This window comes from Kogia breviceps, chromosome 4, assembly GCF_026419965.1.
Source record: "Kogia breviceps isolate mKogBre1 chromosome 4, mKogBre1 haplotype 1, whole genome shotgun sequence".
Lineage (NCBI taxonomy): Eukaryota > Metazoa > Chordata > Mammalia > Artiodactyla > Physeteridae > Kogia > Kogia breviceps.
Window position 1 is genome coordinate 173,883,701 of NC_081313.1, and position 69,544 is coordinate 173,953,244.

Consider the following 69,544-nt stretch of genomic DNA (forward strand, 5'->3'; position numbering starts at 1 on the left):
GTTTATTTTTCAGTGCATGTTTGTATATCTTTAATATGTGCATTTAAACTATGTATAGTAGTGTATGTCATGTTCTGCAACTTGATACAAAAGAGTCAACTATAGCAGGCCTGAGACTGCTCTCCTTAGAAAGGCCTGTTTGCAAGGTTGGCCCTTGGCTGGTGTCTAGGAACTTGGATTTCAGGAGGGTTCACACCATTCCCTAAATACTACAAGGGGCTCATGGTGCCTAAACTGTACAAACAATGTGATTTGTGTCGAACACCTGCTTTCTTTCTGGAGTCTGGAAGTTTGGTACTTGACCAGCTGCCCCACCTTGCCTGGCCAATACCCTGGGCACTGTATCTCTAAGGAGGCTTCCTGGTGGACAACATTTCACACGTGTTGTCACAGCTCTGCTGTAGGAACTAAGCATGTCCTTTGTAACTCCACTGGGAGAGGACTCTTGGAAGGTTGTGCCTGGTTTCCTCCAGACTTCGCCCCATGCACCTTTTCCCTTGGCTGATTTTGCTTTGTGTCCTTTCACTGTAAGAAATCATACCCTGCGGAATTCCCTGGTGGTCCAGTGGTTAGGTCTCTGAGCTTCCACTTCAGGGGGCACAGGTTCAATCCCTGGTCAGGGAATTAAGATCCCACGTGCTGCATGGTGTGGCCAAAAAAAGCAAAAAACCAAACCAAAACAACAACAAAAAAGAAATCATACCCTGAGTAGGCTATATGCTAAATCCTGTGAATCCACCTAGTGAGTCAGGGATGATCTTGGGGACCCCCAACACAGTATCATACCACATATATCCCGACAGGGCTGGAAGTAGGATGAGGAAAGCAAGGGCACAACATTTAAGGAGACACTCACCCTCCAAGTCACACAAGTGCCAACCTGTACCTGCATGACTCTGAGCGTGCGTGCCTCCTAAAATTTTCATTCTAGACACCTAAGTTGCTTCACTCTGGTCCCATCCCTACCTTCGTTTAAAAAAATAATTAATTAATTAATTGTGGCTACCTTGGATTGTGCACAGGCTTTTTCTCTAGTTGTGGCAAGTGGGGGCTACTCTTCGTTGTAGTGTACGGGCTTCTCATTGCGGTGGCTTACTCTTGTTGCGGAGCATGGGCTCTAGGCACGAAGGCCTTAGTAGTTGCTGCTCTAGAGCACAGGCTCAGTAGTTGTGGTGCACAGGCTTAGTTGGCCTGCGGCATGTGGGATCTTCCCGGACCAGGGATCGAACCCGTGTCCCTTGCATTGGCAGGCAGATTCTTAACCACTGTACCACCAGGGAAGTCCCCCAGCCCTACCTTCTGAAGCTGCTTTTTTTTGGGTCAAATGCTTTTAAAATTATTTTTGTCTGTTTTGGGTCTTCGTTGCTGTGCACAGGCTTTCTCTAGTTTGCACCGAGCGGGGGCTACTATTTGTTGCGGTGTGTGGGCTTCTCTGCGGTGGCTTCTCTTGTGGAGCACGGGCTCTAGGTTGCACGGGCTTCAGTAGTTGTGACTTGCGGGCTCTAGAGCGCAGGCTCGGTAGTTGTGGCACACGGCTTTAGTTGCTCTGTGGCATGTGGAATCTTCCCAAACCAGGGCTCTAACCTGTGTCCCCTGCATTGGCAGGCGGATTCTTAACCACTGTGCCATCAGGGAAGCCCCGAACATAATGCTTTTGAGAGGTATATATGTGACACGTGTATAGCTCTAGTCGTTTATTTTCATTGGTGTATGGCTGTGCTGTCTGATGTAGTAACCGTTAGCCACATGTGGCTATTTGTATTTCAGTTAATCAAAATTAAATGAAAAAATCAATTCCTCAGTCACTTAGCCACATTTCATATGTTTAGTAGACACCTGTGGCTAGTGGCTACTGCATTAGACAGCTTAGATAAAGAATACTTCTGTGATCACAGAAAGTTTTGTTGGACAGTGTTTACTTATCCATCTACATCTACCTCTTGCTTGGTATTTAGCTTGTTTCCGGTTTTCTACTCTTACAAACAGTGCTGTAATGTTTATTGTTCTGCGTGGCTCTTTGTGTACACATGCAGGAGTTTCCCTAGGCTACATACCTAGGAGTTGAATTGCTGGGTTTGGGGGACAGTCACCTTTACTAGATATTGCCAGTTTGTTCTTCAAAATGATTGTTGCAGTTCTCACTCCCACCAGCATTGTTGCTATTGCTCAGTGTCCTTATCCATACTTGCTTTTGTCAGACTCTTACATGTTTGTCTTTATGATGGGTGTGAATTATTGGTTTCAGTTTGCTTTACCATGATTAATAGTGAGATTGAGCTTTTTTCATGTTTATTTACCATTTGCCTTTCATGAATTGCCTGTTCATATCTTTGCCCATTTTCCTACTGAATTGTCTTCATCTTACTGAGTGCAGGAGTTCTTACATTTGAGGCATGCCTTTTCATTTGTATGGTGTCTTCTCATGTTCAGAATTTATTATTATTATTATCATCATCATTATTTTAATGTCATCAGAATTATGAATCTACTTATAGTTTGTGTTTTTTTGTGTCTTGCTTAAGAAATCTTACACTGCGATCAGTAAGATATCCTACTGTATTTTCTTCTGGAAGGTCTACTTTTCATATTTAGCTTAAAAAAATCTGGAATTTATTTTTGTTTATGATGTGAGGTAGGTTTAATTTTTTTCATTTGGTTAACCACGTGTCCCAGCTCCATTTATTGAGTAGTCCAGTGGTTCTCAAAATGTGATCCCCTGGGGATCCCCAAGAACCTTTTAAGGAATCTATGAGATAAACTATTTTCATAATAATTCTAAAGCATTATTTGCCTTTCTCATTTGTGCTGTGTTGTATGTGCACTGTTGGTACAAAAACAATGGGTAAAACTTGTGGCCCCTTAGCAGGAAACAGGGCAGTGTCACCATATTGTGGTAGTGGTTGTCACTGTATTCCTCACCACCACACACACGCTCAATGTTAAAACAGTTTCACTTAAGAATGTCCTTGAAGAAGCAGTGAAAGTAGTAATTGTGTTAAAGCTTAGCCCTATAGCAGGTCTTTCTAATATTCTGGGTGGTGAAATGGGATGCTTGCATAGAGCACTTCTATTGCATGCTGGAGAATGATGGTAGTTGAGGTAATAATGTACAGTTGTTTGAGTGGAGGTGGAACTGGTGACTTTTTTCATGAACACAATTTTTACTTGAATAATTGCTAATTATTAATTATTCAGATTAGAATATATGCCATGTATTTTCTCAGAAACAAATGCAGTGAATGGTCACTTGGAGGAAAATTAACAGTGTGTTGCCAATGATAATATTTGAGCTTTTAAGCAAAACTTAGACATTTAGGAAACTTTTATTCACCACCATGAGCCTGACAACTTTTCAGTATTTAAAGGTTTTCCTGTTGAGATCAGTGGTGATATTGTTAACAGATATATTTTTAAAATACTGTAGAGTGAAATGTAATAACTCAGCATATCAGTATTTTCCTAAAGACCAATGCATGATGTTACAAAATCAGTCATAAAAGATTAATTAAAATTTGTAAGATAGACCAATGGGTTTCAATGTAACAGAGTATGAAAAGTTTATTGATACAGTTTCATATTCAACATTGTAACTAACTTTAATACACCACCACTTGTGGAGTTTTGGTATAGTAACAAAGTAAAATATCCTCAATTAGCTGAAAAGGCTATGACACTCCTCCCTTTTCCAACTATGTATCTTTGTGAGGCTGGCTTTTCTTCACATACTTCAACCAAAGCAGCATATTGCAACAGATTGACTGCAGAAGCCTAATGTGAGAATACAGCTGTCTTTCATTACACCAGACAGTAGGAGTTCTACAAAAATGTAAAACAACGCCATTCTTTGTACTACTTTGTTTTCAAAATATGCATATAGTTATTTTTTAATAAAATAGGTTACTTATTTTAACATTTAATAGATTTATTAACCAATTTAATTTAGTTAAGTATTTAAAACTTTTGCCCAGTTTTAATTTCCAATTCAGTAAATATAAATAGATATAATCTCTGTCCCCATAAACAACAGCTCATTAGGGTCCCCATTAATTTTTTAAAAAAATATTTAATTTTTTTTAGAGCAGTTTTAGGTTCATGACATAGATTTCTCATATACTCCTCCCCCTCCCACATGCATAGTATCCCCCATCATTAACATCCACCACCAAAGTGGTGAATTTGTGTACAATTGATGAACCTATATTGACACATCATTATCACCTAAAATCCACAGCTTATGTTAAGGTTCATTCTTGGTGTACATTCTATGAGTTTGGATAAATGTATGACATATATTCATCATTACAGTTATCATACAGAGTATTTTCACGGCCCTAAAAATCCTCTGTGCTCCTCGCAGTCATCCCCCTCCCTATCCTCATTAAGATTTAAAAGGGTAAAGGGATCTCAAGGCCAAAAAATATAAGATCCTCTGGATTAATCCATTCTTTTCCTAGTGATTTGTAATCTCTGCCTAGAGCAAGTTTCCATTTAGTCACAGGTCTCTTCCATTGGACTTTTTGTCTCTTCCTGTGCCAAATACCACATTGACTTAAATATTACCACACTATAACCAGTCTTGGTAAGGCCAGTTCCCCACTTGTTCTTTCTTCTTCCATTTGTGCTGGTTATTCTTGGCCTTTGTTCTTCCATAGAAAGTGGGACACACAAATACTTTTTCCTATTACAAAAGTAATATATATTAATGCAAACAGTTTTTAAAATACAGACTTGCGAGAAAGTTAAAATTACCCTGTTAATATTCTGGTGTATAGCTTTATATTCTGCATATATTTTATTATTATTTTTTAAAAGCAATTAAATTTTTTTTTCTTTTTTAAAAACATTTATTTTTTGGCTGCGTTGGGCCTTTGTTGCTGCATGCTGGCTTTCTAGTTGCAGAGAGATGGTGTGCGAGCTTCCCACTGCGGCGGGTTCTCTTGTTGCAGAGCAGGGGCTCTAGGCATGCGGGCTTCAGTAGTTGTGGCGTGTGGGCTCAGTAGTTGTGGCACACAGGCTTAGTCGCTCCGTGGCATGTGGGATCTTCCTGCACCAGGGCTCGAACCCGTGTCCCTGCATTGGCAGGCGGATTCTTAACCACTGTGCCACCAGGGAAGTCCCTGCATATATTTTATATTTATACACACATACACACATACACTTGTATATATACAGTTTCATATTTGTATACACACACTTTTTGTGTATACATACCATCAAAACAAAAGTAAGGTCATACTTTACCCTGTTTTTTATATCTAGGTTTTTACCCTTAGTATTATTATGAATATATTTCCACATCCTTTAGTGTTCTTCTGCATTATCATTTTGAATGGCTGCATGGTGTTCTGTTTATGGATGTGCATTATTTATGTAACAGTTTTCTATGCTAAAATTTTAGATTCTCTCTTGTGTTTCACTATTAGAAGCCTTACTACAGCGAACTTCCTTGTCGCTGTCTTCATGCACATGCATGGTTCCTTAGGATCAATTCCCAGGAGAGGACTAGTTGGCTTAAAGTGAGGGCTTCAGTTGTGAGAAGCTGAGATCACTTGGACAGAGGCAAAGGTTGATGGAAGACAGTGGGGGAGGACAGACAGAAAAGAGTAGTGGTTGCAAGGGTTTTGGTCAAGGTGAGTCCCAGTGAAGTAAGAAGGGATATAAATGGGAGAGGGTCCTGTCATCACAGCTCATTGCCATGACTGAGATGTTTGAAAGGGTAAGAGAGAAGCAGAATAAGCCTGAGGATATTGTAGGGATGAAGGAGTAGCCTCAGCCTGGCACCCCTAGGCCTTCCCAAGAGTTCACGGGAGAGAGGAGGTTTTTCTCAACGGCAGAGGCTCCAATGTTTTCAAGCCTTTGGGGATCTGAAGCGAATTCACTCTTGCTGTGCATTAAGACCTTCCCTCTAGCTTAACTCACGTGAGTCCACTCTGGACAGTCCTAACATACTCGCTTCATAGGGACCATCAGGGTGTGGCATGATTAGTGGGCATCTCCGATGTGGGGAGCCAGATAGTCAGCTTCCCTTAGTGAATGCCGAGTGGGGTTGGTGGGCAGCGATGGGGCCTGGGCACCTGCAGCTGGGTGCAGACAGCCCTCAATGCAGCCCCTGGGATAGGAAGACCAAGATGGAGGCCTGGTCCATCTTTCTCTTAGTAGCTGAGTGAACACGGGTATGTTCTTGAACCTTTCTGGGCTTCAGCTTCTGCAGTTGTATATTGGAGCTAACTAAAACCTGCCTCACTGGGTGGTTGAAAGGATTAAATTGGACAGCATATGTAAAGCATCTACAGGGTGTGGGCACTTTGAACTGCATAGTAATCTTATTTTTTTGAGTAAGTCATTTAATCACCCTAACTTCAGTTTCCTCATCTGATATATGGGGATAATAATATATATCTTGTGATATTTAAATAAGATGAAATGTAGGAAAGATATTTGAAATGAATATCAACATAAATGTTATTGTTCCTGGGCGCATGCTAATGGTCGCCCCAAGTGTGTACAGGTGCCACTAACAACCACTGAGGGTCACGGGTTGTCAGGCACAGCAGGTTCCACTGTGTGTGTAGAGGAGTCAGATGTGTACAGTGCTGGGAAAGTAAAGGACAAAAAGGTGGAAGAACTGGCTGTGTTGTAGAATCTCATCTTATGCTAGGATTAAATTTCAAAGTCAGAGCATGAGGTCAAAATCATAAATAATTAAGTTTACGCTTAAAGCTCCTGAATTTGCTCACAGAGCATCTCTCAGTAAGTCCAGTAGAACCAGTTCCTCTTCAGCATAGGATAGGGTTGGGCACCAGCTAAATTGCTGAACTTAGATTTCAGGGCCGTGCTGAATTAACAACAGCATCACACAGTGAGAGGTGCATGGGAACTGAGAGCAGCTGAGGGAATGGTGTTAACTCTCATCTCAGGCCTACTCTGGGTCCTATGCTCCATTCAGCTTTGTGTCCTTTAACAAATATTTATTGAGCACCTAGTGTGTGCCAGACACTGTGTTAAACAGTAGGGAACAGCAGTGAAAAAACAGACCATTGTACATTATTTTCTGGTGGGGGAGGCAGACAATAAACAAGCAAAAAAGACAGTTTGTGAGAAGCGAGCACTATGGGAGACAAAGCAAGACAGGGGTTAGGAAGTTCTGGAGTGGCCAGTTGCAATTTAAATGGAGTAGCCTGGGAAGGCCTGCTGGGAAGCTCTTATTTTCATAAGCCCTGCAGGGAGAATAGGTGAACCCTAGGAACAGCCAGTGTAAAGGCCCTGAGGCAGGCAGAAGGGTGCCTGCATGTTTGTGGACAGTGAGCACCCCAGTGTGGCTGGAGTGGAGGGAAGGAGGAGAGCCATAGGGGTGAGATCTGATGCTGTAGGGCCTTGTGGGCCATTGTGCTGACCTTAGCGTTTCGTCTGGGTGAGAGAGGAGACCTCTGGAGAGTTTTGAGCAGAAGGACAAAAATATGCTTACTGAGATCACTCTGTTTTGTGTGTTGAGAAAAGCCTGAAGAGGGACAAGGGAGCTAGTTAGGGGACTGTTACAGTGGTCCTGGTGAAAGACAGTGGTGCCTTGAACCAAAGTAGTGAGAACTAGTTAATTCTGTATTTTTTTTAAATTCATTTTTCTTTTTTTCTTTTTTTTTTTTTTTTAGAACTAGTTAATTCTGGATATTTCAAAGGTAGAGGCACTGCTGCATCTACTGTCAGATTAGATATGGGGTATGAAACGAGTGAGTTCAAGGGAGGCTCCAAGGGTCTTATCTTGAGTCTCAGGATGGACTTGCCATTAATCAAGGTGGGGAAGCCTGTGGGAGGAACTGGAACAGTGGTGTGTGTATACATGTGCGTGGAACTGGGTTTAAGTTTGAGATCCTACCGACACCCAGGGGGAGATGTGGAGTGGGTAGCTGAATGTAAATGAATCTGGGTCTCAAGATGGAAGTTCAGGCTGGAGCTCTACATTTGGAAGTCATCAGCATAATAGATAGCACAGCTGACACTTGAAAAATGCAGGGGTTAGGGGTACTGACCCCTGTGCAATCAAAAATCTATGTATAACTTTTTTTTTTTTTTGGCTACACTGTGGCATGCAGGGATCTTAGTTCACTGACCCTGTGCCCCCTGCAGTGAAAGCATGGATTCTTTTTTTAAAAAAATAATTTATTTAATTAATTTATTTGACTTTGTTGGGTCTTCGTTTCTGCACGAGGGCTTCCTCTAGTTATGGCGAGTGGGGGCCACTCTTCATCGCGGCCTCTCTTGTTGCGGAGCACAGGCTCCAGACGTGCAGGCTCAGCAGCTGTGGCTCACGGGCCCAGTTGCTCCGCGACATGTGGGATCTTCCCAGACCAGGGCTCGAACCCGTGTCCCCTGCACTGGCAGGCGGATTCTTAACCACTGCGCCGCCAGGGAAACCCCATGTATAACTTTTGACTCCCCCAGAACTTAACTACTAATAGCCTACTGTTGACTGGAAGCCTTAACCATAACATAAACAGTCAATTAACACATATTCTGTATATGTATTATATGCTGTCTTCTTACATGAAAGTAAGCAATAGAAAAGAAACTGTTATTAAGAAAATCGTAAGGAAGAGAAAATACATTTACAATACTGTACTGTATCAATACCAAGTGTACATCATCTATTTATAAGATGAATCGTCTGTCAGTACCTACATCAATATTGTCTTATAAAAAACACTGTAGATATTACACATATTACTAACACTAGACATCAAAAATGAAAAGAAAATGTGAAAAAGAAATTCATTTTTATTTACAGGTATAATGATTCATGCACTGATAATGAAGAAGCAGCTATATGATTGCTTTATGGTAGACTAGTGCAGTCAATGGGGCTGTGTACGGTTTGTCAGTGTGTGCATAAGTTTTGATAAATTTTAACGTTTTATAGTAGATATGTGTGTATTTTATGGTAGTAAATGATAAAATAGACTCGTATCTACGTATATTCTGTGCATTCATGACATGCCTCTTTCTTAATTTTTTTGGTATTTCTAGGTTACATGGTTCATTTGCGAGTTTTTTCCAGTTGTCGCACATCTCCAAGAATTTTTCCAATATACTTATTGAAAAAATTCCTCATCTAAGTGCACCTGTGTGGTTCAAACCTGTGTTGCTCAAGGGTCAACTGTATTTAAAAACCATTTAATGGGATGAGATCGCCCAAGGAGTGAGTGTAGGTAGAGGTCCAAGGCTGAGCCCTTGGGCTCACCAACATTAAGAGGTCAGGAGATAAGAAGGAACCAGTGTGGAGACTGCGAAGGAGTAGCTGGGGAGTGGGGAGGAGGAATGGCTGAGTGTGGCATCCTGGACGCCAGTGTTGAGGGCAGAGGGGCATGGAGAGAGGTGCTTGCACTGCTTGGTCATTCGTCTCTCTCTGAGCGCTGTGAGAATGTGAAACACACCTGATGCAATTCCACTGTGCTGTCATGATCAAAAATGCACCATTCCAGTAATGTGTGGGAGTCTAGGAATAGCAGCTGGAATCAGACAGGCACAGCATACAGTTCCTATGCTATGCTCTAATATAGCCTGTGGACTGAAGTCCAGGCTGAGAAGGGCTTGAGGCGCAACATAGCACAGTGGCCTGGCCCACAGAGACTTGGATATGCATCCAGGTGCTATAAGCCTCAGTTTCCCCATCTGTAAGATGGAGCTCGAATAACCTTCGCCTAGAGCATTTATGAGGATTCAGAGAAACTGCACCTGCATTGCCTAGCAGGCCCTTGAACCTACCAAATTCTATAAACATTAATGATTCTGTGACTCACCAGTCCTCTGCCGTGGGTTCTAAATGCGGTAGTGCAGGTTCCTCACTCGGTCACAGCCTCACGGGGATGCTCCGTGCAGATCCACTCACCTGTTTCTTGCCTCCCCCCGCAAATGAGTCACGCCACTCTTGTCATTCCAAGAAATCTTAATTTCTTTATTGTTTGATTTTTTTTTTTGACTCAACAATTTTTTTAAACTTTTTTTTTCTGAAACGTTCTTGTTATGAGCCTTTTGTTTTGTTCTCGTTAAATGCACTCGACCCAAAATTGGTTTGGCATATCGAAAAGGAGACCAAGGAGGGACTGGGGGCATGGGAGAAGAGGGAGGAGGCCCAAATGGACAGAGAGAAATTGAGGGTAAGAAAAGGGGAACACAGAGACAGTGAGAAAGACACAGGGAAAGAGGTGGAGACACAGAGAAAAAGGCAAGGGAAACCAAAACCAAAGCCAAAAAACCCCCACCAAACCCAGAGAAAAATAACTAACAAGATTTGAAAGCAAATGAATTCAGGAGCCCAAGAAAGGGAGTAGGAGAGGAAACCAAGACCCTTCCTTCTTTATACCGTCCCAGCTGGGGTGGGGGCATCAAGGCACCAGGTCTGGTTGGGGTAGGGGGGACACCTGGGCTCTCAGGGTAGCTTTGTGCTGGACTGCAGTGGTTTCCAGCCCTACCAGGGGGCCCTGCCACACAACCCTGAGGCCTGGGAACCCACCTTGGTGATTCTGGCTGGAGTGGGAACCAAAGGACCCGCTGTACCCTCTCTCTCCCCTTGACTGTCAGAGTCTGGAGAGATAAAAGGAGGACTGGGCAGGGGAGAGGACGCAGGACTCCTTGCTTGCCCCCCAGTCAGGGCCCCTGGGAACTCTCCCACCCCACCCTCTCTTCCAGACCTCTTTGCTGGTCAGAGGCATTCTCTGACTCTAGCTGGGCTGATGCCTGGGCCGGGCCCACTCTTGCATCTACCTTTGTCTCCCACCATCTCTTCACAGGTCTCTAGCCACCCCTCGCCAAAGAGGAGTTACTGGCCTAGTGAAGCCAAGGAAAGCCACGGAGCTGTCTCCTGCCCTCCTCACAGAGCCATCCGCGCAAGACCGTTCCTATCCTGACTTCACCTGCCCGTCCAGACTCACCCATGGTCTGGTGAAATGGGTTAAAACTCCCTACCAGAAAACAGATGGAACCCACCTTTACCTTCTCCCCACACCTGTCCCCCCGTGTGGGACAAACCACCATCTTTGGGTCTGGCCCCTTCTCCCCTGATGGGGACAAGCCAGCCCTAGCTCCTCAGGAGAAGGGAGGGGCTTTCTAGCAGCAAAAAGGGTCCCTCCAGCCACCTATCTGTCCCTTTCCCCCAGTTCCTCCCTGGAGTTCCTCCCCCTTAACCCAGAGTTCATGGCAGCAGCAGGCTGAGACCCGAAGATGTTTGAAAACTCATGGCACTTGTGAGAAAAGAGGGAGGGACAAAAGAGATGAGGGGTCAGAGCAGAGGTGTAGGACCACCCCTGGGGAAGTGGCAAATGACAGGGCTGGGCTAGTATGGCAGTGGGGCTATGCTACCCCCAAAGAGTTGGGGGGGGGGAGTTGCTGGGAAGGCCAGGGTGACAGACTGGAGAGGGGACTGGGAGAGGTACTCAGGAGACATCCCAAGCCTGGAGCTTCCAGCATCTGAGGTTTGGGGTTGAGCCCTCTGAACATGGGTGTCCTGACCCCAGCCAGGCCCTGGTACCTGGCTTTGCCTCCCCTGCAGGGGTGTGTTGGGTAGGGAAGGCAGTCTCTCACCTCTGGCCTCCCCATCCCGTGAAGGAGAACTGCCTCACCGCTCCCAGCCCTCCCTCCTCAGTCACCTGTCAAACGCTGCTGCCCTCATTTTCCTTCCCCTCTCAACCTCTGCAGGCGGGAAATCAGCCCCTTCCTCCCAGGCCGAGTCCCAGAAGCAATGTACAAGAAGCAGGAACTCCAAGGGACAGCGCAGCCACCTTGGCAAAAGCATCTTTGGGTGTGAGGGTGCCTCCCCTGGGCCAGTGGGGAGGGGACGGGGAGACAGGCCCCAGGTCCTGGGGCAGGCAGTGAGGTACACGCCCCAGGAGGGCTGACTGATGCCAGGGAGAGGCGGATCAGGGAAGGAGGTGACAGAAACGGGTACCGGGTGCCGGAAAGGAAACGGGTTCTTTGTTTCGATGTTGCTTCTAGATTTTGTTTTCTGTCTCTGGATTGTAAAAAGCTGCTCTGGCGGCCCGCCCACCCGGCTGGGGATGCACACGTACACAGAGAAGTCCTGGCTGCCAGGGCCCAGTGGCACAGCTCTGCTCCGGAGAAATCCCGGGCTGGCCGGGCTGCAGGCTCCTGGTGGCTTCAAGTGATGAGATTTTCTTTCTTTCTTTCTTTTTTTTTTTTTTTCTTTTTTTTTTTTTTTCCTTTTCCATTTCATTGAAATATTTACAGCAATGGGAACGGAGAAAGAGGAGAGAGGGAAGGGATAAGAGGGCCCCCTAGGGAAAGATCCAAGCCCAGGACCCACTCCCCAGGGAGATCCAGACCCAAAATCTGCTCCCCAGATAGCCAAGCCCACAGGACTGGGAACTGCTCAAATATGGCCACCCCTGTGGGCTGGGGGCCCTGCGGGGAGTTGTGCTTCATCAGGAGTCACCCCAAGGGAGGGGGTCATTGGGTGCACTCAAGGAGGGCTGAGGGGGCAGGCTTGCTGGGAAGGCTGGGACGAAGAGCAGAGAGAAGGAGCTTCGGAGAAAGTTCCACCTTTAAACCACCAGCCACAACCGCCCATTCCTCTTGCCCTGGGGCTTTTTCCCCCCTGCTAGGGCTCTCTCCCCGGCCAGAGGCCCCAGTCTCCGTGGAGCAGGGAACTGTAGTGCAGAGGAACCTGTCCATCTGTCCTGTCCCCACTGCTCCATCCCGGTGCAACTGGCAGCACTCTGGCTGCAAAGAGAGGAGCAGCTGACGGGTTCCATCCAGCAGGGCCTTTGACCCAGGGAAACCAGAGCCCTCACTTCCCTCCAGGGAGTAGGAAGAGTAGGGGGTGGGAGGGGGAAGTCAAGAGTGGGCTGCACCCTTCCAATTTCTCCTTCCTCACTCCCCTGGGGACCTCCTGGTTCCTCACTGCACTTGCCCCAAACTGAGCTGGTGCACACGGCTGGTGGGAAACCCTGTCTGTGAACCCTGCACCTCGGGCTCCCAGAGCAGAGCCCCCGAGGGGCCTGGGGGGCCCATGGACAAGGGGCACCTGGAGAGAGTGGCCTAGCAGCCAGTCTCCATCAGCCTCCCTCTCCCACCAGAGCCCTACCCAGGGTTCAATCCCCGGCCTGGGACACCAGCCCCTGGTCCGTGAGGTCCCTCAGAGACTGGTAACCAGTTGCATCTGCCCATCCCCATCGGGCCCTGGCCCCTCGAGGCCTGGGGCCGCCAGGTAGCCCTCGTGGCTGGGCCGCCGCACCTGGTAGTAGCCCTGCAGGGGGTTCCGGGCCACCAGGGCCGGCGGGCGTGAGGTGTAGTAGATTTCGGGGGGGCCAGGGGGTGCAGGTGGGGGTGGGGGCAGGGCCTCACTGGGCCCCTCAGGGCTGCTGTCCGGGTAGGAGGGCGAGTCCCGCAGGTTGGCCCCGCTGGCGTAGAGGGAGTCCCGGCCCGGAGGGGAGGAGAGGGGCCGGCTGGTGGCCCCGTCCTCCGCTGTGCAGCTCTCCGACTCGTCCAGATCGCTCTGGTACAGCACCGACTGGGCCCGGGGCAGCAGCAGTGGCTCCTCCAGGGCCTTGTAGAGAAGTTCGATCTCTGCCCGGTCAGCACCCCCGGGCCCGCCTGCCTCTTCCTCACCGCTGCCCCCTGGCACTGGCGGCACGGGGGGCTCAGGCGGTGGTGGGCCCCTGGCTCCGCTGCTGCCACCCCGAAGGTTGTTGTGCACCAGCTCCGAGATGATCATCTTCTCGAAGGCGGCAGCATCAGCCAGGTTCCGGCCTCGAGGTGGCTCGGGGGCCCCATCCCCTGGAGGGAAGTCCCCGCTTCGCAAGGAGTAACTGTTGTTGAAGTTGCCGTTGAGGGGCAGCGTGTCCATGCCGCAGGCTTCTCGGCCTCCCAAGGGGTGCTCTGCAGGCAGAAGGGAGCTGCTCAGAAGGAGAGCTGGGCAGTGAGAGGGGCGCAGGCCATGTGGAGGGGGGTGCCTGCTTTCACCTGGCTTTCCCTGGGTTTACCCCTGTCCCTGGGGACTGGGGTCTCGTATTCCCTCTCTTCCTCACTGGCAGTGGGGACACCAGCTCAGCAGAAGACTAGTGGAGGTACGTGTGGGGGCCAGTTCCCACAGGGTCCCCTCCCAGCTGGGGGCTTAGAGTCTCAGCAGTATGAGGAGATCTGGGTGACTAGGTCCCTTTCCAACACTCTGACCCCTCCCCATCACCTTCATTCCCCACCTAACGCAACACCCTCCAGCCAGCTGCCAAGCCAGAGACTGACTGTGTGTGTGTGTGTGTGTTTGGGGTGGGGGGGGGCACTCGAGTTCTTCTAAGTTACATTTGAGGAGGCCACTGTCACGTTCCCCTCCCGGACTTGGAAATGTTACCAGGAAACAGTCACACTTACTGGGTTCCCGGTAGCTCCCTGCAGGCGCCGGCCAGGAGGGAAAAGAGAGGAGAGAGCAGGCTCAGGATGCCAAGTCTCGGCTCCAGCTCAGGAGGCACGCGGAGGCCCCCGCCCCCCGCCACCTGACCTGGGCTGTCACCCTCTCCTGGCACCAGAGTGCTCTCACCTGGGGAGTTGAAGACGGCAGGTGAGGAAGGATTGAAGCCCACCGACTCGGCAATGAGAGTGTTGTAGGGGCTGGTGCCCCCACGGGGCTGCAGCACGGGGTTGGTCAGCAGATGGTTCCCCATGGTACCTGCCCAGGAGGTCAGAGGTCACAAGGCAGCCAGGAGACCCGGGCTTGGGAATCTTGAGGGACTGAAGCGGGGGTGAGGGATCCAGTCTCACCTCGGTTCAGGGTGGGTGTGCTGTTGATGTCGCCCGCCATGAAAGAGGATTCCGTCTGTTTCCTCACCGTGTCGTTCCACATCCTCCGGATTCGGCTCTGGGGACACAGCTCAGACGTGAGGGGGCCCTTGGGCCGCCCACCCTCCACGATCTTTCTGAGACCACTTGGCTGATGAGCACCACCAGGGACCTGGGCAGAGAGCTGCCCTGCCTCTTGGGCTCTCGGTTCCAACACTCAGCCCCAGGGAGCCCTGCCTGGCGCCCCAGCCCCTGGCCCGGATACCTGGGTCCCCGTGTAGTAGCGGGTGTTGCTCCGCATAGCTGAGGTCTTGAGCGAGCCGTGAGCGCCCCCGGGCGGGGAGCGAATGCAGCAGTAGGAGTGACGCAGGCACTTGCTGTACTCCTTATGCACCTGGGGGGACGAGGAGGACAGGCAGTAGGTGCCCCCGCCTTGGGGGTCCAGCGACCAAGCTCCTGGTGGGCATCAGAAGTCCCGCTGTCTCCTGTCTCCCAACAGCCAGCCAAGAAGGCTCTCTTCTCACTCAGGCCCATCCTCCTTTCTCCACCTCCACCAATAATTTCTCATCCATTCATTCACTCAACAGATCTTTAATGAGCATCCTCTATATGCCAGGCGTGGTTTAGGCCCCGAGGACAGACACAAATCAGACCCAAAGCCCTACTTCTCAGAGCTGGTATTTTCTAGCAGACAGAGATTGAACACAGGTGAAACATCAGTACATTATGTAGGGTGTCTGATGGTGTGAGGTGCTGCCGAGAGCTATGGCTGGGAGTTAGGCAGTGCTGTCGGTGGGGGGTCAGGGGAACGATTTCAAGAAGATCAGGGGAGGCCTCACTAAGGAGACATTTTTTGGCAAAGACCTGAAAGAAAGAAGGCAGTGGGCCCTCTGGCTATCTGGGGAGGGGCAGGGAACAAGCCCTGGGGAGGGTCCGTGTCTAGGTGTCTGAGGGAGCAGAAGACAGAGCATGGCTGGAGGGAAGGTTAAGGGAAGGGGAAGCCTGGGTTGGACTGTATGGGCCTGGGGGCCTCTGTAAGGATGTCCCTGTGTGTCCGATGAGGACCATGGGACAGTTTTGAGCAGAAGAGTCAACCTTGCATCCAAGACTTGGGATCACTGCCTCCTTCATCCCCTCCTTAGCCTTACCCACCTCACTGTCCCCTAAGACCAACAACAGTCTGACCGGGCCTCCCCACTGCCTTCAGGATGAATCTACAAACACCTTGGCTCAGTTTCCCTGGCTTTAGTCTTGAGTCTACTGCCCATACACCCTTCTCCACATTCTTCAGCTTCTGTTACCTCCTTAATTTATTTATAAGATTCAGACTTTTAACACACTTTATTTTAAAAAGAAACTTCCTATCACCACAAAATTCACAGTTTATCCCACAACTATTAAAGTCGGAAATGTTCTGTCCGGGTGGCACCCAGAGTCATCTCCCTCCACATGCTTGACTTGTGCCCTACACCCTGGGAAGGGTCCATCAACATTGTCCCTGCCATGTGCTCTCCCAACTCCCCAAATCTGTCTTGCTTTCTCGTTCCTCTAGGCCCCTGTATCTTGATCATTTCCAGAACCCTCTTCACCCCTGCCTAAATCCTCCCTGTGAGCCTGTGCTTCCCTCCAGGCAGACACAGGTCCCACTACAGAAGGCAGGCACCTGGTGCCTTCCCTGGACCTCACCTTCTTCTGTAAGGCGCAGTGAAAGACGAAGATGAAGACCCCCTGGAAGGCGTTGAAGGTGGTGAAGAGATAGGCCATGACCACCGACTCCTTATTGATGAAGAGGAGGCCGAAAGCCCAGGTGAGGCCCAGCAGGAAGAGCAGCGCAATGGCCCCCAGGGCCCAGGATCTGGGGAGAGGTGGAGAGGGAACAGGGACATCAAAGTCCCCGCCAGCAGAGACACCTCCCCCAGAGCCCTGCTGCGTGTCCCTCTTTGAGTGGGCCTGGACGCTGCCCTGGGATGAGCAGGCCTGCCCAGTGACACTTTCACCCAAGCTGAGCCTGAGGGGCAGGCAGAGGTCAGGGGTCAGGGTTCTGTGACTGGCCAGTCATTCTCCTGCATCCTTCTTCCTTTTGGCCATATTTCCAGACCTCTAAACTATCTTTTGCTGCCTGTCTTTAAGTTGCCCTGAAATGGACTTTTTTTTTTTTTTTTGCTGAGTGACATGGCTGGTGGGATCTTTAGTTCCCTGACCAGGGACTGAACCCTGTGCCCTTGGCAATGAAAGTGCGGAGTCCTAACCACTGGACCGCCAGGGAACTCCCTGGACTCACTTTTCGAACTCAGTCTCACCCTTCGCAATTATGTGCCTAAAACCACAGCTGGATGTGCTAATACCATGTTTTCTGATACTCGTTAAACAGATACATAATGAACACGGTAAAACACCATCTTTGTCCTTAAAATCACAGTATGTGACAACCAGAGGTGAGAACACCACCTTTTAGGAAACGCTAGGAGAGGCCTGGAAAGTCCCAGGGCATGGGTGGGGCGAGGGGGTGCTCACTTAATGTTGTCGAGGCGACTGGAATCGGGCTTGAGCACGGATGAGCTCCGGATCATCTTGTGCAGAGTCACCATGAGGAACACCAGGTTCACCTGGGGGCGGGACAAGGGGAGGGGCTGGGCCAGGGTCCCTCTGCCTCCTAGCGTCAGCTCCTGGCCAAGTCTCAGCCACGACCCCCCTTCTTCAGGGTCCCCTCTGCTGGTGTACCTGCCCCCAGGTGCCTGCCTACTGGTGTAACTGTTAATGTGGCTCCCGGGGCTGGGGGGCAGGGCCCATGGCCTGACACAGAGCAGGGGCTCAAATCACAGCTCCTGGAAGGACGGACCTCAGTGCTGGAGCTCTACAGACCCACTCTGCTCTTGTTTTCTTAGTTGGCTGCTCAGTTCTGATGCTTTTCAAAGGCTTGGGGAGAATGGGGGCCTAGGGGTCGGAGCTAGGCCGGATGAAGGACAGAGACTCAGTACTGGGGGTACTGCCCTTCCAACTTACCACGATAACAAAGGAGACGGGTCCAATGAAGCTCCAAATGAAATAGTTGTCCACTCGGAGCCAGCAGCTGTGAAGGCAGCAGGGCGGGGTATTGAGAGGTGAGGGGGGCAGGCTCTTCCCTCCCTCTGACTTCAGGAGCCCAGGGACTCTGCTGGCTGCGGCCTCGGGACTCAGGAGGAGGGAGGCCAGTGTCCTGTGGGTCCTGGCCCAAGGGGATGCGGCTGAGCAGGGAGCCAGCAAGGAGGAGAGACTCGGGGGGCGAAGGGGGCACTCACGCCTTCTCGGTGCCGTAGCTGCGGTAGTCGATGGCGGCTGCGATGCCCACCACCAGGGCTGGGAAGCAGTACCCGCCCAGGTAGTAGTATTTGGTGCGGGAGTACTCGCTCTCAAACACCTCCACCAGCAGCAGATAGAGGTGCACGCCCTCCAGGCACAGCCAGGAGAAGGCAGCCAGGAAGAAGTAGTGCAGCAAGCCAGCGAAGATGGGGCAGGCAATCTAGAGAGTGGGGAGCAGCCCAGGTGAGGGGCTGCCCTGGCCAGCCGGTGTCATCTCTGCCCCCATCCTCTCCTGCCCTGGAGTCCTGCTCACCTCATACTGAGTCTTGTCTATCCCAACCAGGAAGAGCAGCTCAGCCAAGAAGAGGTTGATGCACAGGTTCTTGTGGATGGTGTTTCGGTCAGTCTGCAGTCCCCGTAGGAAGCAGAAAGTGGAGATACAGATTGCCAGGCAGACCAGGGAGATGACGATGCCCACCCAGGTGATGACTGACAGCAGTAGCTCGTTGATGCGGCCCTGGTACTGGGGGAAGGAGCAGGGGTGTACTGAGCGCCTCTGGCCTTACACATGGCCAGGGCTCTGCTTAGGTGCCAGCTACGGGCGAGGCCGTGGGCCGTGAGCACCGCTGGTGCAGCCCACCCGGCCTTCTGCCCCCCTGGCCAACTTGCCGGTCCCCACCCCTCTGCAGGCGGCACGCTCACTTCCTCATGCTCTGGAAGGCTCTTGGAGAGATGACAAAGGTGACACCAACTTGCTTCTCCAGAGTGCCTTGGGAGAAGGTGGGACCGTGACCAAAGACGACCAGACGTATGGCCTCATGCCCCGGGCAAGAGTCAGGCCCCCCATGCCCACGAAGCTGGCCTTCCCTGGCACCGCCCATGCAGCACTTTCTATGATGCCATGCAAAGCCGGGCCAGAAAGCGGGCCCGCCCGGAGGAGCGGAGCGCTGGCCAGCTTACGATCTCGCGGTGAGCCATGAGCACGGCAAAGTTGGTGAGGTGGCTGCAGGCACACGTGGTGTGGGTCTTGTTGGACTCCACCAGGCGGCAGCCCTGGGTTGACCAGTAGCCCAGCATGGAACGCTCCGAGTAGTTCCAGAAGGAGCAGTTAGCATTGAAGTGGTTCTTGGCCTGTTGTGTGGTGGTGACCGGGGGGTCAGATCCGGGGAGTCCCACTCCAGCCCGCACGCCCAGCTATGGGGATAGCGACAAGCAGGAGACAAGCGCCTGGAGCTTTGGGCTCCAGGTGACAGTCAGACCTCTGGGGACAAAAGGGCCCAAGCTGCTGAGGTGGGGGCTGGTGCCCCAGGGAGGGGTTGTAACTTGCTCTTGGGGTGGGTGAACACACACAGTAGGGGGGCGGGACACGCAGCCAGGGACAGTGGAGGACGCTGGGACCCTCACGGAGGGAGGGGGCGCCTCAGCTCACCTCCAGGTGGGCCACAGTGAAGATGACAGGGTCCATGAGGAAAACTCGGCTGGACTCCTTGTTGATGGACGCCGCGATGACCTGGGAGTTCACCACCAGGGAGGCGCCCCCCGGGCTCCCCGCGCCCGCTTCGCCTGCCAGCTTCACCGAGGCATTCTCGGTGGACAGGAAGAGGCCCAGGTTGTTGTAGAGGGTGAAGACAACTTTGACCGCTCCTGGGGAGGACAGGCGCAGCAGGGCGTGTTGTCAGCCCCTGCACCGCGCCGGCCGCCAGGACCTCTGAAGCCAGGCAGGCTGCAGCCCAGGCAAGCGGGGCTCCGGGAGCCCTTCTGTGGGAGCGCTGCTCAGTTTCCAACGGCAGGGCAGTGGGCCAGGATACACAGGCTGGGTCCCTGGCCCACCTCTCACTTACTGTGTAACCTTGAGCAAACCCCTAAGCTCTCTGGACCTGAATCTCAAATGGCACGATCCTCCCTGAACTAGTAGGATCAACTGCTACCGCACAGGAGCGAGCCCTGCAAACTGCCAAGCGTCCTAGGTTCGGTGGGGCTCTGAGGGGGCGGTCTCCATGAACCCCCTGAAACGTTAACACTAGCTTGAATGAAGGACACCCCTGCGTGTTGCCACGGGTCCCAACCTCCTTTCAGGTTCTTCAATCCGATAAAAGTTAAGAACTGCCGTCCTCCGTGAGAGGAGCAGGGGTGCCGGCACGGGGCTTGGGCACTGACCGTTGCGGCTGTTCTGCTTGATGGTGTTGGCGGACAGCTGGATCGAGTTCTCGCTCGGGTACTCCTGGGGGAACACCAGCTCTTGCACTTGACCCTCTGTGTTCAGGACTGTGACCTCGAGGACTGTGGGGACAGGGGACAGCAGGGCACACAAGGTTGGGGGTCTCTCCACAGTCCAGAGGCCCGGGCTGTGGCAAGAGGCCCAAGGTCGAGGGCCAGGGTATCCCCCACGGTCTCCAGGCCGAGTGGGCCCCACTGTTCAAGATTTGCACCCGAACTTGCCCTAGCACGATTGTAGCACTCACCCACATTCTGCTTGGCGGCCAGGAAGCGGGCAGGCTCCCTGACATTGTCGGCCAGCAGGAAGGCGCCCTCCTCTAGGACGTCCAGGAGCATGGTGGCCGTGTGCACCTGCTCGGTGGCATTCATGTCCTTCCAGGACTCAAGGGCCTCTGGCCGCAGCAGGTTGTCCACCGTCTCTACCACGGCCTGCAACGGTGCGGGGGCAGCGCCGTGATTCCCCCTACATCCTCCAGTTCCCTGGGCTGAAGGGGGCCCCGCGCCCCCTTCTCCCAAACTCCATCCCCAGCGCCAGCTGGGGCTTGTCCAGGAGGGACAAGGGCCGCCCCACCCCCTTGGCCAGCAGGAGCCCTTGAGCCTCACCTTGATGTAGTCCTTACAGGTTCTCTCTCGCTTGTGCATCTGGGGAAAGAGACGGAGGTGCTCTCAGGGCTGTTCTCTCAGCCCTACTCCTCTAACCCCGACACTCACGTCTGGGCCCCAGGGAGCTTGCTCTTCTGCCTCTGCCACTGGCCTGGGGCTAGGCCATGAGCAAGAGCCATTCCTAAGGGAGCCCACACCCCCAGGACCGTCCAGGGCAGTTCAGGAGGGAGCCCCAGTAGACCTGGGGTCTATCCTTCCTTCTTCCCTCGTCACCGTGGGTGGCAGCCCAGCTCCGCGATAACAGGCCGGCTATCTCCTAAGTTCCCAGGGCAGCGCCCCCTGCCCTGCTGGCCCTGCCGCCAGGCCCTACCTTGTTGTAGTTCTTGCCGGCTGACTCGCGCTCGATGGGCCGCAGGGCCTGCAGCTGGGCATCCAGGATGTCCAGCAGTTGCTCCATCAGCTTCACAGAGGAGGACACATCACCCGCATAGATGGAGCCCCGGGTGTGGCGGGCCAGCTCGCTGGCAATGTTGGCTGCGTTCTCCCCGCTCTTGATCTGTATGAGGCGGGAGTGGGATGCCCCGGCTCCGTCAGGGACCGTTTTGCTTCCCTCTTCACGCGCTCAGCCTGCTCAGCCCCTCTCACCCCTCGCTCTGCTGCCCCTTCTCCCTGTCTGCCTTCTCCCTCCCCATCTATCTCTGCAGGCCAGGGAGTGGACCCCTGCTTGTCTCCCCAGTTGTTCCACTGCCCCCACTGTGCCCTGTGCCCGGGCACCCAGGGCCTGTTGTGTGAGCACGTGTGCCTGACTGGGAGGGGCAGCTTCTGCTGGTACCTTCTGGGCCACCTGGTTGACCCAGGGGGAGGTGCAGTTGCTGAGGTCAGGGCCCCGGGGGTTCCAGAGCCCCAGGGCTGGTAGACACTGGAAGGAGGCAATTCCTGTAGGGACAGACACACAGGAACAGAGGAGGGAGCCACAGGGAAGGAGAGAAGGATGGGCCAAAGCAGGGAGAAAGGAGATGACAGAGAGAGGGGGATGAGTGGGTGAGGAGAGAGGTGAGGGGAACACGGAAGACCAGACATGAAGCAGGCCGGACAGTCAAGAGAGGTGTCACTCTGAGGTGACATAAGCCACTCCTCCTTCCCCTAAACCCTCCCTCTTGGCTCCTCTTCCGTCTTTGCCTACCACAGTTGGAACCTTCTAGCAAAGCTCGTCTTGGAAGGCCCCCCCCACCCAAAGCCTCTTCTGACCCTCCCCTTGGGATCCCTAGAGCATGCGATCTGGCCCCACCCTCTCTGGCACTTCAGCTGCTGTGTCCTGTCACCAGCTGCTCCCGGGCCTGTTCCATTTCAGTCTGAAGCCAGGACTCAAGTTGCCTCCCATGGGCTCCCTGCAGGGTCCACCCAGCGCTTTGCACGTGGCGGGTGCTTAGTATTGCAGGAGGGGACGGGGGACGAGGCGTGGGGCACTAACTGAGCTGCTGCTGTGTCCTGGGAGCTCTGCTGGGCTCTGGGGACACAACTGCAGACATCAGGCGTGACCCCTGCATGAAACCCACACTCTGCCAGGGGAGATGAACAGGTAAGTGCATCTGTGCTGAGCTGAGTTAGGGGCATGTCCCCTGTCCCTTCCCTGGCCAGACCCAGCAGTGGCCATTCCCCAAGCCAGTTGCAGTGGAGGTAACCTTGGCTCTGCACTCACCTCGAGTCCCCTTGGGGCAGGGCCTCTCCACCAGCATGCCCTGCTGGGTGGCCGGCCACTGGACCCGCCGCACCTCTCGAGGTTCACAGAAGAGTTCCGGGGACACATGCAGGTTGGGGGCGGGGGGCCGCCGGGTGCTGGGGGCGGGGGCGGTGGCTGGAGGTAGGTCAGGGCCCAGCTGGTTGATGGCACCCACGGGGTGCGTGGTGAGGGGCGCCCGGCGGAGCGGGGTGGTGGCCGCAGGCGAGGCTGTGCTGGTCAGGGGTGTGGGCCGGGCCGTGGTGGTCGTGCTGAGGGGTGGCGAAGTGGCTGGGCCTGGAAGGGAGAGGGGATATGAGACGGGGTTACACCCACACTTCAGGCCTATTGAAAGATATCCTGGTCCCCACTAGGTCTGGGAGACCTCCCCTGGTCCCCGTTTGCCCATAGAGGTCCCTCACACCCCTGGGACCATCTGAAGCATTGGAAGGTGGCAAAAATTCTCTCATTTGTACTTTGAAGTCTGAGAGAGCAACCACAGAAAACAGGCCAGGAAGGAGGTGTCTGGAGGCTGCTGTACACGGCCACCTTCTATCCTCATTCTCTTACTCTGGTCTCTCTGACCTGGCCACGTCCCTTCCCTCTGGGGGCCTCAGCTCCTCCTTTTGGATTAGATGGGACTCCCTGGAGCTGTGGGGCTGCTCAGAGCTGGCTTAGGGCAGCTGAGGGGGCAGAATGAGACTATGGAGGGGCCCCCAATCCTGGCCAACATCAGCAGCTCAGCTTTGCTGTTTTACTGATACTGGGCTTCCACCCAAGGTTTCAGTTGAAGGGGTTCCAGGGCTCAAAATGCACAGGCCTCTAGGAGACACAGTGCAGCTTGGTTAGAAGCCCAGAGTCCTTGGTCCAAATCCTCAAATGAGCAAGCTAATCCCATACTCACCCAGGGCCTGGGTTTCCTCATCTGTAAAACGGGGCAATAATAAGCCCTGTCTCCTAGGCTGCGAGGATCAGAGACGTTAATTGGGTGCTTTGAACAGCCTCTGTCACATTGCCATGTCACACTGCCATTGCCTCCAGGGCTCCCCCGAACCCACCTCCAGGTCCCCTAAGATGTCACAGAGTGCACCCCCCGACCCTGGGACCTAGGGGGCGTTTGGGAGCGACCTTGAGCTGTCCTCACCAGCACTGGGGTCGGGTGGCCCGAACTCCAGGCTATAGCGCACCACAAAATAGTTGTTCCAGACATACAGCTGGTTGTCACGAGGGTTATAGTCAACGGAAGAGACGAACTGGTAGGGGTTGGGGAAGGCCAGGCTGACAGGCTCCTCGCGGTTGGCGTTGGTGTTGAAGGCGTAGTCCACGCGGTTGCCGGCCGCCTCGCTGTCGTCATCCACGTACACGGAACGCAGCACATAGAGGACACCGCACACCATGAAGGCGTTGGATGCCGAGCGCTTGTCGTAGCCGGTCTCCCACGTGCCCTCGAAGCGCAGCGTGTAGGGGTTGAGCTGGCTCACTACCAGCCGCCCGTTGTTGCCCTCGGTGGCGTAGATGACCCACAGCCCGTTCTCGTCCACGGCCAGGTCGATGTCGGTCTTGCCTCCCCAGCGGTAGGGCGAGGTATCGTGGTAATTGGCCGTGTTGATGACCGTCTCCCCGCTCTTGATGCGCGTGCGCAGGTCGTACTTGACGATGTTGCGCGTGCGCTCCTTGTTGTAGAAGACGGCGCCGTCATAGACCACGAAGCCCGTGCCGTCCACACGGTTGGGCAGGCGGTAGGTGGTGGTGTGGCGTGCCGCCACGTAGTCCTCCCATGAGGCGTACTCGGTCAGCGTGTCCGTGCGGTAGGGGATCCAGGGCATGACGTAGATGCGGTCACCCGCCTGCAGTGGGTCCTTGCACCATGCGCCAGACTGGTGCTCTGACTCGTGTGTCGAGGTGGGGTCCAGCACCTTCTGCAGAGTCCCTGGGCACACGAAGACTGGGCCAGGTGGGTGGGTGGGGAGGACACGGGGAGAGGAGCAGGGGCAAGGGAGGGGGAGAGAGAGAGGCAAGTTGGTCACGTGGCCGGGGGGGGTGTGCCAGGCTGTCCCCTCCTGCTGCTGCAGTCACGGTTGCTTGGTAGGGCTGGTGATGGGAAGGGGGTTTCCGGGCTGGGACCCCTGCCCCGCCCAGCTGCCCCTCTCCCTGGAGATGTCAACCCTGGAGGCCATTAAGAGCAGGGTTAGTGGTGGGAGGTAGTACCCCTCTTTCCTTCCCTGGCTGCTAGAGACCCCACAGGCTGGGGATAAGGGGTTTGGCAGGAGGCATCCCAGAGACGATATCGTGTGCCTTAAGCAGGAGTGGAACGATTTCCTCACTGCAGCCACTGGTGGCTTTGAGGTTCCAGGGACTCAGGGCCCTGCCCCTTCGCCATCATCTGCGCCCCCTATGGAAGAGCTAGGGTCAAGGGTCCCATCCTTCACCAACCGCACCAGGACACAGATTTTTTTTGTTTTTTTTTTAAACTCCATTTTCTTCCTCCTGCAAAAACTGCAAGGTAGAGTGATGTTTCCATACCCACTGTGGGTTGGGTGTCAGGAGCGCACTTCTATTCCAGGGTGGGAGAGGCACCCGAGGTTCCTGATGCAGCCTGTGGCAGCCCCCACCCCCAGTACCCGTGAAATCAGTAGCTGAGGAAGGGTATTCGGAAAAGCCCAGCCCCTCCTGAGGGTGCCCAGCCCTGCCCCCAGCCGGCAGGGTCTCTCATGGGGTTTATTCAGCAGCAGACACTGACACTGGTGCACAGGGGTGAGGGGGAGAACTTGGGGAGGGAGAGGACTCCCGGGAGAGTTGGGTGGGGGGGAGGAGAGCTGTGTGGAGGGAAGAGAGACAAGGTGGTGGTGGGAGGGGGCTCGGCGAGGTCCTGGCTCCAAGGGAGGCACACTGGAGAGCACCTGGGAAGAAAGGGTTAGTGCTGGCGAGGAGAGAGGGGGGTGAGCAGAGAATTCACTCCAAGGCCCAGGCCCGACTGAGGGTCCCTTGGGGGGGCAGTCCCAGGTCCAGCTCAGAAGGGGCAAGGGAGGGAACCAGGTGCTAGGATAAAGACCCAGCCCGCCCCCAGCAGGCCCCCCCCCACCTCCCCTGCCCTGACCCCGATTTACCTGCAACCATCCCCGGCTCGGGAGGAGGGACCAAGGCAGCGCTGATGTCAGAAAGGTGGGGGGCCCCGCCCCACCCCCCCATTCCCTGAAAAGGAGGAAAACCTCAACTGCATCTCGTTGGCCACCAATAGCCTGTCCACCCTTGCCCAGTCACGTCCCAGCGCCGCCTACTCCTAGCCTCCCCTTACTGACCCGGTGGGGGTCTGGACTTTCACAGTGTGGCCAGGCTCCCCTCCTCCTCCTATAGAGGTGATGTCCCTCCATCCAGGATGGCTGGGGGCCTCCCTCTCACCTCCCTGCTAGCAGAACCCACGGACAGGCCAGGGTGAGAGTTTGTAGTGAATTCTCTGCTCCTGCTTGGTCTGTCACCAAAGCAGCTGGCCCCGAGGGGACAGGGAGGGCTGGGACTTGGTGCCGGCTTGGGGGCGGGGTTGGCCCCAGTGGTTAGAGGGGCTTGGACACTTCTCATTCCCCCACTTCCAGCCTCATTCTTCAGGAGGCTCAGGTGGGTGGGTGCGGATATCCAGCCCTCCCTTCACAGCAGCAGGGGGACATTCTGACCCAAGGGTCTCCAGGCACAAAGCAGCCAGGAGCATGCCCTGTTTTAGGAGGGGGAGGGGAGCCTGGGGCTCCACCATCTCCCTGTCCCCAATGCCCTGAGGCGTTGGCCTGTACCTTCTGTCCAGCACACTGGCCTCTGCCCTTTTCCCCTGTGCCTGGGTCTCCCCTCTCCCCAAGCTAGGTCCCCCGCCAGCTTTGTGAAGACTGAGCAGATGTGTGTGTGTGTATGGGGGGGCCTGGGGAAGGGGGAGAAGATGAGGAAGGGTCTGCCTGGGGCCTCTGCCAGCAAGGACCCCTCCCCAGCACCAAGCTCCCAATACCTCCTCTGCCCTCCAGCCTCCTCCCACCCGCCCTTTGAAGAGAAAAGATCCCAGGCTGCCGTATCCAAACCACCACCGGGCCTGCAAGAAGAGTGTCTGGTGCTGGGTGGGAGAGAGACTCCAGGAGAAAGAGAGGGAGAGAGTGGAGGGGTGCCGTGAGGGGCAGGGCAGTGGGCTGGTTGCCCAGGCCTCTGTGAGATGGGGGAAGGGACAAGGGGGAGGGGAGCAGCTCGGAGAGACCCCGCCCCACCTCCCTCAGAGGGGATGCTCCACCGACCACCGTAATTTCAAGGCAAAAGTGATCCTGAAAGGTCACCTCTTCCATCCATGCCCGCTGCTGCCTGCCTCAGAGCTGCAAATGTCCCAAAACTTTCAGGGGAAGGATGACCATCCCCAAGAGCCCAGGCCTGCAGCTGCAGCCCTGCCCGACTCCACTAACTGAAAGCTCTGCCCACCATGGAGTTCTACCGCCCGCCCCCCCCCCCCCCCCCCGCTGAAGCTTTCACCGGCAAGAAATTATGGTGCTCGTGGAAGTCCCCAGACCCAGCCTATACCTCCCCCGCCCCCCTCTCCCTGGTCCTCTAACCACAACAGCCCAGAAGAAACCCTGACTGCAGCTTCGCAAGTATTTCAGAACCAGAGCAAATGCTCCCCCGCCCCTCACTCCCCCAACCTTGAGGCCCTCCCCCACCCCCTCGTCCCGATTTGGCAGGCTGCCCTCCCCGGGCTGGGGACAGCTTATACCCCTCCCCCAGGGCTGGGCCCCCCGCTGGTGGAGGACAGGGCTTGGGACTGGGGGAAACTGGTACTCCATGCTCCAAAACAGCTCTGGGCCTTGGAAACGCCAAACCAGAAGGAACTTAAGCCGCCAGGAGCCAGAGAGAGAGAGAGAGAGAGAGAGGAGGAATCTGCTCCCCAAAAGGAAACAAAGGTGTCCCCTCCACCCTGCCTCCCCCGAACCCCCGACACATGTTACGAAAGCGTGGGCAGGAGGAAGAGAGGAGAGAGACGGCTCAGGTGCCCTCCACCCCTGGTCGGGAGCCAGGGAAGGGGGTCCCTCCCCCCCCCTCCACCCTGGATGCTTATACACTTCTCCTGAAGGAGGCAAAAGAAGTATGAGAGAAGGCCAGGTCCCCTCTGGCCCCGCAAGGGCCAGGGACTAGGAAGGTGGGCCGGGGTGGGGGAGGGTTGGGGGGGGGGAGAGAGAGAGAGAGAGAGAGCGCGGGGGGCGAGGGGGGGGCGCAGAGAGAGAGACGGAAGATCCTGCCGGGGCTCAGAGAGGAGCTTCCTCAGGTGTCTGGAGGGTGGAGTCACCCGGCTGCACCAGGGCCTGCCCCACCAGGGGAACACCGGGGCGGGGAATAGCGACTGGACCAAGTTTGGGGTGGGGGGAGAAGAAGGGGCCGGAGGGGAGGGTGGGTCACATAAGTACGGTACAGGTAAAACAAAGTCTGAGTTAGGGGTTAGCATTGGTAACAGTGCGTTTACCTTTCTGCTCCACTTCTACTTTAAGCATCGGAAGAGAGAGAGAAAACAAATTGAAAAAAAAAATGTGCAAGAAAAAAAGAGAAAAAAAAAAGATTAAATTGCTTTCGTTTCTTTACTGGCAACACGCCCCCTTTTCCTTTCTTTCCTCACTCCTGGTTCCCCAACCCCGAAGGTAGCATCAGCCCCCGCCCCCAAGTCCTTTCCTTTAGGGAGGGTGTCAGGGAGACAGTCACAGGGAGGGGGAGACACATGGGAGGACAGAGACCAAGAGAGACAAGGGGTGGGGGGGGGTGTACAGGCAGGCAGGGGGACAGAGCCCTCAGATGGGAAGGGGCACCCTCAGTGCAGTGGGGACTGGGGAGGGGAGCCCCAGCTGGGAGGCGGCTCCGCTTAGGGGGGCACCAGGGAGGAATGGTGTTGGGGGATGAAGGAACCACTTAGATTCCCTTCAGCCCAGCCTGCTGCCCTCCTGCTAGAACCAGGGGCCCAGGGGAGGGGGTTCAGTGCCTCCTGGAGCCTGGTAGCCCCACGAGAGAGAACACACTGGACTCCTTCCCCTTCTTTGCTGGCCTTGCAAGAGTCCCGCTGAGTTTCCCCAAACCCTCAGAACCCCAAACGAGCCAACACAGAGAGAGGGTGGCAGCGTCAGACACAGAAGGACGGAGAGGCAGACAGGCAGAGCCCCCTGGGCCTCAAAGAGCCCGGTGGGGGAGACAGAGGCAGAGAGGAAAGAGGCTGGGGTGGGGGGGGACATCACAGATGGGGCAGGACAGCAGGTGGGGCACAGACACGCTCCCACACTCCCCCGGGGCAAGCCCGAGGCTCAGTTTCTCTGCCCAGCTCCCCCCTGGGGGCCCAGGAGCCCGGAGCTCCCCAGCCCGCTGTTGGGATGGGCGGGCGGCACCTGGGGGAGGAAGGGGGCACGGTTAGACTGTGCTCAGCTGCAAGGCAAATCCAGCGTTAGTCGGGCCTGTCCGGTGTGCGTGTGTGGCAGGGAGCCCCGCACACCCACTGCTCCCTTCCCACGGTAGCCCCTGCACCCACCCCCGACCAGCACTGGGGTCACCCCAGCCTCTGAAGCCCAGGGCAAGATGGCCGCCCAGGCCGCTCCCCCTCCAGGCTCTGTGTCCCTGAGCCCTCAGGAACCTCTGACCAGGGCCTCGCTCTCCTGCCACCTCTCTGGAGGAGCGGTGTTTGGCTTCCTTCCCAGCGCCTCATCCAGGGCCTGGTACGCAGGAGGTGCTCAGAGAAACTTTGGGGGATAAGTGAGTGCCCGGCTTCCCTGTTCTGTGGAGTGGCTTCCATCACCCTTGTAACACCAGCCCTCTTCTTCCGGGACCGGGAGTTAGCTCAGCGCCCCAAGACACATCCTTCATGTCTGTGCCTATGAGTGCGTGTATGTGTGTGTGCCCCGGCCTCTCCCAGGGCTCAGGCTAGCTCTCTCCCATCAGACTGGGGGCTGCCCATCTCCTGAGCCCTCCAGATCTCTGAGGGTCATGCCCTCCCACCCACACTTGGAGGTTTGGCTCCAGGAGGTCTCTAAGCCCCTCTCCTCCCCACGCCCTCTAACTTCTTTCCTGCTCCTTTACCTGCATGGAATCCACTTGCTTTGGATGCCACTTGGATCAGGGGACTTTTTTTTTTTTTTTTTTTTTTCCCTGCCCTTTATCTTACCTGCCTCAGGAGAAGTTGGGTTTGTCATCTGTTGTTAGTTTTATTTTTGATTACCAATAGCAATGATAATAATTGGTAAAAATCATGGTGAGGAGTCACAAGAAAAGCAACAACTACCAAGTGCCCAGCGCTTACTATGTGCCAGGAACCGTGCTAAGCACCTCTCGGGCAGCCTTTCGAGAACCTTGTCTATAGAGGGGGAAAGAGGATCAGTGAAGTGAAGCAACGCAACGCGGCTGAGGCCACATGGCCATCAAAAGCAGGCACCGTTTCCTTCACACCTACGGCTGAGGGTGCCCAAGGAGCTTTTTACCCACATTCTCTGTACTCCGGGCAACACCTCAGGGAAGGTGTTTGATTCCCCTCCCACCATTAAAGAGGAAGATATAGGTTCAGTTGGATCGAAAGGGCACCCGAACCATTACTGAGCACATCCTGAACCAGGCTTGGGTCTGGGCGCTGGGGGGTGAAGATGAGGCCTCTACCCCGGGGGAGTTTGCACCCAGCACTCTGTCACCAGGAGCAGCCTGTGACCAGCCCTGGGTTAGGCGCGTCGCACACATGATCTCCTGGACTTTCGCCTCCTTCTGCAGCGGCCCAGAGAAATTAAGTCATTTGCTCAAGTTTCAGAGCCAGAAAACCCAAGGGCCAGGGCTGAGCCTCGAACCCAGCCTGATTTCCCCACTGTGCTAAGCTCCCCAACTCCTGTCCCCTTTCCCTGCTGCCCCAGCCATGGGGGTGGGAGGTGTCCCCAGTGCTGTGGGGAGGCTTCAAGGATCAGATGGGCGTCCCTCTCAGGCAGTGGCTGGAGGCCTTGATCGCTGAAAGGAAAAGGGTGAGGAGTAAAAGAAGAAGGTTATGGAAGCACATAAGCTGTCCCGTCTCCCCCAGCACGTCTGCAGTCACCTGCGAGGAGAAATCAAAGGTTGGGGGGGAGGCGGGGGAAGGCTGGGGTGGGAGGGGAGAGGAGGGAGAGTCACAGGGCCTCCTGCTCCCCCACCCCTACCCCCCACACTCAGACACCCTGGTGGCCCTGCCTCCTCCCCGCTCTGCCCGGAGGCCCTACCTCCAGGTTGCCTACATGAAGCTGGGGGTGGAGGGGAGGGGATGGATGATGGGGGAAAGGGAGGGAAGAGTAAGGGCTGGAAAGAAGGGCCACGTTAAGGGTGGGGTGCTGAGGAGGAGAGACCCTGTCATTGTTTGCTCCCCTTGGCCAGGTGCAAGAATGGCAGGCCCCTGGCTCCCCAGATCACCTTTCTCAGGCTTCCTGGTGCCACCCTCAGTCCAACATGGTGGCACTTCCTGTGCAGACAGGAAGTACTATTGTGGTAACGGGCAAACAAACCAAGAGTTGGGAATCTGTGGAAGATGCCCCTAGCCCTTCACACCTGATCTGCCACCAGGCCTCAGAGGGTGGTCTGCCTCTGTATGAGTACAGAGTCCAGCTTCCAGGACTGGGAAGGGGCAGGACTGGGGGCACGTGAGGGGTGAGGGGGGCAAGAGAAAGGAAAGGGAACTCAGAGAAAGGGGGTTGAGTGAGAGGGAAGAAAAGGTGTGTAAGAGGGGGTCATGAAGGGAAGGGATGAGAGAAGAGGAGGGAGGCAGAGGAATTAGAGGGCAGCGAGGTCAAGGTCCAGGGAGAGGAGACGAGAGATATAAGTGTGCCAAGTGGAGTTACGTGAGTGTGGCCTTGGAGTGTATAAATAAGCCAAGGGCATGCGGAGAAGCAGGGTGAGCAGGCCAGGGTAACAAGAGTTGGAGAAGGTGCCCAGTGGATGGGGACAGAGTCTGTGAGGGTGTGGGTGTGGGTGGGGCAGACACCAGTGTGGACAAGGGTGTCTGGGTGAAGAGAATGTGTGAGGGAGGGAGCAGGCCCAGCTGTCCCCCATGTGCCTGGCCCCAACTTGGCCGTGTGTGTGTGTGTGTGTGTGTGTGTGTGTGTGTGTTCAAGGTGTCTCCTCCTCACTCGCTTCTGGAAGGGGGAAGGGCCCATGTCCACAAGGAACAAGATGACTCACTGTAGGGGACACAGTCGTACTGCACCTCCAGGTACTTGTAGGTCCCGGGACAGGGGTCGGGAAAGGCGTCGGAGCCAGCGACCACCACGCACTGGGTGCGGTTGTTACACCTGTGGAGGAGAGATGGGGAGCTGACAAAAGACAGGCCTGGAACTGGGGGGGGGGGCACGGTCAAGAGAGTAATGGACACCCCCAAATTGGGAAGGAACTGTGGAGACCACGCCAGGGACCTTGTGTGGGCATTGTTTTCTGTTTCCTGCCTGCTCTCTCCTACCAGATAGGATTCTTCTATTTTTAAGCCCTGGCACGGCATGAAGCTCAGGCCTGGACCAGAGGGGTGGCCCCATAAACTGCTTCCCCAGCCACACTTCATCACTTTCATCCTGTGTCACCAGTGCCATTATGTCCTCGTTTGTTTTTTTTTTTTTTTCCTATATTGACCATAAAGCCCCTCCTTTGTTCACAGAAGAGTAAGATGTGAAGCCATACACGCAATGTGGTGTCTTTGCAAAGATGCTGTTGATGAAATGCTCACAGTGTTTGCCTGTGTCCACCTCAGACCATGTCTTGACATGTCCTACCCTTTGGACAGCGCTGCTGTGAGGCTCTGCAGTCAGGACAGGGGCAGAGTCTTCACCTCATGCTGAAGGCATCCTTGGTTCCCCATGGGGAACACCCCCGAGTCCCTGTCAACTTCTCGGGAGGCTGGCTACCATGTAACAGGAGGTCTACTTAATGACAACAAAAGATGTTTCTTGCTGTCTGTTCCCATGGTCAAGGTCTCCGTTTCCCTGGAGCAGGCCAAGTCTTGGCTGGGCAAGACAGTGACTTGACTGTGGGTGTGTTAAAGTGGTTTGGGGGGGGCTTCCTGACAGGTACAGGGCAGAGGGGGCTCCTGTGTCTTCCCTTCAATCCTGCCCTTAAGCAATGAGTGCTTAACTAATGACGCTCTGTTTATACCCACCTACTTCAACCCCCTTCTTGAAAAATATAACACTGATCTCATAAGGTTAAACAGAGACTTTGTCACCTACGACTCAAAGAACTAGTTATATTCCCCGAAGCGCCTTCATCTGCTGTAACACTGCAGGTGTGTTCCTGTACAAATTCTTGTATACAAATGTTCATAGCAGCATCATTTACACAATCACCAAAAGGTGGAGACAACTGATTGACAAATGAGTGGATAAACAAAACATGGTACATCCATACAACAGAATATTATTCAGCCATAAAAAGGAAGGAAACTCTAATACACATTACAATGTGGACGAGCCTTGAAAACATCACGCTCAGTGAAAGAAGGCAGCCACAGAAGCCACGTGTTTCACGGCTCTATTTATATGAAATGTCCAAAACAGGCAAATTCAGAGACAGAAAGTGGATTAGTGGTTGCCAGGAACTCGGGGGAGGGTGGGGAATGGGGAGTGACTGCTAAGGGTGATGGAGTTTCCTTTTGAGGTGATGAAAATGTTCTGGAACTAGACAGAGGCAGAGGTTGCACAATATTGTGAATGTAATTAATGCCACTGAATTGTTCATTTTAAAATGGTGGATTTTATCTCATGTGGATTTCACCTCCACATAAAGATGAAGACAAAAAGAAAAACACAAAAACGCGGGCCTTCCAGCTGGAGACTGCACGTCCCAGCCTCCCGTGCAGCTGGAAGTGCCCGTGACTGAGTTCTGGCCCAGGAGGTGGGAGTGGGGGTGAGGGGAGGACTGGGGCGGGTGGGGTGGGTTGCAGTGCTGAGACAGAGAGAAGCGGGTGCTGAGGGCCTTTCCAATTCTGATCTTGTTCAGGTCACTGTTATTTATTCTGGGGTGTCTCCGTCAGAGTAGTGGAGCTGGACCCTAACCAATATAAAGAGCCTCCAGGTGTGAAGACGGTGGGGCGGTGGCCTCATCACGATCTCTCAGCCCCAGTGACCACATTGCCCAGTGTCCCCCCCTCTAGGACTGAGACCCCACGAGCATCGGAACTGGGTCAGTCGCTGTGCTAGGTACCTGGGGACATGGCGGAGAACATCACGGACCCTGAGGCCAGTGCTGAGTGAAGTGGGCAGGGAGAATTTGGAGGCAGGAGGTAGGAGGAAAGAGAGGCTGGACTGGGACTGTCCATGCGGGGGTGTCGGGAGGGACAAGATTGTTGGAGAGGAATGGATGTTTGATTGTTTCCTTTTTTTAATTTTTCTTTTGCCGCTCTGTGCAGCTCGTGGGATCTTAGTTTCCCGACCAAGGATTGAACCCAGACCCTCGGCAGTGAGAGAGCACAGTCCTAACCACTGGACCTCCAGAGAATTCCTGGAATGGATGTTTGAGAGAGAAACAGTGGGAGGGAGGGGATGAAGCGGTTCTGGCCCGGCCCACCCACCTGAGTTACCTGATCACGCCCGGCCCCTGCCCAAGACTCTCGCGAGGCTTTCAGTGACCCCACCCAGTGACATACTCCAGAATCCCCAAGGAGCTGTAGAGCTGGCCCCAGGCCTCCTTCCCTTTTCCAGTTTTATGCTCAGGATCCTGGAGTGAACCCTGCATTCTCTCAGGCGTTTGGCAAAAATTCAGTGAGCGCCTGTGGTGTATCTGGCTGTGGACACAGTGGTGACAGACAAAACTCCCTTTCCCCGTGGGGCTGACAGCCTAGTGAGGGAAGACATAAAAAAGACACGATAAAGAGGCAACGCAGCCAATGGGACTGTGGATGGAAGTCAGGACTAGGAGAGAGAGAACACAGGGAAGGGGCTGGGAAGTGGCAGGGGCGGGGGCCGGGTTGCCATGATTTTAGAGGGTGGTCAGGCAGGCCTCGCTGAGAGGTTAGTTAGGTAAAAAAAAAAATCTCGGGCTTCCCTGGTGGCGCAGTGGTTGAGAATCCGCCTGCCGATGCAGGGGACGCGGGTTCGTGCCCCAGTACGGGAAGATCCCAGGTGCCGCGGAGCGGCTGGGCCCGTGAGCCATGGCCGCTGAGCCTGCGCGTCTGGAGCCTGTGCTCCGCAACGGGAGAGGCCACAGCAGTGAGAGGCCCGCGTACCACAAAAAAAAAAAAAAAAAAAAAAAAAAAAAAAAAATCTGAGTAAGGAGAGGGAGGAGCCATGCAGGTATTGGGGAACAGCATTCCAGGCGGGGGGAACAGCCAGTGCAAAGGCCCTGAGGGAGCCCTTAGTGGAAGATGCCTGATGGGTGTAAGGAGTGGGCCAGGTAACTGAAGCCCAGTGAGTGAGGAGGAACATGGAGGAGGTGAGGGCCGGGAGAGGACAGGGCAGAACGTGCAGGGCCTTGGAGGCCTCGGGGAAGGACTTTGGCTTTTGTTCTGAGTGAGGTTGGAGCCAAGGAGAGCTGTGATCTGAGGAGGGATAGGACCTGACTCAGGTGCTCACAAGCACCCTCTGGCTGCTATGGGCCGGGGGAACAGACTATAGCAGGCAAGGAGAGGGGGCAGAAGATACTGTAGCAGTCCTGGGGGGCTTGGTGGTGGAAGTGGCGGTCACATCCGGGTATAATTTGAAGGAAGAGCTGGCCAGCTCTAGGTGGTATGGGTGTGAGTGTGAAAGAGGCTTCTGCAGCTTTGCACACATGCACCCCACACTCACACACTTACAGACACAGTCTTCACACTCTCTCCCTCACATTCTCACACACGTTCTCTCCGACACTCACAAGCACATACACTTCTGCCATCTGTGTTCAACTATCACCTCCTCAGGGAACCCTGACCAGACCTCTGGGCTGTCTCTCAGTTCCCATGACATCTCACTCCGTCCTGCCACGGCTTTTTACTCTGCAAGCCCCCACTGATCTTGGGATGAGCTTCTGGAGGCAACGGGCTTGTGGCAGAGGGTACAGGCTGGGGAGGTGACAGGCTGGCAGGGCATGGGCTGGGTCTTATCTGCTGTTGGCATGGGACCCGGCCCCTAGTAACTGCTTGGGAAACACGGGTCGAATGCATAAAAGGAAGACTAAAGGTGAACGGGATGTGCTGGCTAGGGGGCGCAGGGAGGACAGGCACCTTACTGACCCCAGGGACTGCTGCCACCCCATCTCCCAGGAGCCCCGCAGGGGTGGGGCCCCTCACCTCTGGGACATGATCTTGAAGGCATCCGGCAGATAGCACTGCACGTTCTCCATCTGGAAAGGGTCGGCGTCGCAGATCTTGTCATCTGTGCGCCCGTAGTTGGCGTTCTCCACCATGATGACGTCGCTGCCTGGGCACCGCAGCTCGATGGGGTAGCCCTCACACGCCAGCTCACGCCGCATCAGCCCAAACGGGAGCCCGGCCCGGCTCAGGCCTGCAGGGGGGGAGGGGGAGGGAGTCACACCCGGGCCCAGGGAGGGAGGGAAGACCCCCGCCGAAGAGGCGCCACCTCCAGCTTGACTGTACTGGGGTGCAGACTGTATGAACTTCTGTTTATTCATCTGTAACGTGGGCTTCTCAGTGTGCCCTGGCCGAAGGAGAGTCTGGCCTTTGCCTTGGCTCCTGGGCGGTGCCCTCTAAGCCCAAGAAGCGTCCTGCTTGAGAAGAGTGTCTCTGTTTACCTGGGGGCCTTGAGTCATGCCAGGCAGCCTGTGCTAACGGTTATGGGTTGAACTGGGTCTTCCCCCTCCCCAGATTCAAATGCTGAAATCAAGCCCTAACCCTCAGTACCTGAGAACGTGGTCGAATTTGGAGATAGCTTTTTTACAGAGATCATCAGGTTAAAATGAGGTCATTAAGGTGGGCCATCAATAGGGCCCTATGGGGTCCTAATCCAGTATGCACGGGGGTGTCCTTATCAAAAGAGGAAATTTGGACCTAGAGGCGCACACAGAGTGAAGACGATGTGGAGACACAGGGAGAAGATGGCCACCTACAAACCAAGGAGAGGGGCCTGGAACAGATCCTTCCCTTGTGGCCTTCGGAACGAACCAACCCTGCTGACGCCTTGATCTTGGACATCTAGCCTCTAGAACTGGGACGGAATACATTTCTATTGCTTAAGTCTCCCAGTCTGTGGTATGTTGTCACAGCAGCCCTAGCAAACTAACAATGTGGTTTCAGGTAGGCACTTGGGGTCACGCGGTATCAGCTGACCTCTGGAGGGGCTGGAGGCTGAGGTCAGCCATGTCTATGTGACTGAGCCCCAGTAAAGACTCTGGACACCAAGGCTCAGGGGAGCCTCCCGGGTTGGCTGTCAACACACGTGTTGTCACTTTTCATTGCCAGGAGAGTTCCTGCTGCCCGTGACTTCGCTGGGAGCGGACCACCAGAACCCCCGTGCATGGAACTTTCCTGGATGCTGCTTCACGCACCGCTTCTCTTGGCTGTTGTTTTTTTGTTTGTTTGTTTGTTTGCGGTACGCGGGCCTCTCACCGTTGTGGCCTCTCCCGTTGCGGAGCACAGGCTCCGGACGCGCAGGCTCAGCGGCCATGGCTCACGGGCCCCGCCGCTCCACGGCATGTGGTATCTTCCCGGACCGGGGCACGAACCGTGTCCCCTGCATCGGCAGGCGGACTCTCAACCACTGCGTCACCAGGGAAGCCCCCTTGGCTGATTTTAATCTGTATCTGTTCACTGTAATAAACTATAACCATGAGTATAATGGTGTTTCTGAATTCTGTGAATCCTTCAGGCAAATCATCAAAGCTGAGGGTGGTCTGGGGGACCCCCAAACTTGCAGTTAGTGTCAGAGGTAAGGGTGGCCTGGTGCACTTCCCTAACTTCACATCACCCCATGCAAGGTCCAGAGACGGTGCGGGAGGGAATGCGCTCATGTTCTGGAAGAAACCACAGAGTCTGGCTTTGCCACTTCCCAGCTGACAGGCCAGGTGTGTCCCTTGGACCAGGGCTTCTCCTGGTGTCTCCCAGGAATCAGCAGCATCCACATTATGTTCAGAATGTAGATTCTGGGCCCCCCGACCCAGGCCTGCTGAATCAGGATCTCGGGGATGAAACCAGGAGCCTTTGGACGGATACACCCACCAGTGATTCTGATGCACGCTATAGTTTGGACAGCCACTGCTGGAGCCTCACCAGGCCTCAGTTTCTGGATCTGTAAAATGGGCCACCACAGCCCAGGGCTGTACTGGGAGGATTCTGTGCTAAAAGATGTTCCTGAAGGAGGTGCTGTGCTTGGTGCTGTGCTCGGTGAGGACGTCACAGGGACGGGCCTCCTTGCTTTCACCTAGGAAACCTCCCAGGGTTGCCATGACAATGAAAGAACTTGCCATGGGCGTGTCCTGCTCTCAGAGGGGTTGCATTGTCACACGTCAGTCTCCATCCCATGCCATTCGGAGACGGAGAGCTGGGACTCAGGAGCCAGATGGCCAGGGTTTGTTTCTTTATGTGTATAAATTTATTTATTTATTTTTGTCTGCGTTGGGTCTTCGTTGCTGCACACGGGCTTTCTCTAGTTGTGGAGAGCGGGGGCTACTCTTCGTTGCGGTGCGTGGGCTTCTCATTGCGGTGGCTTCTCTTGTTGCAGAGCATGGGCTCTAGGCACGCGGGCTTCAGTAGTTGTGGCACATGGGCTCAGTACTTGTGGCGCACGGGCTTAGTTGCTCCACGGCATGTGAGATCTTCCCGGACCAGGGCTCGAACCTGTGTCCCCTGCATTGGCAGGTGGATTCTTAACCACTGTGCCACCCGGGAAGTCCCTGGCTGGTGTTTAAATCCCAGCTTGGCCACTCCCTGATGGCCTCGTCCAGTCACTGACCACCTCCGTGCCCCCGCTTCTTTCCCTAAGGAGCTGATAACGCCTATCTCATAGATCCATGCAGAGGGCTGCAGTGCACAGGGTACATAGTGAGATGGCAAGCCACTAATTACTATTATCATTAAGATGATTAAGGCAGCTAGTCTCTGTTGGACAGTGGGCTCAGTACCATCCATGCCTGCTGGGGCAGCCACCTTCTCGGACACTGGTCCCAGCCAAGGCTTGCAGGGTGTCAGAGGGAAGTGAGAATGCACAGAGTGGCCTTGGGCTCCAATGTGGGGACTGTCACTTGTAGACGAAGAGAAGGAACCAGTGCATGATGTCAGCAGAGCCATATGGGTCCCTTTTTCAAGATCTAGTGCCTCCAATGCCACCTGGAGGCCCAACGGGGTGGGCAGCTAGGCCCTCGGGGTTTTTTGGGGGTGAGTTGAGTCCCACTTGCGGGAAAGTTTTACGTGAGTTCCTCTAGCATCATCTGCTTCCGCAGCTAATTTTAGCCCTTCCTGGGCCCGGGGAAGGAGGCCGGGGGTGGAGGGCTGGCTTGGATGGGTCTGGGGGTGGAAGCAGCCCCTCCCAGGCCAGCTGGCGCTGTGGGGCAGGACCTGGATAGGTAGAGAACATGGGTGCTGGGGGAGGGGAGGGTGCCAGCTGGCTGGAGCAGTGCCAAGGCCCTGTGGCACGGCTGAACAATACCCCCTTCACCTCTGTGGCTCCCCGGAGGGTGGGGCTGTATGAGGGAGCAGTGGGGAGCAGGGTCCACCATGAGTGCCCTCCAGACAGGGCAGGGAGGGGCAGGCAGGGGGCACACCCAGGGCGAGGGCGAGGCTAGCGGGCCTCCTCTCGCTGCCTCTCTTCCCACCCTGCCCTTGACCCCACCTGGGCCCACCATGGGGACTGTAATTGAGTAATCGGTGAGGGTGGGCGGGCAGGCTCGGGGCACTAATTGCGGTATGTGCAGGATCCCCGGAACGGCATAGGGCCGAGCCGGGTAATTAGTTGTTTTTAAATAAACGTCAGCGGGCATGCTTTAATTAAACCTTCTTCCCAGCGAGAGCCTTGGAGATGTAATCACACCGAGAGAGACACACACAAGACAGAAGAGCATCGGCTCACCAGGAAGGCCTGTCCTGGTCCCGGGAGGCCACATCCCGAATCCCAGGCTCTAGGACCCCTGGTGGGATGGGCCCTGGTGCTCTGGGTTGGGGGGTGAGGGGTTGATCCGGGGACCCCTTGGTGGTGCTAGGGGGCATAATCACCAAGTCTTCCTCTGGCCTGGTTCTGAGTGGTCTGAAGCGGGTACTGTAACGAGTGGTCGGGAGGTATTTCACTGTTTTATCCGCCCTCCAGGCAGGGTTTTGGAGGCTCGGCCCCTCCCCAGCCCCGGCAGCACCTACCTTGGGTGGCCGAGGTGACCAGGACGGCAGTAATGCAGAGACTCCAGAGCACGGCGGCCAGGCGGGCCATGGTGGCGGCTGGGGCGCGTTCGGGGCTCTCAGTGGCCTGTGCAGGCGGCCTCGCCCCGCATCACCAGGTGGGTACCACAGCCTGGCCCACCAGTCTGGGGAGGACAGGGAGAGTGAGGTGGGGGCAGCGGCCGACCCCCAGTGGGCCTAGTAGGAGGGGTGTTTGGGCCGGTCCCCTCTCCTCCTGCTGGTGGCTGAGGGCTTCCATCCTGCAGCCCCAAGAGGGGCTGGGCGATGTAACCCCCTTGAGCCAGCCGTATCTGACAGAAGCTGCACCCTTGGGCCAGAGGCTGACCCCCTCCAAGGCCCCTGGCTTGCACTGTACCCTCCACTCCCACCCCAACAGATGGACCCACCCATCTGGCCATCTTGGACCTCCCGGAAGCACCTCCTGGGGTCTGACAGCCCCCCTCGGATGGCTGGGGCAACGCTTCAGGCTGTCACAGCTATGAAGGGCCCACCTGTACCCAGGCAGGCCTCAGACCCTCCATCACGGAGGAGGAGAGCCCTCTTTGGAAGCCTCTTCCCCGACCCGAAATCAAGACCCTGCCTATATGTCTCCCCAGCTCCAGCTTTCTCACCCAGCACAGCGTCCAGGGTGGGGGACCCACGTGTCTCGGCCCGAGCTTGCAGCCTCTGGGTCTCCAGGTCCCCACCCCTGGTCCCCTGCTTCCCATTTCTCTGGCTCTGGTAGCTAATTAGAATCCAGCTGGCTGGCGCCACAGATCAGGGACCAGGGATGACTGAGTCCCCTCTTTCCTCTCAGGGGGAACCCTCAGGGTAAGCTGGAGACAAGCAGGCAGGGTGAGGGGTGGGTGCAGCCCCAGGGGGGCCGGGGAGGGTGAAGCAGGGGTGGAAGTTGTGTGGCGACCCCTGCAATTCCCCCCAACCCCACCATGTCTGCCCACCCTCAGGCACAGCGGCTCTGAGTGCACAGAGCCGGGTTCTGACCCACTTCTTCTCCCTCACGGCCTCTCCTCTTCTCACTGCCTCCGTCTCCCCTGGATCCTCTCGAGACTGGACACCCAGATCTTTACTTTTAGTCCTTTGCTTTATCTACAGCCTGGTTCTCCAATATGGCCCCAGCCCAGGGGCACCAGCCTGGCCAGGAACTTGCTAGAAATGCACATTCTCTGAGGAGGGTCAGCACCCCATGCTTTTTTGTTTGTTTTTTGGCCAGGCCGCGTGGCATGCGGGATCTTAGTTCCCCGAACAGGGATCGAACCTGTGCCCCCTGAAGTGGAAGTACAGAGTCTTAACCGCTGGACCGACAAGGAATTCCCCAGCACCTGTGTTTTAACCGGCCCTCCAGTGTGCAAACCCCTGGTCTGTCCTCTCCCACCGTCACCCCAGCCTGTCCTATGGTCTCAACACCACCGACCAGCCAATACTTTCCAAATCCCTTATTTCCAGTTCGGAATCTCTCAAAAGAACCCCGACTACTGTTCTCCCCGCCACAAAATGAAAGCCTATCCGCCAGTCCAGGTAACTCCCTGTCCCCACCTCTGCTCCAGCCACTCCTGCTATTCCTCAACCACACCAGGTCCTGCCCCAGGGCCTTTGCACTTGTCACTTCCTCTGCATGTATCTTCTGTCCACCATTTATTCACATGGGTTCTTCCTCTGCTCCCTCACCCCCTCTGGGCCTTGGTTCAAATGTAAATATTTCTCCCTTTTATGGAAGGGCCCCTGCACGGGCAGGGATCATTGAATTGCTTTGTTTTGCTCCTGCTTCTAGAACAGGCCTGACACACAGCAACGAATGTTTGTTGAATGAATCTCAGAATCCAAACCTAGGAATCCTCCTCAGTTCCTGACTCCTCTCCTCCCCTCCCCTTCATAAACTCCATCAGCAAGTCCCACGGGCTCTGCCTCCAAAGTATCTCACCAACCTGCCCACTTCTGGCCCTCAGTGCCACCACCAGGACCGAGCCACCATCCTGCTGCATCTGGATGCTTGTCCTGGCTTCCTCCTCCTCCCAGCCTCCCTGCCTCCACGCCTGCCCTCCCTCCACTCAGTGCTAAGGGACCATTTAATGATGTAAATCCGAGTATTAACCTCCCACTCTGCCCTCCCCTGGGGTCTCTGTTCCTCATCAGGGCCTAGAGGCCGCTGGTGACCCAGCAACACCATGCTCTCTAGCCTACCCACTTTCCGTTCCTAGAAGCTCCAGCTTCCTTCCAGCCCGAGCCCTTGCCTGGGCTGCTCCTCTGCCTGGAATGCTCTCCCAGCATCCCCACACGCCTGCTGGAGCTTTTCACCATTCAGGGCTCAACCTCAAGGTCACCCCAGAAGAGGGACCTACCCTGACCGCCCTAACCACTTCCCCCGCCCTCGCTTGCCATCCTTCAGCTCCATTTTTGTTTGTTTGTTTGTTTTTTGGCTACGCCCCGCAGCATGTAGGATCTTAGTTCCCCAAACAGGGATCGAATCCTTAACCCCCTGCAATGGAAGCCTGGAGTCCTAACCACTGGACCGCCAGGGAATTCCCTAGCCCCATTTTAAATTCACGGCACCTGAAATTACATCCTTGTATAAGTTACCTTCCCCACTAGACCATGGGCAACTTGAGGGCAGGGGCTCAGCACAGGTTCTCAAGAAAGATTAGGGCAGCTCGCTCATGGGGCAGGACATCCCTCCAGGCCTGTCTCCTCTCATGTGAAACGGGAAGGTAGTTTCACAGGGCAGCCCTGCAGCCCTGTTCCCCGACCCTGACCCGCAGCAGCTCTCTGCACCCTCCCCAGCGCCCAGCCTTCTGGAAGATTCCCCCTCTACTTCCTCAGCCCACAACTGTCTCTTATCCTGCAGCCCTGTCCAGATATGGCCTTTGATGGGTTTTGGTTCATTTCATAGCACTTTACAATTTTACATGGTGTGGGGGGGGCATTCTTCACCACTTCATTTCTCCTGCACCCCATCTTCCAGCCATGGTCAGATGCGGTGGGGGGGGGACTGACCCTAGGCTGATAGCTGCTCCCCTCCCTGACTCTCCCCTAGAGAGTTAAACCGGTTGGCATCTCCTCCCTGGCTCTCCCTTAGGGAGTTAAACTGGTTAGCGTCTGGTTAATGCTGGAGATGCTCCTGGATGCCAGGCTCTGGGGGCAGCCGGCCAATGTGGGTCTGGAGCCCGACCCTGCCATTTCATGCCCCGTGACCCTGAGCGGGTCCTCCTCACTCATGCCCCCAGTTCCCTCAAAACCTCGAATCTGCAGGGTTCTGGTAAGGTCAACAGTCTACATACACGGTAGACCGGCCAGGAACCCATCAGAGGGTGCTGTCACAGCACAGCGAGAGTCAGGGCACGGGGAACGTCCATCTGAAGGAGGAGGCTCCTCTCCTCCTCCCGGGCTGCACCCCAGGACCCCAGGCCTCTTCCCCGTCCACACCCCGCCTCAGGGATCCAACCAGTCTCATGGCTTTAGACACCATCTGTACCGTGACGACTCTCCTCATGTCTACACCTCCATCTGGGTCTCCAAGGCATCTGGAGCCTGACCAGACTGGACACGGTCCCCCATTGCAGTGCCTGGTCCCCCCCTCCTCCCAGGTCCTTGGGCCAAAACCCCGGGAGTCAAAATCTTGGGTTCCTCTTTCCCTCACCCCCACAGCCAGTTCAGGAGTAAGTCCTGGGTCTGCATCTCCAGAACACCCCAGCGTCCACCTGTCCATCCTCGGCAGCCCCCCTCCAGACCTGGGCATCACCTTCTCTACCAAACGGCCCTGACCTCTCCCCAGCAGCCCTCCAGCCCCTCTCACTCCCGCAGCCCAGGCTCCCCACGCCTCCCCTCACCCGCCACTGGCAGCCAGAGGGGCCTTTAAAAAAATTATGGTGTAATATATATATATATATATATGTAACATAAAACTCGTCATTTAACCTTTTTTTTTTTTTTTTTTTTGCTGTACGCGGGCCTCTCACTGCTGTGGCCTCTCCCGTTGCGGAGCACAGGCTCCGGACGCGCAGGCTCAGCGGCCATGGCTCACGGGCCCAGCCGCTCCGCGGCATGTGGGATCCTCCCGGACCGGGGCTCGAACCCGTGTCCCCTGCATCGGCAGGCAGACTCTCAACCACTGCGCCACCAGGGAAGCCCCCATTTTTAAGTATAGAATTCAGTGGCATTAACTGCATTCTCAATGCTGTGTCACAACCACTACGATCTATTTCCAAAACGTTTGTATCACCCCAAACGGAAACTTGGTACCTGTTAATCAAGAACTCCCTCTCCCCTCTCCCCTCCGGCCCTGGCGACCACTCATCTGCTTTCTGTCTCTACGCATTTGCCTGTTCTGGGCATCTCATATGCATGGAGTCATATCATGTTGGCCAAGAAGTTCGGTTGGGTTTTTCCATAAGAAGTTATGGAAAAATCCGAACGGACTTTTTGGCTAATCCCAATGCAATCTGTGGCCTTTTGTGTGTGACCTCTTTCACTGAGCAAAATGTTTTTGAGGTTCACCCGCGTTGTAGCCTGTGTCAGTTATTCCTCTTTCTGGCTGAGTAATATTCCACGGCACAGCTGGACCACATTTCGTTTACCCACTCATCATTTAAAAAATATATATCTTTGGGGGGCTGCGTTGGGTCTTTGTTGCTGCGCACAGGCTTTCTCTAGTTGAGGTGCACATGCTTCTCATTGTGGTGGCTTCTCTTGTTGTAGAGCAAGGGCTCCAGGTGCCGCGGGCTTCAGGAGTTGCGGTGCACAGGCTTAGATGCTCCGCGGCAATGTGGGATCTTAGTTCCCGGACCAGGGATCGGACCTGTGTCCCCTGCATTGGCAGGTGGATTCTTAACCACTATGCCACCAGGGAAGTCCTAAAAAAATTTTAATTGGAGTATAGTTGATTTACAATGTTGTGTTAATTTCAGGTGTACAGCAAAGTGAATCATTTATACCTGTATCCACTCTTTTTAAGATTCTCTTCCCATATAGGCCATTACAGGGTATTAGATAGAGTTCCCTGTGCTATACAGGGTCCTTATTAGTTATCCGTTTTACATGTAGTAGTGTGTAGATGTCAAAGTTTTTGGGTTTTGTTTTGGCGCACCGGGCAGCTTGTGGGATCTTAGTTTCCTGACCAGGGATTGAACCCAGGCCCTCGGCAGTGAAAGCAAGCAGTCCTAACCACTGGTCCCCCAGGCAATTCCCTATCCATTCATCATTGATGGACACTTAGATTGTTTCCACATAGGGACTTTTTTTTTTTTTTTTTTTTTTGCGGTACGCGGGCCCCTCACTGTTGTGGCCTCTCCTGTTGCGGAGCACAGGCTCCGGACGCGCAGGCTCAGCGGCCATGGCTCACGGGCCCAGCCGCTCCGGCATGTGGGATCTTCCCGGACCGGGGCACGAACCCGTGTCCCCTGCATCGGCAGGCGGACTCTCAACCACTGCGCCACCAGGGAAGCCCTACAGAGGGACTTTTTAAAGACGTAGGGAATTCCCTGGTGGTCCAGTGGTTAGGACTCGGTGCTTTCACTGCCGAGGGCCCGGGTTCGAGGAACTAAGACCCCACAAGCCGCTCGGCATGGCCAAAAAAAATCTCGACACATTGCTCCCCTGCTTAAATCCCTGCCGAGGCTCCCACTCCACATCCCGTGAGGTCACGCACACTTGGCTCCTGCCCCTTTCCCGCTGCTCCAGCCACACTGGTTCCCACCATACAGTCTTGGCCTGTGTCCCTTCGATCTCAGCTCATGTCCCCTCCTCAGAGATGTGGGTGGGCCTCCGCCACCCCACACCATAGCACCTCGCGTTCAGTGCCCGTCTGTCCCGTCCCCACCATCCCATAACCTCCCAGGTCTCCATCTTCCTCTCGGTAAAATGGGGCTACCTCACAGGGTAGCTGCACGACAAGATGAATTCATACCCGTGAAACACACAGGGCCATGCCCGGTGCGTAGTGAGTACAGAGTCTCCTGGGCCGAACCGTCACCACCATCCCCACCAATCCCGTCGCTGCTGTGTGACTTGACTTGTCCGCTCGTGGATTTCCTTTGTAGCCCCACGGAGAATGCAAGCTCCCGAGGCCGTCCCTTGGTGCCTAGACGTGCAGTAGGTCCTCAAACAAATATGGACCAGATGAACACAAGGATGGTGGTGGGGGCAGCTGGACGGGGCGTGTGCCCTGTGCCCTGGGGCCCAAGCCTGGCCACACAGGCTGGGCACCAATGCCTCGGGGGCACAGAAAGTGTTCCCGTGGGCTGCCTGGGGCTCCCTGAAGCCCCTTCCCTGGAGCAGCTCCTCCAGGAAGCCCCAGGCACCCCCCCAGAACTGTCCGCACCTCGGGGCTGGAGCAGGAGGACCTGGGCACTGCAGCTTCTGTTCCCTCTCGTCCTGGCCTGGCTGCATGCCCACTCGGCCCTGGGGAGTTTTGGCCTGGTGCTCACCTAAGCGAGGAGGTGAGGTCACACGTGGATGGGGGGAACCGCCTGGGAGGCCCAGGCCTGACTACCCCTGAGGCCTTGGGATGAATGGAATTGTGTTCCCCCCGAAAAAGATACACTGGCATCCTATCCCCCAGCACCTCCGAATGGGATCTTCTTTGGAGATAAAGAAGTGGTCAAGTTAAAATGAATGAGGTCATTGGGGTAGACCCTAATTCAATCAGACTGGTGTCCTTATAGAAAGGGGCTATTTGGGGCTTCCCTGGTGGCACAGTGGTTGAGAGTCCGCCTGATGATGCAGGGGACACAGGTTCGTGCCCCGGTCCGGGAAGATCCCACGTGCCGCGGAGCGGCTGGGCCCGTGAGCCATGGCCACTGAGCCTGCGCGTCCGGAGCCTGTGCTCTGCAACGGGAGAGCCCACAGCGGTGAGAGGCCCGCGTACAGCAAAAAAAAAAAAAAAAAAAAAAAAAAAAAAAAGGGGCTATTTGGACACAGACACCCCCACCCCCACCCAGGAGAACGCCACGTGAAGATGGAGGCAGAGATTGGGGTGATGCGTCTACAAGCCAGGGACTGCTGGCAAACCATCAGAAGCCAGGGGAGAGGAAGGAACCAACCCTGCTGACACTCTGATCTTGGACTCTGGGCCTCTAGAACTGGGAGATAATAAATTTCTGTGGTCAGAGCCCAGTCTGGGGTATGTTGTCACAGCAGCCCTAGCAAACTCGCACAGGCTGTCGGGGCACGTGGTGGGGGAGTTGAGGCAGAGGTGGGGGCGGGGCCCTGAACCACACAACTTCAGGGGAGCCTTTCAGCTACAGGGTGTGGGGACCCAGCTGGCACCTCCAGTTTGCCAGAACCACCCACGATGCCAGGGGCAGTGGCTGACACCTCTGTGCCCCATTCTGAGCCCTGCATGCCTGTATCTCCTTTACTCCTCAGAAGAACTTAGTAAGGGGGCGGGGGGCGTATACCCGCATTTTACACAAGAGGAAGGTGAGATCCCAGGGGCACCTGACTGGCAAGGGGTCTTTGAACCCCAGGCTGAGCATGGGGAGCTGGGGAGACCTGGGGGCCCTCGAAAGCTCCCTCCTCTGGGCCCCCACTGCATCTGTGTAAGCATCCTCAGAAGTAGACATGCCCACAGGGATCAGGTGAGCCCCCACCTGTGTCTGTCCCCACCTCGAGCCTCAGAGGGCTTGAGTGACCCCAATTTAACCCATGGGAAACAGGGCCCACCACCCTCTGAGCCCCAGGTGTGTCGGACCCCCAGGTCACGTGGGCAGCCCACTGGTCCCACACCTGCCTCCGGGTTTGCCTGAGCCCCACCCACATCAGTTTCAAGTCAAGGGCCAGGTGACACGGCCCAGGCTCTGTCCTCAGGTGCCCTGGGATGGGGCAGGGGAGGGTGGGTGATAGGAGAACCAGCTGCTGGAGGAGGGGAGGCACTGCTAGCTTGCCCTCGAGTGAGGTTACCATGGCAACCCTCAGTGCTTGAGTGGGTGGGAGTCTGAATGCGGGCAGGTGGGGGGGGGCGCACCAACAGCGGGGTTCTCAGCACAAGTTTCCTGCCTCTTGCTCCATCCCTAGCAGCCTTGAGTCTTCCCCAAACCCAGCAGCCTGAGAGCCCAGCTCCACAGGCCCACCTCCTCCAGGAAACCCTCGGGCATGGCAGAGTGGGTAACTAGCAGGCCCTGGGATAGGTCCAAGGACTTGACTCCTGGGTCTCAATCTGCTGTGTGATCTCGGGCCAGGCTCTTGGCCTCTCTGAGCCCATTTCCCCATCCCTACTCTGGGACTAACAGACTTCCCTCACAGAGACGGAGCCAGTGCCCAGAGAGTGTCCGGCACATAACCTCCTTCAGGAAGGGGGCTGTGGGCTCAGGGAGGACAGGGTCCCCACCAAACCCTCAGCTCCACCCCCTCATCTCCCCACATCTCAGCAGAGGGCAGCCCAGTCCTCCCAGGCGCTCAAGAACCATACAGATAACCCTGGACCCCTCTTCTCCTCTCAGCCCTACAGCAGCTCCTGCATGTCCTTCTTCAGAATCTGCTCACTTTCTCCTGACTCCTTGGTCCCCTCCCTGGTCCAGCCCTGTCGCCTCCTCCCCTGTCTCCCAGCTCTCCACCCTACCTGCCCAGTCTGTTCCACACACGGCCACCAGAGGGCGCCCGTGAACACCCGCGTCGGGCACGTCCCTCCTCTGCTCAGAACCTTCCATGGCTCCCACCTCCCTCAGAGCAAAAGCCAAAGCCCTTCCTCGGCCCACAGGGCCCTGCACACTCTGCCCTGTCCCCTCCCTACCCTCACCTCTTTACATTTTCCCCCTCACTCACTAACACCAGGCACAGTCCCCTCTCAGGGCCTTGGCACTGGCTGTTCCCTCCTCCCCAGATAGCTGCATAGCTTCTCCCTTGCCTCCTTCAGGTCTATACGCAAACGCTGCTGGCTCTGGGAGGCCCTGCTGGCCCCAGCACTCTTGCATCCTGCTCTGGCTTTACTTCTTCCTACACGGCACTCATCGCTAGCACGCCAGCCACGCGTTTCACTTATTTGTTTATTATCTCTCTCCCACTAGATGTCGGTGCCACAAGGTGGGGTTTGTCTGTCTTCTAAATTTTAAAAGGTCACTCTGGCTGCCAAGTGGTGCTGGACTGCAGCATTCAAAACCTCCCCTTCTCCCTGGAGGCCTCCTCCCTGGTCTCCCCCATCTATCTGCTACTCCCACCACTTCCGATCTCTATCTACCCTGCAGCCAGAGTGATCTTTGCAAAATGAAAACCCAATCACATCCCTCCCTGCCTACAGTCCTCCATGGCTCCCTATTGCCCCAGAGGCCTCAACATGGCATTTCAGGCCCTGGTCTCCTGCTACCTTCTCATCACCTTCTCTGCTCTGGCCTATCCTCACCCTCCACATCTCTCTCACATAGCCAGAGGACTCCTGCCCTCTGTCCCTTCTTCCTCCAAAAGGCTGTGCCCGCCAGGACTGTGTTGGTCTCTCCTGTACCCACACTAGCAGCACACTGGAGCTCCACATTTTACTCCCCTCATTGGGCTTGGGCTCTGCAGCTGAAAGTCTATCCCACCAGGGAAAGTTCCAGTGTGGGTTGGCCTGGCTCTCTGTTGCATGCCCAGCCCTGGGCAAGGAGAGGGTTCTTGTTAATTTGTTTAATGAACAAAGATGCAACAGACCCATAGAAGAGGTCGTCCATTCAGTGGATAGTTACCTAGCTCCCACCTGGTCACAAGTGCTTTGGAGGAAAATAGGCTTGTAGGGGAGAGAGAGAGTGTCCAGCCGATCATCTACTAAATCATGTCAACTCTGTCTCGAAAGCCCCATACGGGTCCATCGCTAACGTCTCAAGGCCTCCACCTGGGCCTTCACCTTGACAGCTGTGGCGGCCTCCTACCCACACTGGCCTCTCCACTACCCTCCCCTGCCCCGCCCACCCACCCTCTGCAGCTCTCTCCTACCAAGCAAGCCAGAGGGAGTGCATATGCTAAACATTCCAACCATGTCTCATGGGCCTTGACCCCTTCACAGGCCTCCCCAGCCCCGTGGACAAGTAGAAACGCAAACCCACAAACAGTCCTTCGGCCCCCAAGACGGGCGTCCTCTCTCCCCATCTGGCCAGGAAATGTCTTTCCTTCCGCCCCGAGCCACCCCCTTCTTTCTGACCTCAGGGCAGGCCCCTCCCTCTCACGAACTCTCCCTCTCCTCCACTTTATCCCTCTTTCCCCTCCAGATCTTAGCTGGGAAGCCCCCTCCACCAGGAAGCTCTCCCTGACTTGCAGGCCAACCGGGCACCTCTTTGACGCTCCTCGTCACAGTGGGTTGGTACCATGGTGGCCTGTGGTCCATTTCCACCCCGAGGTGTTCCCCGACTGGCCACAAGCCTCGCACTCACTCCAGGCATGCAGAGCAGTGCTGAAAACAGTCACGGGAGCCAGGGCCTGAGGAAGAGCGCATGGAAGAAGGCTCTGGGGCCCTCTGCTACCACCAGACTAGCAGCGAAGGCGCAGAGACCAGAGGGATAGGGAGACGGTGCTCCACAGGGCAAGAGGGAAGAGGTCCTGGGTCTCAGGGCCCTAGGTTCAAATCCCAGGTGTGCCCACTTTAGGCTGTGTGACGAGGCCCCACCTCCCTCCTCTGCATTCTGTCTCTTCCCCAGGGAAACAGTTGAAAGCCTCACAACAGTGGTTATGGGGCTTAGAAGTGATATCCAGCAATCCTACGCGTCTCTTTTAGAGCACGTACTGTGTACCAGGCTCTGATCTAGGTGCTGGAGAGACAGCCATGCAGGAGCCAGACACAAAGAACACTAAAGAGGGCTTCCCTGGTGGCGCAGTGGTTGAGAGTCCGCCTGCCGATGCAGGGGACACAGGTTCGTGCCCCGGTCCGCCCGTGAGCCATGGCCGCTGAGCCTGCGCGTCCGGAGCCTGTGCTCCGCAACGGGAGAGGCCACAACAGTGAGAGGCCAGCGTACCGCAAAAACAAAAAACAAAACAAAACAAAACAAACAACACTAAAGAGGTCAATCCCGTGATGTACTAGTGTTGTGTGTATGTGTGTGGGGGGGTGTCATGCAATCTTAAATACGGTGATGGGGAAAGGCTGGGCATGTCAGCAAAGCTCTGGGAAGCTGAGGAAGGAGCCAAAGAGGTGTCCAGGGCGGAGAAGACTCGTGCAAAGGCCCGGGGGCTGGCTGGGGCCTGCATGCTTGAGAACCAGTGGGGAAGTGAGCACAGGGGAGTGGGAGGAGGTGAGGGCAGGGAGGTGAAAGGGACAGACAGCACCAGACTTGCCCCCAGTGGGGCTGTCCCTCTGCTGATGAGGGTGCATCCAAGGACGCCCTGACCTCTACCACCAGGGGCAATGGGGCGGGAGGGGGGTGGTGCTCCAGGGTGGGAGTTGGGCACCTATGGCCTGGACACTGCCCACAGCCAATGGGCTAAAAATGGTTTTACCACTTTCAAAGGGTTAAGAAGAAGAGGGAGAAGAAGACTAGTAAGCCCGCCAAAGTCTCCAATACTTGCTGTCTGGGTCTTCACAGAGGGACTTTGCCGACCCCTGATCTAGAGCAGTGGTTCTCACCTGGGAGGGCGCACAATTTTGCTCCTCTTCCCAGGCTCTTTGGCAATGTCTGGAGACATTTTTAGGTGTCACAACAGGCGGGGCGGGGGGGGGGCGGTGATGCTACTGGTATCTAGAGGGTTGAGGCTAGGGATGCTAAAAAGTCCTATGACGCACAGGTCACTCCCCCTGCCAAGAATGACACAGCCCCCATGTCAGGAACGCCACAGCTGGGAGATCCTGCCCTGGGCCCCTCGGCTGTCTGCACCACCTCCCCGACCCTGGACAGGAGCACCCACCTGGCTGCCTGGCTTACTGGGTATTTTTAGCCTCTGAGGGAGAGGCCCTGGCTATTTTTAGCTTTGGGGGGGTGGGCAAGGCTATTTTTAGCCTGGGCATCTATTTATTGCAATTTTTATCTTCCCCAAATTTTGGAGTTGCTGGGGAGGGTGGCAGGGGGGGCTTCTACTTGGCTAATTCCCCAGTGCCAGGACAGACCACTGAAACAAGGGTGGGGGTCCCATCATCCCGTGAGAGAGAGCCTGGGTTAGTGTCCCCACAAAGGAGGGGTTGCTCAGTCCTTGACCATGGCACTCCTACCCCTGGCAAGGGCAGGGGGCCCCCACATTACCCTCCAGGCTCTAAACCCTATATGCACGCAGCCCTGCGGGGGAGCCGCCTGCCCACGCTGACACCCTCACAACTCAAGGGCACCCATGAGGCCACCTCAGGGAGAGGCCTCACAGGTGTCTGCATGGGACAGGTGCAGAGCTGGCCTGGTCTGGCCCCTGGTGGGTAGCCCTGGATCCCCCAAAGGGACCGGGGTCGATGGGGAGCCCTCACTGTGCAAAGCCTGGGGGGAATCCCCTGGGGTCTCCAGTCCTTTGAGAGGCCCCCTCCCACTTACTCAGCTAAGAGTTCTTGAGCACCTACTGTAGGCCAGGCACTCCGCTAAGAGTTCTTGAGCACCTATTGTAGGCCAGGCATAAGTCTGGGCACCTGGCATCCGAAAGCAAACCAAGTAACGAATTCCCTGAGCACTTGGATCCTGGTCGGGGAGACAGACGATAAACAAACAGGTACAACAAATCAGGAAACCACGGAGTGTGTGAAAAGCCATCAGCGCTACGGGAAGTCAGGAGGCGGGTGGGAGGCTGCAATTTTAAACAGGTTGCATGGGTAAAGGTTACTGAAGAGGTGACATCTGAAGCGGGTGAGGGAACAAAGTCTTTGCAGATGTCTGGGTGAGGGGTCCAAGTGAAGGAGCGGCCAGTGCAAAGGTCCTGGGGTAGGACTGCGTTTAGGAGCAGTGAGGAGAGGGGGGTGAGGGGGAAGAGGTGACAGGGAAGGTCATGCAGGTTTGGACCACAGGACACTCCATGGGATTAGGATCTGCTGTGGTGCCAAGACGCAGGGGCTGCTGTTTTCCGAGTCAAGGGCTGCCTCTCCCCAGCTGGGACTCTGGCCCTTCTGGATGGGGAGACATAAGCCTTCTCCCCCACTGCTACGATAGGAGCCCCTTGACTGAAATTGATTTTGTCACTAGACTGTGTGCTCCCCGAGGACAGGACTGGGGCACTGTCCCCACGGCGTCCCCAGCGCAGCGCCTAGTGAAAAGACACTTGGCAAATATTCACGGATTTCATGAAAAGGTGCACCCAGCCTCGCTCCAAGGAGCCCTACATACATACACCCGGGAGCATGCCTGCAGGTACCCACAAGATGCAGAGAGCTGCTCATACATGGAAACACACACACACACACACAGTGCCAGCCCCTCTGCAAAACTCACAAACACTAGCACACAGGAGACCCTTATGAACATAGGACCAGCCTGTCGGACACGTGGCCGGCTGCACACAGGCTCGTCCAGGTCACCATCCAAATCACACAGAACAGGTACACACAGGTGCAGACAGATGTGTAACAGAGGACTGGATTCTAGGGGCAGAGTGGGAGCCACTTCCAGACCTCTGTTCAGCAGCCCCCTCCCACCTGGGACCCCACTTTCTTTTTCATCAGGGTGGCCAAGGCGAGAGCTGGGAGGAGTGCTGGTGCAGTCAGGTTCAGTTCCAGACCCAGGGAACCCCCATCTCAGGAGCACACACCCCCCCGCCCCCGCCTCCCTGGAGGGTCTGGAGGAGGGGAAATGTCTGGCGTCTGGAAATTGAATCCTCGAAGAGGAGCCCACACAGAAACCAGAGGCTTCTGTGTGTCCTTGGCCACACATCTGGCTGGAGAGGTAGGAGGGGGGCAGACTGAAAACTTCGGCTGCCCGAGGCCAGAGGGTGGGGACATCGGGCACCCAATCTGGGGCCAAGCGGCACAGCCTCCTGGGATCGGCACCCCCACCCCCAGATGCCAGCCTGGGCACCCAGGGAGAACGCAGATGCCAGACACAGGCAGCAGGCAGCCCCGCACACGCAGGTGGACCCCAGGCCGGGGCCAGATCGCTTGATGCGAACAGACTCCAGAGCCGCCAGGGCGCCCGCTGGCCCCTCCCCCACTGGCCGGTAGGGTCCTCCTTGGGCCCCCCCAGGAGAAGAGGCTCCCCAGGGCAGGCTGGGAATAGAAACCAGCCTTCGAGTCTCCTGCCTTCCACCTCCTCCCCGCAGGCCCCACAGCCCAGATGCGCCAGTCCCCAACTACCTGCCCTCCCCCAACCCTGGACATCGTCTCCACGTCCAAGGGCAGACAGAGCACGGGTGATCCTGCCTTAGGCCAGCTCCCCACGAGTGGATGCTGGGATGGGCACCCCCTGGAGTGAGGGAGGGCCTGGTAGGGAGGGCGTTGGAGGGCAAGAGTAACAAGCATGGGGTGAGCTAAGGCCCCTGTGGGAGGTCAATGAGGAAGAGGAGGAAGAAGGTGGCAATGCCAGCAGGAGGGCCGGGCACTCACACGTGAGCACACACGTATGTGCTCGGTGCGTGGGGGCCATTGCTGCCAGCCAGGGATCGAATTAGTTCCCTTTTCTTTTTTCCAGATGATTTTTCACCTCTGTAATTAATGGGCAAGTCAGTTCTGAACAGCATGGCAGGCAAATTACTAGTTAGGAAGATCACGGATAACTTTCTCGATATGATAATGGAAGTTGTATTCCTTCTCTTCGTCTCCCTGTTTTCATCCTACTTTTAAGTAATAAATTTGGCATTAGAGGGAGGGGAGTGGGGAGGAAGGAGAAGTCACATGCCCCCAGAGCTGGGTCCTGACCCAGGCCGACCCGGAGTCCTCAGCCCCTGGCCATGGGGCAGATGGAGAGGATGAGAGCCGGGGATGCTCCACGGGGCACCCTGACACCCCGATGACCGTTTCAGGGCATCAGGCCTAGGAGACCACGTGGAGGGCAGGGAGCCCCCGGGCTGCAAGCCAGGGTGAAGGAGTTGGGACTGGGGTCAGGTTACAGGCTTATGCCGGCCCTTGGGTGCCGGAGAGGGGAGCAGAGATCAACGGCCTCTCCCCAAAGAGGATCGAGATCCACAGGCCCAGAGCAGATATCCACTCTCGAGCGTAGTACCCCACACCTATCCTCACACTGTCCAACCCCCTCTCCCCGATGACTCCTGAAGCAGCTAAGAGAACAGGGCAAGCAAAGAGAGAGAGAGAAAGAGAAAGAGAGAGGCGAAGAGACAACCAGCCATCTTGGCAGCCATTTTGAACCCCTCCCCCTGCTCCCCCCTGCACACCACATGTTTGGCCCTGGGTCCTGCAGGAGCCAGAAGGAAAGGGGGCCCTGTTCTTAAGGCTGGGATGGAGGGACACCCACTCAGCTGCCATGACTGTGCGGGGGAGGGGTGGGGGAGGAAGGAGTGGACTGCGGGGAAGGTACAGTGAGGTGCTGGGTTGGGATGGGGCTGGGTGCTGACCGAGACCGGAAGGCTAGGGACAGGGTTGTGCGTGCGGGCTGTGTGCGGCTGGCTGTCTTCAGATGGGTGCCAGGGGTGCACTGGAGAAATGCCTGTGGGGCCACTTTTTGGCCAGGGCTGGAGCACACACAGCGCTGCCCACCCTCTTCTGCACGGACTCCGTCACAGGACCCTCAGATGGAAAGATGACAATTGAAACCCCAGGCTTTACCCAATGAACACCTGGGAGAGAGGGAGGGCTTGCTCTCAAAGCCCGAATCCGGGTGGATTAAACCCAACGGCTTCCCACGCTTAACCGGGTACCGCGGAGAGAAGATGCTCTCAGTGGCTACAGCCGGCCAGACACCCAGACAGACCCCTCCCCATCCCCCGCGCCTCTGCCTCCCAGAGAAAAACAACCCCCAGCCCGGCATCCTGCGGTGCCAGCCCCCAACGCGGCTCCTCTGGGGGCCGGGGCCCGCGCGCGGCGCGCACACGCACCCTCTCCGCTCACACCCAAACACCTACACAAACAGGGCGCCAAGCACCCGCGCGCACACGCACCGGGGACACGCAGGCACCGCCGCGCCGCTTCCCCACAAAGGCTGGCGCGCGCGCGGGCACACGCAGCCACGCGCGGGCACACTCGCGGTCCCCTCCCCCCACCGGGCACCCCGCGGCCGCGCATCCGCACCCCTGACACTCCATGGGGGCTGCCCCTCCCGGTCCCCTGGCCGGTGCGGGTGAGGTGCAGGCCGCCCTCGATTCCCCTCGCGCTCCTGTGCGGTGACCCGCGGCTCCAGCATCCCCTCCCCCTTCCCGGCTAGCACAGGCCCCGGCTCCCATCCTCCCTACCTCGGCCCACACACCTGGCTCAGGTACGGCGTCCCCCTCACCCTGGGCCCGCAGACACTCACCTGTCCAGCGCCGCTCCGGGGTCGACTTTGCGCGTCTCTCCTGCGGCTTCGCGAACCCAGGCCCCCCGCCCGGCACATCTCCCGGAACCGGGGCGGGGGTTAAACGGGCGAGGGTTGGCGGGGCCCAGCACCGCCGCCACCAAACAAAAATTAAAAAAAAAAAAAAAAAAAAGCGGATTACACAACTCCAAAGGCGGCCCCCTCGCGGCAGCGGAGACTCGGGGCTGGGGGCGACCGGGTCCGCGCCCTTCCCAGGGAGGGAGGCGGCGGAGGCGGCGGGGCGGGGGCGGTGTCAGAGCTCCGGGGGCTGGGGCGAGGCGGAGCCCCCCGAAGAGGCGCTAGCAGCTGCCCGCATCTCCCCCGCAGCTCCGCGGCCCCGACGGAGGCTGCACGTGTGCGCCCAGGCGACTTCCCAGCCCCCTCCGACGGTGGCAGCCGAGGGGTTAACGGGGCAGCTGGGGCGCCCCTGCAGCCCCCCGCCGTCCGGCGGCGCCGCTCCGGGGCCCGCGGGGCCCCATCCGCCGGGGCCTTCTCGGCAGACAGCGGGGCGGGGGCGCCGCAGCGCCGACAGCTCCCGCGCCGACGGCTCGGGCTCCCCGCAGTGGCCGCAGGGGGGCTCGGATAGGGGGCGGGCGCCGCGGAGCTTGAGGGGGGGCGCGGCTGTAGGCGGGCGAGGCGGTGTCGCGCCCCCGGGGTGGTTGGAGGGGGGGCACCCAGCCGGGCCCGTGGGCACCGCAGGACTCGCGGACAGAGCCGGTGCCGGGCACCAGCAATGACAAGCCGCCTGCTCGCCCCTCTCTCCGGCGCACCAGCTCCAGGAGGGGGGCGCGGGCGCGCGTAAAACGCGGCGCGGAGCCGCCGCCCTGGACCGGCCGCAGCAACCTGCCCGAGCGCACGGGGGGCCGGCCCGAAAACCCGGGATGGACTTTCCTCCCCTTCGCCCCCTCTAGCCCTTCTGGAAAAACGGGGAGAGGGAAGGAGACGAGCTGGATGCCGGCGTTGGAACGGGAAGTGGGGGAGGGGAGACAAGCTCAAGGAAGACCCGGAGCGGATTCTGCCCGTAGCGAAGTAAAGGAAAGGCGCCGAGCCCGGTGAGGGGAGAAATGGGAGAGAACTGGAAGGGGTATGCAAAACCCGGGTTGGATTAGATAGAGATGGGAGGAACGAAGGGAGCTGCGACAAGGCCAAATGCACCCGGGGCAGGCAAATTTCGGGCCGGATTCTTCCTCTGGAGACGGAGTAATGCGTCATGCCTAATGCAGTGGGAACAAGCAAGACCTGGCCTAGAGTTCCCAGACCTGGGCTCGCAGGGGGCTCCAGGAGGGGGCTGCTTAGCGGCTGAGGCGCGTGGGCCGTCTTCCTGGCAGCGACGTGCAAGAAGGAGGGGCAAAAGGAGGGATGGACTGGGACACGAAAGGATCCGGAGCGCTGGCTGCACCGAAGCGGGCAGGTAAAAGCGGTTTCAGGATCCAGGGGTGATGCGAAGGGAATGCAATGAGGAGGCCGCTACCCTGGGAGACCAGACCTACAATGAAAGGCGAGGGAGGGCCGCAAAGTCAGGACTGGAATGTGAGGGATGGGACAAGGCCCTCCCCAGCAGAAGATCCCTGGCTACTGGACAAGGGCTTGGAGCTGACCGGGCCGGAGGAGCTGGGAGGGGGATGTTTGGGGGAGGTTAGTATCTACATAAACACCTCAAACGTCTCGCTTTGGGAGGGGGGCGGGGGAAGGAAGAAAAAAAATTGAATTTTAGGTTCTCAGCAAGAGCAAAAACTCGGTACGGATTTCCACAGCCCAGCAACTGCACTGCAGCTGGTGGACTTGAAGAAGTAGGGCAAGGAACCAGCGGGTTTCTAGGCATCTGGCCGAGTGAGGCGAGGGGCAGGTTTCAAGCTGAGGCTACCGAAGGGAGCCCCGCACCCCCCCCAAACCCCGGGGTGGGGAAGGCAGTCCGACTTGGCTTGGATCCCCAGAGCCAGAGCTGTGACTGCCAAGACCCACAGTGGGGACTATAAAACCGGGTCCTGGGCCAAAAATAGGCACTTCGGCAGAATAGACAGCTCAGCGCAGGGTGGGGGCCGAGGAAAAACTGGAGGGGGGTGGCAAGAATCTTTGAGGGGGGCGGGTACGGGAAGGTCCTGAGAGGTAAGATCCGGTGAGGATCTCGGGAGAGCGAACCTGGAAGCCTGGCATTTTATGAAAGATGGGTGCAACGCGAAGACTGATGGATGGGGAGGAGCAAATCCCTGGCTTGGATCCTCGGGGAAGGGAGTCCATCCAAGGGAGGCCTACATAGTAAACCGGCCAGTTCATACAAAGTCCGGGCTGAAACTTGGCAGACACAGAGCGGGAACAGTGGGGGGAGTAGGGCAGACAAGTCCTGATCTGGATTATAGAGGAAGGGGACTGGCTGAGGATGGGGAGGGGGGCCAACCCTTGTCTCTACCTCCAGGGAAGAGAATGCATTACCACCCCAACTTGGCTCTGCAGAATGGGTGAGGAATTGGGAAAGAGTGTGGAAGTAGCAGCGGGGCAGGTGGCGTGGTAAATACACAAAACTTGGGGCAGACTAGGATGGAAACTATGAATATCTAAGAAAGCCTAAAGGGAACATCTGCAAGTGAATTAACCTGTCCTCTAAGAATTCCTTCCCAGAAGCCTGTCCTGGTGGCTGTGGCTGAATTTAGGGAAAGGCAGAGACTCCAGACTTCCAGGCTGGCTGGGTAACCAGGGGCTACCTCTAAGGCACCCACCACCCTCCACCCCCTGCTGTGGGCAGCCATCATTTCAGGGCAGGGATTCTTATAGCCTGGAACCTGGGTCAAATCCAGCCCCCAAACTTCAGGGGTGGAGAGAGTAGGTGGGCTACCTTTGTTCCTCCTTCACACCCAGGGTTCCCTGGCTGCAGACTTTGGGCCTTAAATCTGGGTGACCCGGCCCATCAGCTGGATCTGAGGGACCAAATACGTATGAAGTTGAGGTTGGTGGCTGCGGAAAGGATCCCATCCATCTGTGGTTGGTGCAATACCAGGATGGGAGGATGGGGGAGGTTCCACGTCTCCACACATCAATTTCCCACTTTGAGGCATCTCGACAGAACCTGGTAGGACCCATGGAAGGCTTTGGGGTGCTGGGGAGAGGGGGCGGTGCCACGGGGGGCAACCAGGAACCCTCCCCCCACATCCACACAGTCAGCTTTCTATAAACCCAGCAGGACTGAAAGGGGGAAGAACGTGCATCTCAGGGAAAGCTGAGCATCTCCAGAGCCCTCTGGCTCCAAGCCTCCTCCCACCACTCCACCCTCCGGCCCTGAGCAGTCCACCCACCTCCCTCTGTGGAGCAACCCTAGGAACCTATGAGGGTGCCTGGGAGATGGCTCTAACTTGCATTCGTCAGTGGCTGCGAGAAGCAGTGTCTTTAACTTATATAAGGGTAAGGAGTGACATGCTTTAGGAACCCCCCGGCTCAGTTTGGAAAAATCCTAGCCAGGACCCCCTCCCAGCCCCTCCTATTTCTCCCAAAGCCCGTGGTCAGCGGAGCACCCCTGGTCGTGGCCGGGACCAGTTCACTAGCCTCCATTCCATCTCGGTTTTCTGGCCTCACGGGCGAGGGGCTCACGAGGCGAAGGACAAGTAGAGGCTGGGGGCGCGAAACAGCCCCAGCGCCTCTTCTCTCGCAAGACCCCGGGCTGCGCAGTCGCAGTGGAGGCCGCGCCAGCAGCCCGGCTCCGGAAACTAACGCGTCCGCGCGCGCGCAGTCTCGCTCGGGCTCTGAGTACCCAGCACTGCGCGTGTCCGTCCCCGCGCCCAGGACGCCCTACTACCAGGGCGCTCCTCGCTTCGGGCATCCTACCTTGTGCCTCGGGATTCTCACGCCCAGCGTGACCCGCGCCTTGGATACCCAACGTCCTGTGCATCCTGAGCCTGGACGTCCCACTTTTCTCTGCACCCTGTGCCAGAAAACCCCCGCACCCAGGTTGCCCCACGCCTAGGTCACGCCACGTAGCGATTCCCCGGCGTCTTGGAGACCCTACATTCTACGCACCTAGCACCTGGGGCACCCTGTACTCAGACGTGGATGGCTCTGCTCACCTGTGCCCTCTGCCTTCGCCCTGTGCCCTCCATGTGTTGTGCCCACTGCTTCAGGCTCTTACGCTGACCGTCCTGGGCGCTGCGCTCCTCCACCCTCCCCTGTCCCCAGTGCTCTGTGTCTTCTGTCTCAGGCCTGGCGCCCTCAATCATGGGTGTCTTACCTTGGGTTCCTTAGGTCCGGTGTGCGGCGGGCGTGGGGGGTGGGTGTGGGGGCACAGACCCAGAACACGTGCGAGGGGGGAGCGGGGCTTGGGGTTGGGGATGAAACACGTTCCTGGATTCAGGAACAACGCTCAGATCTCCAATGCCCAGCAGGCGTCCCCAGCCCGGCTTTTCCTAGAGCCCGCTCAGCACAGGATGTACAACCCTGAGGGTCTTCTCATCATTCGGTTCATGTATTCATTCCTTCCATTTATTCTTCAAACACAGAGGACCCCTGACGCCTTTAGTGTGGCCGGGTGCTAGGTGCTGAGAATTCCCTAGTGGCCTGGCAGCAGGACTGGAGGCCCTCTCAGGGTGCATCCGCATCCCGTGGGTAAGGCAGCCACAGAAAGCATGATGGAAGTAGCTCTGGAAAGTGAGCAGGGGGCTAGGGGAGTGGATGGTGAATCTGTCCAAGCCTCGAGGGGTGGGGTTCTGTGTGCCCCTGGCTCTCCTGGACGCTCCCTGTGCCTCTATCTTGGGCAGTGACTGAGCCCTGTTCTGTCCTATGCCTTCACTCAAATGAAAAGCCAGGTAAAGTGGTCTCAGAATTGAGCTGGGAGGATATTGCGTGGGCGGGGATTAATTCCAACTGCTATCTTTGGGTGAGGGAGGGACAGGTAAGCATTCAGTCAACAAGCATGTACTGAGCACCTCCTAGGTGCTGGGGACACAGCAGTGAACAAGGCAGACAAGCTTCTCTGTTCTCGGGGCTGACATTCCAATCAGGAAGACAGATGAGAAATCAGACAAAAGATACAGGGTGTCAGATGATGATAAGTGCTATGGAAGAAAATTAAGGAAGGAAGACAGAAATTTTAGATAGAGGAGGTCAGGGAAGACCTCACCGAGAAGATGGTATTTGGGTAAAGACCTGAAAGACATGGGAGGAGTCCTGGGGAGATCTGGGGGAAGGGGGTTCCAGGCAGAGGGAACAGCCCATGTAAAGGTCCTGAGGCAGAAACGTGCTGGGTGTTCAAAGGATCCATGAAAGGGCCTGTGTGGCTGGACGGAGGGAGTAAGGGCAAAAGGAGGAGGAGGTGAGGGTAGGGAGGTCATGAGCCAGATCGTGCTGACCCAGTGTGCTTCGGAGAGAACTGATTTTTGCTTGGAGTCAGCTGGGAGCAATGGAAGATTCTGAACAGAGGAGGGATGTGCCCTGACTTTGATGTTCACAGGTGCCCTCTGGCCCTGGTGGGGGAACAGAGTGTGGGGGTCAAGAGCAGAAGTTGAGGGACCAGGGAGGAGGCGACTGCACTGTTCCAGGTGATCAATACTGGGGTAGGAGCAGGGAGGTGACAGAGGTGAACACCGGGAGGATTCTGGGTATACTTTGAAGGTGGAGCAGATATATTGGAAGTAGGATGCAAGGGAAAGAGGCAGGTCAAAGCCTGTGGCCTGAGCACCTGGAAGGATGGAGACTCTCGAAGGAGGGGTGGTTTTGGAGGTTAGATCCAGGAGTTACATGTGGTTTAACAGATATTCAAGTGGAGGTGTCTGAGTAGGTGACTGAGGAGAGACCCAGGCTGGCTGAGAAGTGGACCGAGTCTCATTTAGTCTTTATTTTTTTGGCTTTTTAAAACAGCTTTATTGAGGTATAATTCACATATCATACAATCTACTAGTCTTTTTTAAAAAAATGGTTATCTTTATTGTTTTTTTAAATTTTTTGTTGCACCGCATTCAGGATCTTAGTTCCCTGACCAGGGAAACCTGTGCCCCCTGCAGTGGAAGCATGGAGTCTTAACCACTGGACCACCAGAGAAGTCCCTCATTTACTATTAATGATCACCCTGTGAGGTACTTTCTCCCCATGTTACAGAAGGGAAAACTGAGGCTTGCCTAAGTAATTAAAAAAATTGAAGTCAGCTTCTGAGCAGGACTGCCTCACCCAGGACCTCGCTTGGAGCCGCTGCCCTGCTACTCAAGTGTTGGTGGTCGCCTGGCTCCCAGCTTCCCTCTGGCTCATGCTCAAACACCCACAGATGGAGAAAGTGGATGCTAAGCTCCAGACAGGGCAAGCACTGGGATGAGGTGAATGAGGCACTTCCTGGGCCACAAAACTTAAGAGGATGCCCAAAAAACTCAGCGATCAAGAAAAATAATATTGCAATGCAATATTTAAAAAACCCAAAATTCATGTAAAAAATCCACACTGACCAAACTAATCAACTTTTAAAATAAAGGCAGGATCAATATGAGTGCTGTATGGAGCCACGTTGGAGCCTGAGGGGAAAGGAAATGTCGGGAAAACTGGTGCTATCTTTTTATTGAAGATTTTGACATTTTGTTCATCATGAATTTTTGCATGAATTTTTTTTTTTAAGTATTGCATTAAAATATGCTCCCTCTTTTTTTGCCTCACCCTGGTCCGACACTGGTTCCAGGTCCTGTTTTGGAAGCTGAGGGTATGATGGTGAATAAGAGGCACAAAGTCACTGTCCCCCTGGAGCTTGCACTTTATTAGGGAGGCCGGTGATTCACTAGTAACAAGAAGAAAATTTCAGAACGTGAACAATTCTATGAAGGAAAAAGCAATGAGGAATCATGAGATGGGATGTAGGTGAGTATGATTTAGGGTAAAGTGGCTGGGAGGGTTGTGCGTGTGGAGACGTTTGAGCTGAGACCTGAAAGCGGAAAGGAGCTCATCATGTGCAATCTGGGGGAAGCGTGTTCCAAGAAGAGGAAACAGTAAGTGCAAAGGTCCTGTGGTTGGAACAGACAGGACTATTTGAACAGCAAGAGGGCCAGCTTGGTGGGACCACCAGACACAGCCCGAGAGGCTGTGGGGAGGGTCTGGATTAGATTCTCAGTGACAGGAGGAGCTAAGGGAAGACTATGAGCAGGGGGGTGGCATGGTCTTGTTTGAACATTTAACAGATCATAGGATCAATAAATATAACATAGAATTACCATATGAGCCGGCAATTCCACTCTTAAGTAAGTACCTGAAAGAATTGAAAACAGGTACCCAAATAGATACTTGTACACCAGTGTTCACAGCAGCACTATTCACAGAAGCTTGAAGATGGAAACAACCCAAATGTTCATCCATGGTTGATCAGATACATAAATGTTGTATAATCATTATTCACCCGTAAAAAGGAATGAAGTTCTGATACATGCTACAATGTGGATGAACCTTGAAAACATTATGATGAGTGAAAAGAAATCAGACCTAAAGGTCATGTATTGTATGATTCCATTGATATGAAATGTCCAGAACCGGCAGATCCATAGAGACAGAAAGCAGATTGGCGATCACAAGGGGCTGGGGGAGGGGGGAGGGCAAGTTACTGCCACTGGATACAGAGTTGCCTTTTGGGATGATGAAAATGCCTTGGAACTAGATAGAGGTGATGGTTGTACAACGTTATAACATTGTGAATGTACTAAATACCACTGAATAGTTCACTTTAAAATGGTTAGTGGTTAATTTTGTGTTTTGTGAATTTTACCTCAGTTAAAACAAAATTATAGAGAGGATTTGAGAGGGAGCCAGGAGACTGGGGAGATGGATTTCACAGTCAATGCAGGTGAGGGCGATGGAGGCCTGGAACAGGATGCTGGGGAGAAGTGGTCAGATCTGAGGCATAGGGTCAGAGCCAACAGGATGCCCTCCCTCCATGCATCCCCCTCCCCCATCAGGACTACTCACATGTCACCTCTTGATCACACTATTGAAAACTGCAAACACTCCACCATCCTCACTCCCGGAAGGCAGGAGTCCAGGAAGCCTCCCCGGTCCTGTCTGAGCAACAGCAGGCAGGCAGCAATGGTTTTGGGGAGGCCAGTTGGGCTGCGCTTCCCACCCCGGCCGCTAGGGGCCGCTGCCCCGCTGCTCTGCGGCCGCCAGGTGAGGAGGCCCCGCCTCTTCCCCACCAGGTGCGCTGGAGGCAAGTCCCAGGGGCCAGGGGAGGAGGGTGAAGAGCACAGGGCCGGGGGAGGAGTCCGGGGTGAGGAGACGAAGTGGCGGTGAAGGGAGAGAGCTGAGCGTGTCCGACTTGGGGGCTGCTGAAAGGGGGGAGAAAAAAAAGCCATGGGGAGGTTGGAGGAGTCAGGTAAGGAGCAGAAGAGATGGCTGGCTGAGTGCTTGGGAGAGAGGAGGGGTGAGGAGGGAAAGCTGAGGGGTCTGGCGGAGGGCGGGGGTGGAGGGTGGAGGTGGGGGACTACCGAGGGCCTAGAGCACAGTTGGTGGAGGGAAGACAAGTGAGGAGTCAGGGAGAGTCCTGGAGGTGAAGGACGTGACTGGGGGACATTTGGACAGTGCATGGGCGGCTGGGATAGTTGGGGAGTGGGCCTGGCCTGTGAGAAATTAAGGACCCCATGGAAGGGGCCCTGCATTTTGCCAGCCATTGCTGGTATAGACTGTGGGGGGACGGGCAAGGAGGGTAGTTTCTCAGGCCTTGACCCCTAGGGCCAGCAATGGGGAAAGAGCTTCTGAGGAGTGAAGTGTGCATGTCCAGCTCCGTCTAGGAACCCAGCTTGCTTCTACAACCTGGCAGGAGGGCTCTCCTCTCTCTTCTTCATGCCCCATGCCCCATGGCCAGCAGTCACTGTGCATTGCGTTGAGTGGTGGGCAAATGAAGGAGACAGATTCAGTCCTGCTTGACTGGGAACTGGTAAGGAATCCACGATGTGAGGGATGGAAGACAGGGGCTGTGGGAGAGTTCAAGCTGGAAGCCCTACCCAGCCAGGGGGCTCAGAGAAGGTTGCCCTGGGGAAGTAACCTGTAAGCAGACAGCAGGAACCCACCAGCTGAAGATAGAAGACCCTGGTGGTCTGGGCAGAGAGGAGGTTCTGAGGATGTTGCCAAGAAAAATGCCAGCAGGGTCCAGGCTGCAGCAGGGCAGGAGGAAGGTAAAAAGTGATTCCCGAACTTGCATGAGCCCAGGACAGGGGCCTGAAGGCCAGATGCTGACAAGGGAAGAAAACCAGAAATGGGGCAGGTGAGAGGCAGCGAGGAGGGAGGGTGACAGCCGTGGGGAGCTGGATATGCACCCCCTTTTAAGCCGGCAGCTGCTTGCTACAACTCAGTTTCAGCTGAGAGCTACTACATGGGAAGTCAGGCTCGGAATTGACAGAATAGATTCTTCAAGAGAGAAGTCCGGGGTTTTGTGCAAAATTCCCTGAGCTTTAACTCTCACAGACTGATCTACTAATTGCTGTCAATTGCTCTGACCCAGCAATTCCATTCTTGGGTTTATTCCCAATGGGAACGGGAGCTTCTGCCACCAAAAGTCACATACGTGAATGTTCATAGCAGATTCATTCACCATCGCCAAATGCCGGACACCGGCCATGTGACCGTTGACTGGCAAATGGAAAATTAATTGAGGTATATTCATTCAATGGAATATGGCGCAGCAATGAAAAAGAACAAAGTATGGGGACTTCCTTGGTGGTCCAGTGGTAAAGAAACCACCTTACAATGCAGGGGATGCAGGTTCCACCCCTGGTGAGGGAACTAAGATCCCACATGCCGCGGGGCAGCTAAGCCCGTGTGCCACAACTGAACTTGGGCGCCTCAACCAGAGCCCGCGTGCCACAAACTACAGAGCCCACACACTCTGGAACCCACGCGCCACAACTCCAGAGCCCACACGCCCTGGAGCCTGCGCAGCACTAAAGAAGAGAAAACCCACGTGCCACAACTAGAGAGAAGCCCGCGCACCACAATGAAGAGCCCACATGCCACAACGAAGGATCCCGCATGCTGCAACTAAGACCTGACGCTGCCAAAAAGAAAAGAACAAGGTATGAACTCATACACAGCCCTGTGCATGATGCATATGACACAAGTAGGGTTCACTGCACGATCCCATTCCTGTGACACTCAAGGACGGGCAGAAGTAATCTGTGGAGTCGGGGGAGCCCAGTGTTCCCTAACTTTGGGCCACTGACATTTGGGGCCGGATGATTCTTTGTTGTAGGGGGTCTGTCCTGTGCATTGGAGGACGTTGATAAGCATCTCGGGCCTCTCCCCACTAGATGCCAGTAGCCTGTGCCTAGGTGAGATAAATGTCCCTTGTGGGAGGGCACAATCGCCTTCAGGTGAGGACCACTGGGAAATTGGTATTTTGAGGCAAGGCACTCACCCGAAAGTGGCCTTGGGAGCTCTCGAGGGACTGGAAAATTCTATATCTTAAGCTATGGTGGTGAGCAGGGTGGAACATATTTTTAAAATTCACAGAACTGTATTTTAGAAGTATGTGCTTCACAATAAAAGAGTGAACCCTACAACATGAATGACCCTCAAAAACATGATGCTGAGTGAGAAAAGCCAGACGCAAAAGGCCACAGATTACATGACTCCATTTATATCAAATGTCCAGAAGAGGCAAATCCATAGAGACAGAAAACAGATTAGTGGTTGCCAGGGGGTGGGGGTGAAGGGAGGGGGTAATGGACAGTGGCTGCTAATGGGTCCGGGGTTTCCTTTGGGGTGATAGGAATGTTCTGGAATTAGATACTGGTGATAGTTGCACAACACTTGAATATACAAAAATGCACTGAAGTGTACACTTTAAATGGTTAATCTTAGGTGAATTTTACCTCAAAAAGAAATTATATTTTTTTTAAAAGCGTTAACCCAAACAGGCTGAACAGAACCGGTCCCTGGGCCAGCTTGGCCATTTTGCAATGGAGGGAGGGGATGGTAGGAAAGTGAGGTAACAGCTTCTGTCCAGAGAAAGTGCAGAGCAGGATCTGTGGGCCTTCTTGGCAAGGGGAGGGCTGCAGCAAAAAGTATGTCTCGGCTCAGGGGAGCACTCTCTCTTAACCCAACCTGTCAGCCCTGGAAAGAAATTGCAGGCAGGTCAGAGGCCAGCCTGCGAACTGTTGAACGGAATGCAGAGTTCTGACACGTGGAAGAGAAATGACAGCCGGTCAACTCAGCCTGATGCCACAGTGGGATGATAAACACCCACCACAGTACTTGCAGGGTGGGGGGGGGGGTGTTGTCTGCGAACTGCGGGGCAGATGGGGGCTCACCCCAGCTCTTCAGCAGCTCACAGAGGAGCAAACTTCCTGCGGCAGCTCACAGAGGAGCAGGCTTCCTGAGAGCTCGGCCTGCATTGGAAACAGAGGGCCATCGGGTGACATTTGGACCCATGCGCTCCTCCCACCCACCCCCTGCCGTCGGTGGGGCTGGGGGTGGGGGAGGGAACCACCCACTGTGAGCCAGAGGCCCGAGGCCAGGGGCCAGGGGCTGGGCTGCCAGGCTCTGAGTCTCCACTGGCTTCAAAAAAACTGAATGAGTGAAGAGAGAAAGCAAGCAAGCTAAGGGCTCCAGAAGCTGTTGGGGCCTGGCTGCTGGGCCAAATGGCGGCCCCCACAAGATATGTCCACCTAGAACCTGGGACCGTGAGCTTATTTGAACACAGTGCCTTTGCAGATATAATTAAGGCTCTTTTGATGAGATGATCCTGGTTAGGGTGAGTCCTAAGTCCAATGACAAGTATCCTTAGGAGAGAAGGGGCAAAGACAGAGGAGGAGGCCACGTGAAGACAGAGGCAGAGATTGGAGAGATACAGCCACAAGTCAAGAACCACCAGAAACTGGGAGAGGCAAGGAAGGATCTTCCCTGAGAACCTGTGGAGGGAGCACCACCTGGCTGACATTTTTTTTTTTTTTTTTTTTTGCGGTAGGTGAGCCTCTCACCATTGTGGCCTCTCCCGTCGTGAAGCACAGACTCCAGCCGCGCAGGCTCAGCGGCCATGGCTCACGGGCCCAGCCGCTCTACGGCACGTGGGATCTTCCCGGACCGGGGCATGAACCCGCGTCCCCTGCATTGGCAGGCGGACTCTCAACCACTGCGCCACCAGGGAAGCCCCTTGAACTTTTTTTTTTTGGCTGACATCTTGATTTCACCTTTGGTCTTCAGAACAGTGAGAGAATAAATTCCTTATTTTAAGCCACCCCGTTTATGGTCTTTTGTTACAGCAGCCCTAGGGAACTAATACGGGCCCTGATATTCAATTCTCTGAACATTTACGAAGCCCCTGGAAGGCCTTGTGGTACAGTGGGGAAGGCAAACATTTGAATGGATCACTCCTATATATATATATATATATATATAATTTTTTTTTTTTGGCCACGCAGTGAGGCTTGCAAGATCTTAGTTCCCTGACCAGGGATTGAACCAGGCCATGGCAGTGAAAGCGCTGAGTCCAAACCACTGGACCACCAGGGAATTCCTGGGATCACTATTTTTTTTTAATTTTTTTGCGGTACGCGGGCCTCTCACTGTCGTGGCCTCTCCCGTTGCGGAGCACAGGCTCCGGACGCGCAGGCTCAGCAGCCATGGCTCACGGGCCCAGCCGCTCCGCGGCATGTGGAATCTTCCCGGACCGGGACACGAACCCGTGTCCCCTGCATCGGCAGGCGGACCCTCAACCACTGCACCACCAGGGAAGCCCCCTGGGATCACTATTAATGGAGGAGAGCATGGAGGGATGGACATCCCATGGGGTAGAAGACTGCCTGGGAACTCTGCAGCAGAGGTGACAACAGAGAGCTGGTGACAACACATGCCTATAGAGGACAGCAGGTAATATAAACATGCTGAGCAGCCAGGTCAAGAAGACAACTGCATCAGCGGTAGCACAGGTGACCTTCAGTTCAGTGATGGGGGGGCGATAAGGAGTGGTGAGGACTGTGGCAAAGAATAATAATAATTGGTAACATTTATCAGCACTTGCTCAGCCCTCTCCTTACACAGTATTAACTCATTTACCCTTGCATCAACTCTAGAGGCAGGTATTATCCCCATTTACCAGGTGGGTTAACTGAGGCATAGAGGCTGTATCACAGTCAGGGCCCAGGCAGGAAACAAATGGTTCATTCAAATTGCGTAATTTGAGCAGAGTTCAACAAAGGGAAGAATTTATAAAGCATGGACAGATAGATGTAAGGAACCACAAGGAATAATGCCACACCTTGGGCTAGTAAAGGGGGGAAGGTTAGCACACCTAGGTCTGAGAGGCAAAGGGGAGGGAGCAGTCGCCATAAGCTGGAAACACCACAGGCTGCGTGGATGGGGAAAACCTGTGACCTCGAGCGAAAGGGACACAGGTGGTCCACAGAGGCCACAGGGTGAGAGACCAAACTGAGGAACAAA

At 55.7% G+C, this 69,544-nt stretch overlaps 1 protein-coding gene and 1 long non-coding RNA gene across 7 annotated transcripts; one reads left to right on the top strand and one right to left on the bottom strand.

Annotated features, from left to right (window-relative positions):
- Window positions 1-9,925: 9,925 nt before the first annotated feature.
- On the bottom strand, window positions 9,926-57,226 carry ADGRL1 (adhesion G protein-coupled receptor L1). 6 transcript variants are annotated; one of them, XM_059059747.2, is made up of 24 exons: window positions 56,132-57,224; window positions 39,843-40,006; window positions 35,832-36,045; window positions 31,763-31,872; window positions 28,071-28,085; window positions 23,739-24,539; window positions 22,577-22,891; window positions 21,710-21,813; window positions 21,248-21,433; window positions 20,878-20,916; window positions 20,520-20,703; window positions 20,215-20,337; window positions 19,487-19,701; window positions 19,018-19,188; window positions 18,371-18,580; window positions 18,057-18,277; window positions 17,782-17,848; window positions 17,293-17,384; window positions 16,465-16,633; window positions 15,044-15,172; window positions 14,761-14,857; window positions 14,540-14,668; window positions 14,374-14,391; window positions 9,926-13,884 (listed from the first exon to the last, which is right to left on the bottom strand). In XM_059059747.2, the coding sequence occupies exons 2-24, from the start codon at window positions 39,910-39,912 to the stop codon at window positions 13,142-13,144; spliced, it is 4,422 nt and encodes a 1,473-aa protein (XP_058915730.1). In that variant the 5' UTR covers window positions 39,913-40,006; window positions 56,132-57,224; the 3' UTR covers window positions 9,926-13,141. The 6 variants fall into 6 exon arrangements, with proteins under 6 accessions (XP_058915730.1, XP_066888782.1, XP_066888784.1 ...); XM_067032681.1 differs by having other exon boundaries at window positions 28,071-28,088; XM_067032683.1 differs by lacking the exon at window positions 14,374-14,391 and having other exon boundaries at window positions 28,071-28,088; window positions 56,132-57,226.
- On the top strand, window positions 14,475-20,122 carry LOC131754303 (uncharacterized). The gene is made up of 2 exons (XR_010840432.1): window positions 14,475-16,585; window positions 18,747-20,122. It is a non-coding gene; the product is annotated as an uncharacterized lncRNA (long non-coding RNA).
- Window positions 57,227-69,544: the final 12,318 nt, after the last annotated feature.

Bases quoted from the DNA above. Each gene is read 5' to 3' on its own strand.
- ADGRL1 (XM_067032681.1), bottom strand. From the start codon at position 39,912: ATGGCCCGCCTGGCCGCCGTGCTCTGGAGTCTCTGCATTACTGCCGTC. The intron at 17,385-17,781 runs GTAAGTTGGAAG...TCCCGCCCCCAG, and splicing joins CCGTCTCCTTTGTTATCGTG to GTGAACCTGGTGTTCCTCAT. The intron at 14,669-14,760 runs GTGAGACTGGAT...CCTCCTGGGCAG, and splicing joins CACACCCACCCTGAACCGAG to GTACCATGGGGAACCATCTG.